The sequence below is a fragment of the Amblyraja radiata genome, chromosome 16, assembly GCF_010909765.2.
Source record: "Amblyraja radiata isolate CabotCenter1 chromosome 16, sAmbRad1.1.pri, whole genome shotgun sequence".
In the NCBI taxonomy this organism is placed as follows: Eukaryota; Metazoa; Chordata; class Chondrichthyes; order Rajiformes; family Rajidae; genus Amblyraja; species Amblyraja radiata.
The window spans coordinates 52,616,134-52,688,222 of record NC_045971.1 but is presented as its reverse complement, the minus strand read 5'-3'; the positions used below and the strand labels follow the sequence as shown (position 1 = coordinate 52,688,222).

Here is a 72,089-nt window from a genome sequence, read left to right as displayed (position 1 = left end):
ATGGAGTGAGCTGTGAAATGTAGGGAAGCACTCCTTCATACAGTTGAGCCCAGATTAAAAATATACAATGTACATAACTAACTGTAAAAAAAAAATGTGGTTCCCACAATGCTTCAACAACTCACGGAATAACATACCATCAATTTTCCTTTTTTTATAAGATAAAGTCATTTAATTCTAGGTAAATGGCAAACAGATTAATATTCAGTTAATCGTCACCAGGTACAAGGGGTTTTTATTTGGGGTACCTGTACATTGTCCAGCTCCTCTTCAATCAGATTGATTTTCAATTTGGACTGAGCTTCCATTGTAATGAACCTGGCCTCTGATTTTTCAGCCTCTTGCGACATAAGCCTCACTTGTTCTTTAAGAAAGAGAATGGAAAAAACACCCGTAATGATCTGATATTTGTTGCAAAAAAAAGCAACACCTCCACAATTTGCAATTGTTTCCACAGCAGTTAATGGCAATCAGTGAAAATCATCTGTTCAACTAATTACCAACATTTGAAATCATAAAATATCCTTGAAATGCTACAATTCATTAAGCTTGAAGATTTGTAAGACAAAATGGTAATTCCATTTACATATTTATCCAATGATAAATTCCATAACTATCACTAGTGAGAAAAACAAATAAGACATTCATGGAGTTAATGAAATGTCCTGGTTGCTCTGTGGTCTTCTCATTCAAAGCTATTTGAAATTAGAAAACTTTGATGTATCATTTCCAGCAAGGGCATTGTGAATGGTAAAATGTCTTCAAATGATTTTATTTAGAGATACAGCGTGGAAACAGGCCCTTCGACCACGTATTTGTGCCGACCAATGATCCTCGCACACTAACATTATCCTACACACACTAGGGATAATTTACCATGAACCCAAGTCAATTAACCTACAAACCTGTACGTCTTTGGAGTGTGAGGATACCGAAGCACCTGGATGAAAACCCACAGGGAGAACATACAAACTCCGTACAGACAAGCACCACAGTCAGGATCAAACCCAGGTCTCTGGCGCTGAAAGGCAGCAACTCCACCGCTACGCCACCAGGCCGCCCTTCACGATGTCATGTTTTAACTATCAGCATCCTCTCAAAATTAAAATTCAGTGACAGCGGTTTAAAGGATTCAAGAAGAGAAAGTTTTGAAAAGCATCTGTACGAATCTGTCCAAATGACTATTGTGTGTTCCTGTCAGCCATTTGGCAGACTCTCACAAATGCTTCACAAAGAATTCTTTTCTTGAATCTTTAAACATCACTATCTTCTGATCAAGGAATCTGACCAGAATACCCGAGTGAAAAAAACTTAGATTACACACTACTTTTCCTGATCACTGAACGTACCAACCCATTTACCAACCGATGAAGTATATTTTTAAGTGTGATCAGTGATAAAATATGGGAATTACAACAACCGATTTGCATACACAAAATCTCATAAGGTTACAGGGACGAGATAATTACACAGCAGGTGACGACAGATGTACAAATCTGCGGTAGGAACATTTATGGCCGACCAAAAATATTAACAGGTCATCTTTGAGTAATTACCTTCCAGTTCCCCAATCTTCTGTTTGGTGTAATCATTTAAAGAACATGTTGCCTGTTCTGCAAGAGGTGCACAGGCATGAGATTGTAAAAGTTGCACATCTTTGTTAAGTTGTACACAGCACTGATCTTTCAGTGATGTTTCTTCAGCATGTTTCTCATGGATTTTGCGGAGCTGAGTCTTGTGTTTTCTGTTGAGTTTTTTAAAATCTGCCTCGTGCTTTTCCGTCATATTTCGGACCTTGGTTCTCATTCCGTGTTTTTCAGCCAGAAGCTTGTCCTTGAGTTCTTCATTTTCCATCTCAATGACGCTCAAATCTTCAACTAACTCCTAAAAAATTAAAAATAGCCAAATTAAAGTAAAGATACTTTCGTGAGCCTTTGTGTGGGGGAGGGTGGATGTGGGGGAGGGGGTTTCAGAGGGTGGATGTGGGGGAGGGGGTGTGGGGGAGGGGGTGTGGGGGAGGGGGTTGCAGAGGAGAGGGGGTGGGGGAGAGGTGTTGGGGGGATGTGGGCAAATGGGGTCTGTGGGGTGTGGGGAGGGTGAACCTTCAAAACCTTTATAACTTTTGTACTATTTCATCGATCGGATCAAAACTTTTTTGATTTCAGCAGAGAGGAATGGTGGCGAAAAATGGTAGCGATAAGCAGGATGGTTTTTGCTCAAATTTAATTCCAACGCAGACACAAAGTGGTCAAGATGAGAATTTTAGTAATATATATGGAATAGAAATGATGGAAGATAGATATAATCAGTAGTGACATTGTTGCATTATAATCAAGAGTTCATGTGTTGTTGACATCTAAATAGGAGATAAATAGCAGATCTCTTCTGATCTTGGTCACGGCTGAAAACAATTGGTGGCACAGATCAGCAATGCCAACAACCTGTCATAACCAGAATGACAACACTGCAAGGCTCCACATAAACTGTGACTTTGCACTATAACACGTCATAAAAGGGTTGATTTACAAAAAAAGAATGGGAACATTTATACAAAAGAAAATCTTCACATATTTTCATATCTACAGATTTATTCCAAGAGGCTCCCTGCTATTTTTATTTCACTGCCAGTTACAACAGAATCCCTTAGCTGGTTGCAGAGATCTTTCCCTGTAATAGAGATTCACACAGCAGCGAACAATGATTATATAAATCTCATTATATGCAGACGATATACTTTTATATATTACAAAGTCACAAACGAGCATACCAAATTTATTAAACTTAATAGAGGAATTTGGGTCTTTTTCTGGATATAGAATAAACTGGAATAAAAGTGAAATCATGACATTAAAACCTCAAGAACCTACACACTTACTGAAGTTCCCCTTTAAAATCGCAACAGAAAAATTTAAATATTTGGGTATTCAGATTACTAGAAAATATAAAGCATTATTCAATGCTAATTTCATGCCTTTATTAAATAAACTTAATACGTTGATTAAATTTTGGAAAACACTTCCCTTATCATTATTAGGTAGAATAAATGCAATAAAAATGATCTTCCTACCACAATTATTATACCTATTTCAATCTATACCGGTATATATACCAAAATACTTTTTTTTTAAAATTAGACTCTAATATTACTAATTATATTTGGGACTATAGATCACATAGAATCACAAAAAAACATTTATGTAAACCAAAAGAGGTCGGGGGACTTTCACTTCCGAATTTTATGTATTATTACTGGGCAGTGCATATTAAGAATATGATTTATTGGTTGGATAGTGCTACCCAACAGACAGAATGGATAAAAATGGAGAAGGAGGATTGCCATCCTAGTAATATAGGAACGATCCTCTTCTCCCCAAAAAAACTGAATAACACAATATATAAGAAGAACCCAATTATATATGGTACAATAAGAATTTGGAAACAAATAAAATTATCTTTAAAATTAAGAAATCTATCACTGTTAATGCCAATAGCGAATAACCCTTTATTTAAACCATCTCTTATTGATAAGACATATAACCAATGGGAAAGTCTCGGAATTAGAAGGATCGGGGATATGTATGAAATGGGAAACTTACTATCATTCCAACAATTACAATTAAAATTTAAATTGAAAAACAACCAATATTTTAAATATCTTCAGATTTGCGATTTCGTGAAAAAATATATACAATGATATCAAAAAGTAACTCCTGACTTATTGGAAGAGGCAATGAATATTGAAGCTGACTCACAAAAATTAATATCATATTTATATAATAGTATTCTAAATATAGACCTACCATCGACAGAGGTACTTAGAGAAGAGTGGGAACGGGAACTAATGATAAAAATTACGAAGGTTAAATGGGAAAAATACCTGATATATATTCACAAATGTTCAATTAATGTAAGACATAATTTAATTCAATTTAAAATTGTACATAGATTATATTACTCAAAAACAAGATTGAACAAATTTTATCCAAATATATCCGCCACTTGTGATAAATGTCTAGCCCAAAAGGCAACTATAACACACTCCTTAGTCTCCTGCATAAAACTTTATAGATTCTGGAATGATATTTTTGAAATATTTACAAAATTATTCAAGACAAGAATGGAACCTAATACTGAAATGATTATATTTGGCGTAATGGAAGATGGGAATAAATTGAACACATCTCAAAATCTATTCCTTAACTATGGTTTAATAATAGCAAAAAAATTAATTCTTAAATTTTGGAAAGGTACATCAATACCAACGCTTAAAATGTGGATTGCAAGTATGTTGGACACCGCTCATCTTGAGGAAATGCGATTCCTCCTAATGGATAAATCAGACCAATTCATAACGAGTTGGTCTCCATTCGTCGTTTTTTTGGAATCATATGGTGCAACACAATTGTAAAAAATAACTGTTTCAGGACTGGACGAGGGTTGGTCAAGACTATAAATAATGATCTCCTCTTTTTTTTTTTTCTTCTTTTTTTCTCTCTATTCTCTCTCTCAACTTTTTTCATTTACTCGTTTTCTTTTTTCACACACTATATATTTCACATCTTTCTATCCTTTACTATCTAACTTCTTTTTCTTATTCTAATCTTTTTTCAGTGTAACAAAAAAAAAAAAAGAAGTTGTACATAAAATGTATTATGAAAATATATATTAGGCACTTTGGTGCCATATGACTGTACTTACTTCTAATAAAATAAAATATAAAAAAAAAAATAAAAGGGTTGATTTACAAAAAAAGAATGGGAACATTTATACAAAAGAAAATCTTCACATATTTTCATATCTACAGATTTATTCCAAGAGGCTCCCTGCTATTTTTATTTCACTGCCAGTTACAACAGAATCCCTTAGCTGGTTGCAGAGATCTTTCCCTGTAATAGAGATTCACACAGCAGCGAACAATGATTTCCTTACCGCTAGCTCCCGATTCTTCCCATCAAGCTTTTTCTCCAACACATCCACAAGTTGTGTCCTTTCCAATAATGCCTCTTCGCTTTCACGGAGTTTATCCTTCAGGTTTTCCAGCAACTGAGGAAGTTAACAAGTGATTAATACCTCCTACAGATAAATCTGGGCAACATAGAATGGAAATCACACACACGCTACATTTGTAATTCAACTGCACCAATAGTTAGGTCTTCAATTCCACCTTGGTATTAAGATATTAAAATTATCATTAATGAAATCAGAGGATGAAATCATTAATTCACATTCAATGGTTTAATGGTCCTTTATTGTCACGTGTACTGAGGTACAGTGAAATATGATTTACCACACACATACCAAAAAAGCAACAAGACACAAAACTACATAAAGATTAAACATAAACAGCCACCACAGCGGCGTGTGAGAATCCCTAGGGCACCCAGCATAAGCGGAGACCCACAGCCATCAGTTCAATGTCCGGGCCACACACACGCTCCTTCACCGACCGCTGTTCTCTCTCTGCAGTCCCTGTCCGCCCAAAGTCAGAAAGCCGTCCACACTCGCACCAGACTCCAGGATCACTGCACTAACCAGAATGACAATGTTGCAAGGCTCTACATAAAATGTGATTCTGCACCATAACAGATCATAAAAGGGTTGATGGGCTGATTTAGAAAAAAAGAATGGGAAGATTTATACAAAAGAAAAGCTTCACACTTTTTCATGTTGATAAATGTGAGGTTATCCACTTTGGTGGCAAAAACAGGAAAGTATTACCTGAATGGTGGCCGATTAGGAAAAGGGGAGATGCAACGAGACCTGGGTGTCATGGTACACCAGCCATTGAAAGTAGGCATGCAGGTGCAGCAGGCAGTGAAGAAAGCAAATGGTATGTAAGCATTCATAGCAAAAGGATTTGAGAAAAGGAGCAGGGAGGTTCTACTGCAGTTGTACAGGGTCTTGGTGAGACCACACCTGGAGTATTGCACACAGTTTTGGTCTATTAATCTGAGGAAGGACATTCTTGCCATAGAGGGAGTACAGAGAAAGTTCAGCAGACTGATTCCTGGGATGTCAGGACTTTCATATGAAGAAAGACTGGATAGACTCGGCTTGTACTCGCTAGAATTTAGAAGATTGAGGGGGGAATCTTATAGAAACTTACAAAATTCTTAAGGGGTTGGACAGGCTAGATGCAGGAAGATTGTTCCCGATGTTGGGGAAGTCCAGAACAAGGGGTCACAGTTTAAGGATAAAGGGGAAATCCTTTAGGACTGAGATGAGAAAAACATTTTTTACACAGAGAGCGGTGAATCTGTGGAATTCTCTGCCACAAAATGTAGTTGAGGCCAGTTCATTGGCTATATTTAAGAAGGAGTTAGATGTGGCACTTGTGGCTAAAGGGATCAGGGGGTATGGAGAGAAAGCAGGTACAGAATACTGAGTTGGAAGACCAGCCATGATCATATTGAATGGCGGTGCAGGCTCAAAGGGCCGAATGGCCTCCTCCTACACCTATTTTCTATGTTTCTATTTACAGATTTATTCCAAGAGGCTCCCTGCTATTTTGATTTCACTGCCAGTTACAACACAATCCCTTAACTGGTTGCAGAGATCTTTCCCTGTAATAGACATTCACACAGCTGCAAACAATGATGTCCTTACTGCTAGCTCCCGATAATTTCCATCAAGCTTTTTCTCCAACACATCCACAAGTTCCGTCTTTTCCAATAACGCCTCTTCATTTTCACGGAGTTTTACCTTGAGGTCTTCCAGCAACTGAGGAAATTAACGTGATTAATACCTCGTAACAGTGATTAAAACTGGGCAACATAGAATGGAAATCACACACACGCAACATTTGTAATTTAAGTGCACCAATTCTTCAATTCCACCTTGGTATTAAGACGTTAAAATTAAAATTATCATTAATGAAATCAGGGGATGAAATCATTAAATCACATTCAATGGTTTAATGGTCCTTTATTGTCACGTGTACTGAGGTACAGTGAAATTTGATTTACCACACACATCCAAAAATGCAACAAGACACAAAACTACATAAAGATTAAACATAAACAGCCACCACAGCGGCGTGTGAGAATCCCTAGGGCACCCAGCATAAGCGGAGACCCACAGCCATCAGTTCAATGTCCGGGCCACACACACGCTCCTTCACCGACCGCTGTACTCTCTCTGCAGTCCCTGTCCGCCCAAAGTCAGAAAGCCGTCCACACTCGAACCAGACTCCAGGATCACTGCACTCACGGAAATCCCTCCGAGTCCCCACCAGGGTAGGCAGCTCCTCCATCGTGGTTTTTGCGACCACATATTCCCCTCTGTGATGGAAGGTGAATAACTTTTACCATCTTCCTCCTTTTCTCCCACGGTCGGGGCAATCGAAACACCCGCAGTCGGGGCGATCGAAACTCCCGCAGTCGCCGATCAAAGGTCCTGCAGTTGGAGCTCCCGACGTTGATCCCTAACAAAGCTACCTCCGGCTCCACGATGTTTGGCCACAATGCCGGCGGAGATGCAATACGGAAAAAGTCGCACCTCCGTCGAGGGAAGAGTTAAAAAAGTTTCTCCTTTCCCCAATCCCCCACTTCCCCCCACATAATACAAAACTAAAGATACGCTGACACACACACACAAATAAAACAGATTAAAAACAAACAAAAGCAAAACTCACACAGTCAAGGGGAGAATGTACAGACAGCACCCGTAATTGGGATGGAACCCGGGTCTCTGGCGCTACAAGTGCTGCAAGGCAGCAACTCTACCGCTGTGCCAGCGTGCCACCCAACACTGTGCCTCCTCACCCAACCTCTCCAAATTTGTCAGAAACTTGTATTCTTTAATAGTTTACTCGATACATGTGACAATTAACTAAACTAAATCCCATCTGCATCTTCTCCTGTACAATTTCATCTTTACTATTATATAATAACAGGAAGCACTCCTCGACAATTTGAACAATTTTCTGGCACCATTCCTTTGGCAAGGGAAGACTGAAAACATTTAGTCAGAACCTCAGCTGTTTCCACCCTTGCTTCTTTTAACTGGCTGGGAAACATTTCTGCCGGACCTGATGATCTGTCCACCTTCAGAGATGTGTGAAGGCATGCTTTCAATTTCCTTAAAGTTCCGACACACGACATGAAACGGTTTAACGATAGTCTTTGGTTTAGAAAACAAGAAGCATTGTTAATTGTTATTGTTAAAAAGAAAACTTGCAATATTTTGGACTGAATTTTCAGGCTTTAAAGTGAAATCCAACTGCAGAAATGCAAACACAAAGTACACAGATCACTGTAATAGCTCACTCAGTGAGGGTAACAAATATTCAACTGGAATTGATGTTACCTTAAGCTGTTCATCTCTCACGTGAAGCTGGGTTTCTTTGTCCAGAATTTGGTCTTTGAGCTGCACTATTTGCTGTTCATACTGAGCCAGCTGCTCAGTTAAATCAGCCGCCGAATACTTACCTTTAGTCTTCTGGCAGCTCAGTGCCTGCAGAATAATTGGTCACCATTAATAACTGCATCATAGTGAATCAGACTTCAGAGAAAACAGTATTGAAATATTCAGTGTGAGAGAACACCTGAGATCCCGGAGAGAATCCACGCAGGTCACGGGGAGATGGTACAAACTCTGTACAGACAAGCACCTGTAGTCAGGATCGAACCCAGTTCCCTGACACTGTAAGGCAGCAACTCTACTGTTGCACCACCATTACTCCAGCAGTGTGCCCATTTTTGATATAAACCAGCATCTGCATTTCTTTGTATCTGGGATGCAAGTCTGATTTGCTAGTAATACTGGGAAAAGGGGAAGTGTCCTGGAGAGCCGCACACGTGAGGTGGGAGTGACCCTAGGAGCCGCGTGGACCCAATCCACCCACCGAACAACCGCGCCGCCGACCGGAATGTGCACCGGTTGGCTAGACTCGCCCCACAGGCCTCCCAGGGGACCGAGGTGAAGCCGGATGGCGAGGTCTGCCTGGGCCGAGGGAGCCTCAGCAGCGGCGGTGATGGAAGCCTCAGCAGCAACGGGAGCCTCAGCGGTAACGGGAGCCTCAGCAGCAACGGGAGCCTCAGTGGCAGTGGGGCCTCACGATCAACCCGCAATCAGCGTTCAATGATGGGGGGGGGGGGGGGGGGGGGGGGGGGGGCGGGTAGGGGAAGCCCTCCCCACTCTCTCTCTCTCTCTCTCTCTCTCTCTTTCGCTTTCGCTTTCGCTCTCTCTCTCTTTCTCCCCCCCCCCCCCCCAGGGCAATGTTCCAGTTGGCCGCTCGCCTGTGCCCGAGTCTCCCCCCGACCCCCGACGACTCTGATTCTCTGTTTCTCCCCCCAGTCTCCGTCACCCTGGATGTGGAAACAGCGCATGCGCTGCTCGAGGTGTCTGAGGATCGGAAGCGGGTGAAAGTGACCGGGACCGGGAGGCGCCTCCCTGACACCGGGAAGAGGTTTACATACAGGGTGTGTGTGCTGGGATCGGAGGGATTCACATCGGGGAGACATTACTGGGATGTGGAGGTGGAGGGGAGTCGGGGCTGGAGTCTGGGAGTCGCAGCAGGGTCTGTGGAGAGGAAGAGAGGGATCAGACTGTCCCCGGAGACTGGAGTCTGGATCATCGGGCGGGTGGATGACGAGTTTAATGCAGTCACCTCCCCTCAATCCCCTCTCCCCGCCCGTCCCATCCCCGGGAGGGTGGGAGTTTATCTCAGTTACGAGTCCGGGACAGTTTCATTTTACGACGCGGACACCAAGTCCCATCTCCACACCTTCACTGGGAATAAATTCACGGAGAAACTTTATCCTTTCTTCTGGATTTGGAGGGAAAACCAGTGGCTGAGAATCTGCTCCGGTTCCGCTCCGGGTGTGTAAAAGGGTCGGGTCCCGGGAGCGGCGTCAGGAGCGGGGCTCAGGGGCTGTGGGGCAGAAACCCGGTGAACAACAGGTCGGCGCTGAACGAACGGCTCCCATTTAATCCACAAATTCCGCGCCGTGAAACAAACCCCAGTGAGTGAGCGCGGAAATAAAACCAGGGGGGTGTAAATGTGGGAAGAGTGAAATAAACAGCAACTGAAATCAGAGCTGTCTGTCTGACTGTCGATCCGTTCATTTTAACGCGTTAACCGCGTCCGGCAACGGAACAGAAATTACTTTTGTGAAAATATAAAGCTTGAAACAATCTCCCTTCCCGCGGGTTCAGCAGCTGCCGCGGGCGGCGGGTCCTGAGCTCCGGGCTCCCCCGGTTTCTAAAGTCCGTCAACTTAGTGTCTACATTATGTTTGAGGCTTTTCCACTTTCAACACCAGATACATTTTCCTTGGAACGGATGTTTCAGAGAATGGGTGCGTTAGAAATTCCAGATTCCAGGTGAAAGTCCGCAGGGATCAGGCTCCGCCTTCCTGTCTGTAGGATAAGTGGAGCATTGCTAATTCCACTCGCAGCCAGTCCGCTTCATCGCCTCTCTCTCTCTCTCTCTCGGCTACATCATGTCTGTGTCTGTGATGCTTCCTGCTCTCGTTCACCACTTTAATGTCTCATCTTCCTCACTGCCAGTTTCCAACCGGCTCCCACTTTCACCACTTGAGCTCCGACTCTTCCCTTCCCTTCCTCCGCTTCTCTGAATCCATGTCAGGGAAAAGGCGAGTGTCCAGAGTCCATTCCCAGCCAGCGGACTCCACCGGCTGTGTTGACTGCGCTTCCTCCCAACCTGCTTCCCGTCAAATTCCCTTTCCATTCTCCTTGTGTGTCTGTGCCCGTTGTATCTTTCCTCAACGCCCACAGATATTGCGTGACCCATTCATTTATTTTAAAGATACAGCGTGGAACCAGGCCCTTCGGCCCACCTAGTCCATGCCGAACAGCGATCATCCATACATAGACACAAGAAGCTGCAGTGACTCAGCGGGACAGCCAGCATATGAGAAGGGTCTCGACCAGAAACGTCACCCATTCCTTCTCTCCAGACACAGCAGCCGCAGTCAGCATCGCACCCGCCTGGCTGGCGCTGTGAGGCGGGAACTCTACCGCTACGCCGCCGTGTCACCCAATTGGAATAGCACTTTTTAGGAAGGAACTGCAGATGCTGGTTTCAATCGAAGATAGACACTAAATGCTGGAGTAACTCAGAGGGACAGGCAGCAATTCTGGAGAGTGGGAAAGGGTGACATTTCGGGTCGAGGTCTCTGAAGAAGGGTCTCGACCAGAAACATCATCCATTCCCTCTCTCCGGAGATGCTGCCTGTCCCGCTGAGTTACTCCAGCATTTTGTGTCTCCCTTTGGACTAGAACTTTGTTTTTCTTGACGCATTAGGGCCTCCGCCATTCCAACTGAGGCATGTGATGAAATTCCGTTCATTGTGGTGCTGGTTCCCATCACCAGAGTGGGGTCGAGCTGTCTGAAGAATTGTGCAGTTTCACGGCGCAGGGTCGCCACCTGTAGCTGGAAGCAGGAGCTGCAGGAACGGTCGATGCATCAGCCGTGAACCCGCGGGGAAAGTAAACCTGGAGCAGAGAGAATGAACAGATTCCTATGTTGGAGGCCGTCACCGACGTGGTGGGAGGAGCGGCGGTGACAGGAACGCAATCTGGGATGTCGAGGGGAAAGAACCGGAGGGTCGGCAAGCTGCCTGGATGTCTGAAATGTTGCTCTCTTATTACTGTTAATTAGTGAATAACTGCGTCAGTTAATAAAATCCTCGCCTCATTAAACATTACTTACTTGTACCTGAAGTATTGTTGTGCTAATTGGAGTGGCGGTTCCAATGGCCAGAGGGATGCCGAGCGGATTAAAGATGTGTGAAGTTTCGTGGCGCTGGGTCGCCACCTGCTGCTGGAATCGGCGACGTATTAATAACCTTATTCATTAATTATTAAATATCCTTCATCTATTTACAGTTTTTGTCAATCGCTTTGACACTAGTTTCAGAACCTTGATGTCATTTTTCACAACTCTAGATACAAAACTCAAAACGGTCACCACTTGTATCACAGGCTGTCCAACGTTCAAAACAATGCATTGTGTATTCATATCTTTAAAGAAAGCTTGCACTCACAGAATCATTGGTTCAAACAACTCATTTATCATGAAATACCATAGGGACATTTCTTTAGATCACCCACACACAACATAAACATAGTTTCACTGTTTAGTTGTTCGTACAACCATTAAATATTGTAGTACAAAATATGTGATACATGTTCATCCTGTGCTACACGTAATGTCACTGTAAAAGGATTAGTAGAGAGAATACCACAGACACAGTGGAATCATTGAACAAAGCTGAAATTTATTGATGAATACAAACTAAATGACAACATAGGTTGAATGAAAGCAACAATTACTGTAACAAAACAAAAAAAAAGTCCTGCAAAACAAACTGCCGTGTTCCTCACCTGGCTACTGTACAGTAAGAAAAAAAAGCTAAACAAAGGATCAACAATCACTCGTCATCCCCATCAACCCTGTCTTGTGGATTGGGCCACAGGTTCTCATCCACATCCACATAGATGTTTTCGTTTGCCAAACATCTTGGAAAGTACCTTCGCGCATGGCGAATCCAGGCCTGACACTGGTCTGCTGTAATGTCATCGCAGGCATTGTCCATGGCCTGAAGAAGGGTCACTTGTTGATGCGGATGCCGATCATACACTTTCCACCTCCATGTGGAGAAAAATTCCTCAATGGGGTTAAGGAAAGGAGAGTATGGGGGCAAGTACACAGTGAAGAACTGTGGATGGGCCTGAAACCATGCCTGCACCAGATGAGCGTGGTGGAACCTGACGTTGTCCCACACAATGACATAAATTAGTAAGATTAAACGAGAACTTAGCAGTTTGAAGTTTGATCTGTATTTTATGAGGAGGAACGTTGAGGGAATACGTGAAGAACCCGCTTCCAACGCATGCGTGTCATTCTTCAAAGCAGCGGTGTGAGGTCACAGAAACTATAATGACCTAACATAGTAAGATTATCAAAGAGATACCAGTTTTTGATATGATCATAGGAGGGTGGGAGCGGAGGGCACGTATTCCCTCAACGTTCCTCCTCATAAAATACAGATCAAACTTCAAACTGGTAGTTCTCGTTTAATCTTACTATTTTACTTCGGAGTCACGTGAGTAACTACGTGAAGATTTCAAAGCTCTGTGACCTCATGCCGTGGAAACGAGTCCATGCTTCACAACTGCCTTGGGTATTGGGAGAAGGTATCATTAGTAATTTTAAACACACTCATACAAGACTTGTGTGATATAACGAAAAATAAATTTATTAAATTGAAATCATAGCCCTGTAACCTTTCGGGCAAATTATATTATAGAACGTAAAATGTTTTCAGAAAACGATGATGGCTCCAAAACTGGTTTGTTATAAAACCTTTGGAAAATCCTTTCCGATGACCATCCTGCCATTCTGAGGATTTGGTCTGTTGGCACCTCCAGAATTTTTGCTGCGGATGTTGCTGCAGCCCTGGTGGAATGAGCTTTAAAAACATTAGTGTCTATTCCTGCCATCTTTAGGACACATTTGAGCCACCTTGCGATAGTTTGGGTCGTGACCCTTTTGTGCGGTTTCTTGTAAGAAATTAACAGAGCCATTTCCTGACCTCGAATGCTCTTAGTATATTCCATGTATAATTGGATATGTCTGGCTATACACAGGCGTTCGTCATTTGGGTATGCCATAAATTCAATCACTTGACCCGATGAACCTGGTCTGTTTTGTTTTATTAAATCATGTACAACAAACACCAGTTTCTCGGGTGAGATGATCAAGCAGTCCAGGCTCAGTTTGTTTAACGACTGGACTCGTTGTGCGGTAACTAACGCCATGAGCATAACCATCTTCATGGTCAGTTTCCGAAGTGATAATGCTGTTATGGGCGACCAACTCCTCAGCATGTTCAAAACGACACCCACATCCCAGATTCTGGAGTACCTGGTTTTAGGGGGTTTTGCATTGAATATGCCCCTCATAAGTTTTGTTACCAGGGGGTGCGTTCCCACCGTGTGCCGCTCCGTTCCTTGCGATAGGTAATTGGAGAGTGCACTTCTGGCACTATTGATGGCACTGTAGCCTAATCGTTTATCACAATGGAGGCTTGTTAGAAATTCCAATACGGCCGGAATGTTCTTGGCTCTTTGGTCTAGGTTGTTGTCAAAGCAGTATTTGCCCCATTTCTTGATATGTCCGAGGTACTGCTTTTGTGTTGACAGTCTTTGTGCTGATGTGATGGGATTCATAGTCCTGTCTGACAGCCCCATGCCGTGTAGTGGGTCTTTCAGACTCTACAAATCAACAAATCCATATTCTTATGGCATGGGTGACTGCCCTCAGTCACTGGATGAATGAGTACATTTTGGCTATGTCCAATAAGGGAACATGGTTCTAACACCATCTCCTGTATAACCGAAACCACGGTTGAGTAGGCCAATCGGGTACTATGAGAATCCCAGATGCCGAATCTTGTTGAATTTCCCTTAGTATCCGATTGATGCGGCAGAACGGAGGAAATGCATAAAAACACCATTTCCCCCAATGCAGTGAGAAAGCATCTGTAGCTTCTGCCCCAGGGTCTGGTTCCCAGGACACATACCTTGGTAGTTGGTGATTCAACCTGGAATACAAAAAAAAATCAATATCTGGCGTACCATATTTTGCTGTAATTTCAGCAAATACTTTTTTATTTAACATCCATTCCGTGTTTTCGTTAAATTTGCGTGACCTGGTGTCTGCCACTGAATTTAGCTTCCCTGGTAGGTATGTTGCCGATATCCAAATGTTTCTTTGGATACACCATTGCCAAATTAATTTTGCCAATTGATCACAAGATGTCGATATATTTCCACCCATATAATTGATATATATGCCACCTCCACTGTCTTTCAATTATAGCTTCTGTAGGTAGCTCCATAGGCCTATCAAAATGACCCTTGTTAAATTTGAGTGCTCTAATATTTGCTCTTTGCAAACTTTGATAATGTAATGGCCCAAATAGTGTGGCCAGGAATGTAGCCACAATCTTCCCCATTTATCCGGGCTACCCGTCTAATGGAGGGTCTGTTGGTGTTAAGAAGCTTGCTGCAGTCCTCCTGTAGGGCTGCGGTTTTATCTCTTGGTAAAGTTACTAACATATTGACCGTGTTAATGGTGAATGTATGTTCCACCTTTTAGTACCATAGTGGCCTCTGTTGGTTGCTTCATTGGTCTGTCAGAATGATCCATAAATTATTGAGTGACGCGTGTTAGCGCTCAGTAATTTGATTATGTAAAGGTCACGATATCATGTGGCTGGCACACACAGCCCCTAATGCCAATATTCTACTCCCAGTCTGGTGGATGGTTTAGTCCCCTGCAAGCATCCCGTAAGGCTGTACCCTTCCTTACTGCAAAGTCACTGCCATGTGAACCAACCTTCTTCCTGCCTTCATTTAGTAAGAACCAGACTTCCTTAGTTACCAGTGGGTTTCTGTTTCCTTCTGGATCCCCGAGGCCGTGTGTTGTGGGTGTATACATCTTCCAGCATAAGGCGATACCTTTGAGGACGATGTTTGGACGTCTAGGTGAGCTCCAGATTGGCTTCATCGTCCAACTCCTTGACCTTCTAGCTGGGTCACCTCCAAATAAAGGGTTTTGCTTGGAGGTTTGGGGTTAACGCAGGCCCGCGTCAATCCCGGTTGGATGTTCCAGGAGCATAAATAAATGGTTAGCACATTCATGGATTTACAATCCTCGGTGGCCAGCGACAGCTATGGCTAATGTTAGCCCCACCAGTTGATAGCAAGCCACGTGGTCTATGCTAGCTTCTAATCTGGTTAATAGATCTTCCCCAGTTAGCTTTAACTTATCCCTGTTGATTTCCCCTGAAACATAAAACAGACACTCCCTTGTGACTGCCAGATGAGGATGGAATATGCCATCAATTTTGGCCTGCTAAATCCTTCATCTCAACATATAATCCCTGTATTTCTATCAGGAAATGACCAATAATGCACTCTATGACTTGGTGACTAAGAATGGCATCACCTCATAGTTACAGCACTATATTTATTACCTGTCCAGGACTTGACCCCAGCATTCTTCTGATAGAAGAGTCTGCTGGGGAGGGAGAAAGCAGGATATAGCCATATAGAAGGTGCTGCTTTCATCTCCTGGATCTGTCATTCCCTCAAGCACTTCCCTGTAGTAATAGAAGTGAGATACAGCCCTGTAAAAAGGTGCTGCCACGGGACTTACCCACTAGAGGCTTTCTTCTTGGACCTGCATCCCTCCAACGAGGTATGTTCTCCCAGGTGTAGGTCACATGTAGTGTTCACGGCCCCTGTGCCGTCAGTACTTCCCTGCGGCGCTGCAACTGCAATTCCAGCGCGGTGCATTGCTCACGGGCACTATGCCGCCCGCACACCGTTGGCCTGAGCGTCCCTCAGGGAGTTCCAACATGTTTCCTTTCACCCCAGACTCACTGGAGGTGAGTAGTTCTGCGGCACGTTCAGGGTCTGCCCAGAACTGACCCTCCGTGTTCTCCTCTGATGAGGAAAAAACACTGTGCAGCCCCCGAGGGGTACCGCTGTGGGGCTTACTAGTTGCCCACTGTGGCAGCCTCCATCTCCCGGAGTCTGCCACGGAGGGTCTGCTGGGGGTGAGTAGTTCTGCGGCCCGTTCAGGGTCTGCCCAGAACTGATCCTCCGTGTTCTCCTCTGATGAGGAAGAGTCACTGTGCAGCCCCCGAGGGGTACCGCTGTGGGGCTTATTGCTTGCCCACTGTGGCAGCCTCCATCTCCCGGAGTCTGCCACGGAGGATCTCCTTGAGCAACCGCCGACCCCGGTGCTCACGGGCACTGGCCGCTGGCGACTGCTCCAAGCCAGACTCGCTTGAGACTGGCATATGGGGCGTCTTTTGCTTCGCTCCCCGCCCGGCCGAGAAGTTAATTTTGCCGGTGCGGGAGCGAAGTCGGGCACAGCTGTTTCCTCTCCGGAAGATTCGCATGCCGCTGCTGCTGCTGCCGGCTGCCCGCACTCCGCGGTTCTCCCCCGCCAGTTTTCCGCAGCCTTCATGGATCCGGTCCATGTCTCCACCTAAAAGGTAAGTGGAAGGAACGCAGAGTCTCTTACCTGCTGCTCCCGACCTTCAAATTCTCCATTAGGGGAACGTGACACGCATGCGTTGGAAGCGGGTTCTTCACGTAGTCACTCACGTGACTCCGAAGTAAAATACACCAACAGCTCTACAGATTAGAGTTAGCTCATCAAGAAATGCAACAAGTTATATCAAGTTAGGGCTTTATTCTTTGGAGCGCAGAAGGTTAAGGGGGGACTTGATAGAGGTCTTTAAAATGATGAGAGAGATAGACAGAGTTGACGTGGATAAGCTTTTCCCACTGAGAGTAGGGAAGATTCAAACAAGAGGACATGACTTGAGAATTAAGGGACAGAAGTTTAGGGGTAACATGAGGGGGAACTTCTTTACTCAGAGAGTGGTGGCTGTGTGGAATGAGCTTCCAGTGAAGGTGGTGGAGGCAGGTTCGTTTTTATCATTTAAAAATAAATTGGATAGTTATATGGACGGGGAGGGAATGGAGGGTTATGGTCTGAGCGCAGGTATATGGGACTAGGGGAGAATACATGTTCGGCACGGACTAGAATGGTCGAGATGGCCTGTTTCCGTGCTGTAATTGTTATATGGTTATATGGTTATATTATATGGTTAACAAGGAGCTCTGCCATCTTCTGATATCGCCGCACACATACTGATGTTGGCCCCACGTCGTGCAGGTACTTGTATGGTTTCCCGCTGGCCAATTAAATTTCGCCCTCTCCTCCTTGTCTTGGCCAGGTTGAAGCCTGCCTCATCCACAAAAACAAATTTGTGATGATTGTCATCCGCATCCAGGGCCATCACCCTCTATGTACAAAAAGACATGTTGGAAAGAGAATTACTGTACAGTATTGATTACAGTACAACGATGGGGAATTTTTCACAAACAGGCATCATGAAACTGAACATACCTGAACATACTCAATCCTCAGTTGCTTCACTGTCTGCATTTCTTTCAAAAGGCACACGGTACAACTGTTTGAGGGACACCTGGTGCCTTTTCAGAACACGTGCAATGGTCGGCAAACTTATGGCTTCCACATTCATGAAGAGATCTTCATCGTCCAGGATGTTCTGCCTGATTTCTCTAAGCCGAATGTCATTTCTGGCCCGGACCATGTTGACCACAGCTCGTTCCTGTTCCTCAGTGAGGAGTCTGCCTCTGCCTCCACTATTGGGTCTAGTCTCAATTCTGTAGGGAATATGACAGGAAGAACATGTCATCATACTGTAGAACACATTTTCATAGTCACATTACCTACTCTGTGCTGCACATTGGCATGCAGTGTACAATCATTTGACAATTACAGTAAGAGTAGCCTACAGTACTGTAATGTTTACTGCAGTGCATGCTGAAGACTTACCGGTTCTCATTGCGGAAAGTTCTAATGATTGAGGCCACGGTTGATCTTCTAAGGTTTGGTTGTATCATTCTCGCTGCCTCAATCATTGTCATGACATGATTGATGACATGATCTACAACCATTGCTCTAATCTCATTGGAGACTCTTTGCCGTTGCTGTCTTGGTCCTTGTCCTCGACCCCGTTCCCCCACACCTCTCAAACGGGGCCCATGGCCACATCTCAAAAGGGGTGCTTGTCCCCTGCCATTCATTTGACCACGTCTTCCTCCTCTTCCTCCTCTTCCTTCTCCTACTTGACCTCTATGGTGCCCACCTGCCTGCTCCATGTTGTATCACTAAAGATGTTGTTGTGGATGCCACTTACACCCATACCACAAGGTCAGATCAATCATCAGTAACGAATTGGTGTCACAGGTGGTGTCAATCATTGTCATCATCCTGAAACTTTCATGATCTGAACATGCTCATCCTCAGTTTCCATAAGACGTTGCTTTAAGAGTAATGCAACAGTTACTTGTCATTTTGAGCAGTTGTATCAATTGATAGTTAGATTATTGTAATGAAATGAATAGACAGTCATCTCAAATGTAATGTGTGAATTGCATTTTGAAATGTTTATACTTTGATGTTAAGTTGTGTCATTTTGAACAGGTGATTATAGTTCAATGGACAAATGATCTTTGGTTTATGTGAATTGTATCCAAGAAATTGGAAAAAGTGTTAGAGTTTTGAAAAAAGTGCATTTTGATCATTGGTTGTGAGTTTTGTATCTAGAGTTGTGAAAAATGACATAAAGGTTCTGAAACTAGTGTCAAAGCGCTTGACAAAAACTGTAAGATGAATAGTTAATGGAACCCAGATCACTGGAGCGGGTAAATTGCTTCTGTAATTCCTTAATCTGTTTAAATTAATTCCTTATTAAGGAATTGTCCTCATTAAGGGATTAATTTCAATAGACGCGCATTACCGGTGTGACATACGCTAATCTGGAGTGACCCCATACAAGGATAAGTAATAATAATAATAAATTTTATTTAATGGGCGCCTTTCAGACATCTCAAGGACACCTTACATAATAATCGGAATAAAAACATATAATCGGAATATAACAAGTAATAAAGACATCACAGAGACACAAATTAAAAACAGAATTCAATCCAAAAACAGAAAATCAAAAACACAGTGTGAAGAGAGAGCAGCAGCAGCCAAAGCGCGCCAGCGTCCACTCTCTCTTCACGGCAGCCAACTAAGTGTGCCAACTCCAGCTGTAGGGCAGTCTATTCAGATACTGCAGAGCATCAATTGATTTTAACATGCAACGGCAGATTTCCCGAGCCATAGCCTCTTATAACATTGTCTTATTATTTTCGACAAATCGGGCATTTAAGCTGCATAGGCCAATCAGACAGTAGGAAACCGAAAGCGGGAACTTGATGACTTTATTTGAAGACCCGACTGAGGAGGCAAAATGGAGGAAGATATAAATGACCATTCTCCTCCTTGTAGCGAGAATGTATCTTTCGCCACTGTTATGCCACATATTTTTGCAACCTGTGAATAAGCATGACAGCAACATATCGATATACGGTGTTCCATTGAATCCAAATTCATAAATACTGTGTTGTCCAACACCCATTCTGTGTTGCCATGATCTGTACTTGATGATACACCTGTGGCAAATGAGATCAGGTAAAACCAATACAGGATACTTTACTTTTACTAAATTGCACCCAAGGTGACCCACATATGCCACCATCATAGTGTATCACCCTCAAATTCAGCATGCAGAACATGCATCTTCGCTCAGTCACTCTTTAACCCATAGAATGCATGTAGGGTCTATAAATAGTTGATACCAATAACTGCAGAATTGGTAAATCATGCAAATCTCCTCCACATCCAAACTGGAGATGACCTTCGCAAAATCCCACGTTAGGCCATTAGCATTATTTTTGAAATATAACTGTAATATTTACTGACCAACTGCTGGAACAATGCTGCATACTGTTTGTACATCATAGTGACTTTGGTAGCTTCAGCTAGTACAATACAATACAATATAACACAGTTTTATTCCTCATATTGTAGCAATGTCACAAAATTTTGAGATTTAAAAAATCAAGTCTTTAATTTATCCCATCAGATAAAGCATAAAAATAAGTTTAATTTGACACCTAATTTACTTTCATATCTCAAGTATTTAAAAAGTTATGGCCATTTTCATACTCGGAAATTAGCATCTTGTTCCCTATTGATTTTCTATGGACATAACAAAAAAGCTGTGATCGTGTGCAGTCAAAAGCCCATAACCTTCTTAAAAATTAAGAGAACTGAAGGAAATTTTCAGTTATCATAGATTGAACCATTCTGAAACAAATATAAAATAATCTTACTTGGATGACCTGAAATTAAAGCATATAATTAGTTAGTTACCCAAGTGCAGCTAATTTCAAACTTCAATTACTAGATCTAAACATCTATCCATTTCTTAATAAATGATTAACATTTTTAAATAGCCTAAGTGTCCAAATAATATTCATAAATAATTCACAATAAAACATGATTTTAAAATCTCATTTACATTAATTTATAGGCCAAATGGAAGGAATTTAGTGTTCAATTGCTGTAAATTAAAGTCCATTTTAAATCAGCTTTCTAGTGGGATCCTGTGAACGCGCTGGTTTAGAACGTTCACATTGCGGTAGATTTGTGCCCTCAAATGCCCAGAAAAATACTGCGGGATATAATGGGCCCAAAATGAGCTCCTCGCAACATTAAACTTTGTATAAAGGGATCTTAAGAAGCCCTTTTTAATGTAAAAATAAGCAGCATACCTTCTATTATTTTCTCTATGCGACCTTGCCAGCTGCCGGTGGTCGCGGGTTTAGAGATTAATTTTTAAACTACTATAACTAGTATACGATGCCTTTAAAACTAATAATAGCTTTTGCAACGGGGTCTTCCAGCGATTTTTCGTTAATAATTAACTAGGCTGAACATCTTCGATTTGAACAGCCCAGAGAAAATCGCGTTTTAAACCCGCCCCCCTCTAAACGGCGCCAAAATCGCGCACACCCGCAGCGACAGGTTTTCAGCGGCGCTTCAGGTAGGCTTTGCAACATACCTACATATTGCACATAAAGTGCAAGTGAAATGAATTTACTCGCAGCAGCAGCAGAAATATCATCAGTGTATTAACAATGACCTACATGGCACTTTAGAGTTTGCCATTTAGCATGATATCAATTCTCCCCCTTGCACAGCTGAATATTGCCAATTAGCCTTAATGAGTCGAGGCTGATTCTAAACACAAGGCTGTTACAGATTCCTATTAACTGCAATCTTGTGAGAAAATACGTGTCCGGCTTGGAACATGCTGAGTAGGAGGACCCAAATTTGGGTAGAATTCAATTCTAAACCCCACAAGACTGCACAGTATAAATGCATCAGATGTTATTTCTTGCCATTCTTTTAGGAAGAATTGTAATCTCCCACCAACTTGTAAGTGTGAAACACTTAATATGTCTCTATCAGGACCAGACCCACCTACCCCGATGACAATTGTTTCCCCCTGCTCCTAGTGGGAACACTGTAACCTCCACGTGCCCCAGGAGCAGTGCGCCAAGAACGTATATATGGGAAGGATAGACTTGTTCCTTCACCAGCCCCTGTCACCGCACGTCGGTAGGGAAACTGCCTTCGAACTGATCTGCCGAGCACCGGTGGTTTCATCATCCCCACGGTTTTTGCTTCTTCATTCAGGTCTTTTGCCCTTTTGGCGAGATTTTCTCCAAAAAGTACATTAGGTAATTGAATATTAGTTGGTTTACAGAGCCCCGCAAACTTAGTGTGTATGTTAGGCCTTATAGCACTTTTACGAATACAGTTTATTTCAAAGTGCGTACTGCACATGAGTGCTAAGGCATCCTGTTGTGATACAGACACGTGCTCCTCATCCAAGCCTCTGGCGAAAGCCGTAATGCCTGATCCCAGCAACTTCAACACCCGCTGTCATTCCATTTCTTGTGCGTGTACTGCAATGCCCAAATAGCCCCATATTCGAATCTTGCTGCCCCGTAAAATAATCCTCCTCATGGTGGGGGCGAGTTGCCAGAGGAGGTATTTGAGGCAGGTACAATAACAACATTTAAAAGGCACTTGGACAGGTACATGGATAGGAAAGGTTTGGATGGCTCTGGACTAAATAGGACAAGCTTAGATGGGAATCTTGGTCAGAGTTGGGCCAAGGAGCATGTTCATTGATAACTGAGCTTTACAGTTAGACCTTGGAAAATGTTGATCAAATGTTGGCAACTCGGGAGCGATCTCTCCGAAAATCGGACATCGGTGATGACATTTACCATTGTCTTCAATGTATTAGCACAGCCTTTGGTCAATTGTGAAGGTTCTTTGTGATCGAGGCCTTAGACCTGGAAAAAGCTGCCACTCCGCAGTGATCCCTTGCATATTTTGCAAACTGGGAAATAGATCATCAGATGTTTAAGATGTATCAGGTTTCAGACTCATTAACCTATACAATACATTTTATTATTAACATTATTGTTGTACTTCCGGTGGCGCTGGTGCCAGCAGCCTCCACCTACAGCCCGGTATCTTTTTGTTTTTTTGTTTATTTAGTTATGTAAAAGTGTGTTTTTTTGTGGGTTTTATTGTGTTTTTATGTGGGGGAAGAGGGTACGGTGCGGGGGATACCGTCCTTCAGCCGCTTCCTGGTGAAAACGCGACTATTATTCGAGTCGCGTCCTCGCCCCCCCCCCCCCCCCCCCCACCAGCGGCCTACCTACTGGATTGGCGCGGCCTTTCCTGCCGGGATCGACCAGAGCTCCAGCAGCGGCGGGACAGCGCTGAAACATCGCGGGGCTGGCGCTGCCTTACCAGGGGTCGCCGTCTGGAGCCCGGAGTGCTGGGCCTGCGGCACCGACATCATGGAGCTGCGGTTTGCGGGCTCCCAACGCGGGCGGCGCTGATGGACAGCGCGAGGTCCTACGACTCTGCCCGGCTCGGCGCTGCGGACTCGGGAGCTGCAGACTCCGGCTGCGGGAGGCGGCTGATCAGGAGGTCCGGGCTGCTGAGGAGGTTGTTCACCGTCGGGGTTCGGCGTCGGCGTTCCACCAGCCCGGCGTGAGGGCCTGAACATCGGGCCGCCCGGTGCGGCGACTGCGGATGCTAGGAAGGCCTCGACCACGAGTGAACATCTGGGAAGAACGGAGGGGAGGCTGGCTGGACTATGGTGCCTTCCTCACCTTGGTGCCACTGTGTTATGTTGTGTCGTGGACTTTCTGTGTTTGTGCTTTTTTTTAAATTCTATTTTATTTTTAATATGTTTTATTATTTATTATTATTTATTTATTTTTATTTTTATGATACTGCCTGTAAGGGAAATTCATTTCGTTGTCTCTAACTGAGACAATGACAATAAATTTGAATACAATACAATACAATACAATCCTCCTCTTACTTCCTCATCTTCACTGGCCTCTTGGTTCTTCAGCATGCCAAGGATGTTGGTGCCTTCTGTGAATATAGCTTGCTACACAAGCAAGAAACATTCACTAGTATTGGTACACCAATAATGGGATTTCAAACTGAAACGTCACCTGTGCATGTTCTACGATGATGCTGCCTGATTTGCTAAGTTACTCCAGCACAATACACAATACACAATACAATTTATTTGTCATTTGAACCACATTGGGGTTCAAACGAAATGTTGTTTCTGCAGTCATACACACAAAAAAGAACCAAGAAACAACACAATTTACACAAACATCCATCACAGCGCATCTCCTCCTCGCTGTGATGGAAGGCAAAGACTTATCTCTCCCCTGCACTCCCCTGCACTCCCCATTCCCCTCCCGATGTCAGAGTCAGAGTCAAATTGTCCCGCGGCCATTAACGCCGCGCCGGGCGATGCAAGGCCACGCTCCGGGTCTTGTTGTTGGAGCCCCCGGAGTGCGCTAGCAAAGTCCCGCAGCCATTCCAAGCCGCGCGGGGCGGTGATGTAAGGCCGCCAGGTACTCTTCAACCCTGCAACTTGGGCGGGTGAAGTCGCCGTTGGGGAAGCCCCGAAAAGCGGTCTTCCAGCAGGGATCCGCGGGCTCCCGGTGTTACTGTCCACCAGACCTGCGGTTGGAGCCTCCGAAACTCCGGGGTCAGGTCGCAGCAGCGCGCCACCACCGCTCCACCCGCTCCGAACTCGGCCAGCTCCGCGATGGTGAGTAGGTCCGCAGGCTCCGTGACTGGAGCCCCAGGTCGTTCCTGCTGGAGGCCGATCCACGTTGCAGCCCCAACGACAACGGAGACCCGACAGTGAAAAGGTCGGGTTCTCCATGCAGGGGACAGACTCTTTAAAGTTTCCCCCACCCCCCGCCCCCCACACACATACCCACACACATACACAAAAAAAAAAATAAAAACTACATTCAAACAAGACAAAAAATAATAAAAATACAGACGGCCTGCAGAGGCTGCTGCGACGTGAGTCGCGCCGCCCACCGGATTGTGTATTGTGTATTGTGTAAATGAACGCATATGGTATGATTGTTTTCATAGGTCAGGGCATTGAGTATCTTCTTCTTGCATAGGGCATGCACAGCCCAAAGCTGTTAGACAACTTGTTATCCTTGAACTTGTTTGTGCACGCCAGGTTGATTGCATTCGTCGAAACGGTGGATGTCGTGAAGATTGCAAGCTCCTACCCCAGGCATTGGGTATAAGAGTCCGGAAGTCATGATGCAGCTTAAATGGACTTTGGTTTTGCTGAATTTGGAGTCAATCTCAAAAAGCTGCAGTAACTCAGCGGGTCAGGCAGCATCTCTGGGGGGGGGGGGGGGGGGGGGGGGGGCGGGGAGAAGCAATACACAACATTTTGGGTTGAGACCATTCTTCAGACTCATTTCTCATTTACAGTGTTGCCTGCAGTGCTGGTTGTCCCATTCCAACAAGGATTTGGAGGCTTTGGAAAGGGTGCAGCGGTGGTTTACCAGAATAATGCCTGGATTAGAGGTTATTAGCTACAGGGAAAGGTTGGGCACTTAGATTGTTTTCTCTGGAAAGTCAGAGGATGCAGGGTGACTGGTTAGAAGTAAATAAAATTATGTGCGAAACATAGATGAGGTAGACAGTCCAAACCTACTTCCTGGGTGAAAATATTAAATAAGAGAATTCTTTGCTTTCAGGTCATAAGTGATTGTAGTAGAATTAGGCCATTCAGCCCATCAAGTCTACTCCGCCATTCAATCATGGCTGATCTATCTCTCCCATCTTTAAGGTGATAGGGGGTAAAGTTTAAAGGAAATGTGTGGGAGCCCCTGGAGCTTGCTGGGGGTGCAGGCCTGTACAATTGCGCCATTTAAGTGACTTGTAGATGAGCATTTGGTTCTACAGTGATTGGAGGGATATGAATTATGTGCAGGTAGATAAGGGTATGTCTTGGCATCATCTTCAGCATAGACGATGGGCTGAAGAGCCAGGTCCTGTGCTGTAGTGTTCTTTGTTCTATGTAATCAATACCTTGCCAGCAAAACCATATATTTAATAACTTAGTGGGACAATAATTAAAAGACTGAAATAAAGTGCAACGCCCACAACTTGCTTGAAACGTATCTGTACCAAGATTACATCCATTGGGGAGAGTCAAGTTCCAACTGAATACCAGTTAGTTAGTTTAGTTTATTGTCAACAAGCTTTTGTTGTGTGCAAACACATCAGCGGAAAGACAATACATGATTATAATCGAGCCATCAACAGTGTACAGATGCATGTTAAAGAGAATAATGTGAATAATCTTTAGTGCAAGATATAGTCCGATTAAAGATAGTCCAAGAGTCTCCAATGAGGTAGATAGTATATCAGGACTGCTCTCTAATTGTTGGTAGGATGGTTTAGTTGCCTGATAACAGCTGGAAAGACACTGACAAATCTTAGAGAATTTTTCGAGGATGCAACTACTAGAGTGGATAAGGGAGAACCAGTGGATGTGTTATATCTGGACTTTCAGAAGGCTTTCGCCAAGGTCCCACATAAGAGATTAGTATACAAATTTAAAGCACATGGTATTGGGGGTTCAGTATTGATGTGGATAGAGAACTGGCTGGCAGACAGGAAGCAAAGAGGAGGAGTAAACGGGTCCTTTTCACAATGGCAGGCAGTGACTAGTGGGGTACCGCAAGGCTCAGTGCTGGGACCGCAGCTATTTACGATATATATTAATGATTTGGATGAGGGAATTGAATGCAACATCTCCAAGTTTGCAGATAACACGAAGCTGGGGGCAGTGTTAGCTGTGTGGAGGATGCTAGGAGGCTGCAAGGTGACTTGGATAGGCTGGGTGAGTGGGCAAATGCATGGCAGATGCAGTATAATGTGGATAAATGTGAGGTTATCCACTTTGGTGGAAAAACAGGAAAGTAGACTTTTATCTGAATGATGGACGATTAGGAAAGGGGGAGATGCAACGAGACCTGGGTGTCATGGTACACCAGTCATTAAAAGTACGCATGCAGGTGCAGCAGGCAGTGAAGAAGGTGAATGGTATGTTAGCATTCATAGCAAAAGGATTTGAGTATAGGAGCAGGGAGGTTCTACTGCAGTGGTACAGGGTCTTGGTGAGACCACACCTGGAGTATTGCGTACAGTTTTGGTCTCCTAATCTGAGGAAGGACATTCTTGCCATAGAGGGAGTACAGAGAAGGTTCACCAGACTGATTCCTGGGATGTCAGGACTTTCATATGAAGAAAGACTGGATAGACTCGTCTTGTACTCGCTAGAATTTAGAAGATTGAGAGGGGATCTTATAGAAACTTACAAAATTCTTAAGGGGTTGGACAGGCTAGATGCAGGAAGATTGTTCCCGATGTTGGGGAAGTCCAGAACAAGGGGTCACAATTTAAGGATAAGGGGAAATCTTTTAGGACCGAGATGAGGAAAATTTTTTTCACGCAGAGAGTGGTGAATCTCTGGAATTCTCTGCCACAGAAGGTAGTTGAGGCCAGTTCATTGGCTATATTTATGAGGGAGTTGGATGTGGCCCTTATGGCTAAAGGGATCAGGGGGTATGGAGAGAAGGCAGGTACGGGATACTGAGTTGGATGATCAGCCATGATCATATTGAATGGCGGTGCAGGCTCGAAGGGCCGAATGGCCTACTCCTGCAACTATTTTCTATGTTTCTATGTTTCCATGTCTCAAAATGGAGGTATGTGTTTACAAACTTCTATACCTCTTGCCTGATGGGAGAGGGGCGGAGTGGCTGGGTTGTGACATCCTTAATGCTAGTGGCCAGCATACTTGTGCTACCATAGAAGTGCAGTGGGTCAAGGTGCAGCTAAATACCATTGGTAGCCACTATGCTAGAGACATTATGGCAGTGATATTATGGCAGTAAACATGTAACTTAATTTCAGGACATCTTTTGGTCGCGATTTTTACTCAAATATAAATACAGGTGATAAAACAGTCAAAACGAATGTGATCCATTTTAACTTTTAATAAAAACTTTGTCAAACAAAATAATTTCCAAGTTCTAAATTGTACCCTAATGGCAACATACCAAAAATGAAAGTAATAGATACATTATATTCTAATGTACTCAGTGTTTTCCTTAAATATGCAGCACCACTTTAAATGTACAAATGCATTTCCAAGCAGAAATATATTCTCTCAATATAATCTCTCTCTGACATCCTAACTCCCAAGGAGCAGAGTTAACTAACATTGGTTAACACCACAAAAATGTACCTAATTTTGCATTTAGAGCTTTAATATAACTGTTTTATATAACACATGGGGCTCATGTTGTCGACCTCCACATGGTGAGCCCTGTCAACTGAGCTCAGTCGCCGCAGCTCGGAGCCAACCAGGAGCATGAGCCCTTTTTAGGGCGGGGCATCTACAGATGTCGAACCGGATGGCATCACCCTGCTGCAGCTGAATGCGGAAAACCTCACCAAGGCCAAGACCACCATCATTGAACATCTGCTACAGACCCACAAAGTCATTGCAATCCTGCTTCAAGAGACTCACAAAAGTGATAGCTCCCATCTGAAGATCCCTGGTTATACCCTGGTCGCCTGCACCAAGAGCGACACCCACGGGATTGCCACTTTTGTTAGGAACACGGCAAAATGACTGCGACGTGGAATGGGCAACAACACAAGTCGAAGGTGTCACGGTCATCAATGTGTACAAGCCACCTTCTACCAAGCTCCACAAAGACTCCATCCCCACCTTTGGTTCGTCCTGCATCTACACCGGAGACTTTAACAGCAACAGCACCACCTGGGGCTACCGTTCAACTAACTCAGATGGCGCTGCACTAGAAGACTGGGCCTTAGCTACTGCCGTTCAACTCCTGTACGACCCAAAACAACCGGACAGCTTCCACTCTGGCAGGTGGAACACCAATACCAACATTGACTTGGCTTTTGCAAACCTGAATGGACCATCCTCACGCCTTATCATCCTGGATCACTTCCCGAAATCACAACATCACCCATCTCTGATTATCCCGGACAACCCCATCGAGCCGATCCCAACCAAACCTGCGAAAAGGTGGAATTTCCGCAATGCCAGGTGGGACCAGTTCACAAGTCTGGTGGACTTCTGGATCGACAGCCTTCCCACCCCCACCTCCACCAATCTGGACAAAGCCTACTCAGCCTTCTGCAAATTCCTCATCAGGGCAGCGAAGAGTTCCATTCCTCGCGGCTATCATTGCCGGTACATCCCCACATGGGACGAAGAGTGTGACGCATGCTACGACGCATTCCTGGACGCTGAACCTGGCGAAGAGTTTGCCTCCAAGGCTACGGAACTGACAATCCGCCTCGACAAGAAGCGCAGAGGGCGGTGGGAAGAGACAGTCCAAGGAATCGACTTCACACACTCCAGTAAGGTGGCTTGGAAGACTTTCAATCGCCTCACCGGTCGAAGTCCCCGGCCAAAGTCACGGTTAACGGCCAACTCCATCGCCCACCAGCTCCTGGCCAACGGCCACTTCAAAGACGTGGACAAGAATCATACTTGTTCTGTCAAACAGGAAACCACTAATCTTTGGACCGCCATTTAGTGTGGTTACTTGCTAACATCCTGGCCAACTGAAGTTTTGTACTCAAGACCAGCGACGGACAATCTAGCCGACTGCAACGGCTAAGAAACGGAGTCCCCCAAGGCTCGATACTGGCTCCCATGCTCTTCAATCTCTTCATCAGCGATCTGCCACGCACAAACTAGGGCCAGTATGGATACGGAGATGACCTGGCCCTACTGCATTCGGACACGAGTTGGTCAAACATGGAGGATGTGCTTTCAGTGGATATGGAACTTTTCGCGGGCTGCCTTAAGGCCTGGAGACTAAAACTGAGTGTGGCAAAAACCACCACAACGGCCTTTCACCTGAACAAGAAAGCACAATGCCAGCTAACCGTCACCCTCAATGTGTCACCCCTACCCTATAACCCATTTCCTACATACCTTGGGTTGAAACTAGATCGGCAGCTGACCTACAAGCAACACCTTGAAGCTCTCCGTGCTAGTCTCGGTGCGGAACAACCTCCTGCATTGCTTGGCTGGATCTTCATGGGGCACCAGGACATCTGCTCTCTGAACCAGTGCTCTTGCACTCGTGTACAGCGCCGCTGAGTACACCGCCCCAGCATGATGCAGCAGCGCTCATACTAACAAGTTAGACGCCATCCTCAACGACACCGTGCGGATCATCACCGGCTGCCTACGTCCTACTCAGACGGATCTTCTGCCGGTGCTCGCTGGTATCGCACCCGACAAGCTTCACAGAGAGTACTTCACGCACAGGCTGGTGTGCAAGGCCCCATCAGATGCAAAACATCCTTTGCACCACCTCGCCCAGGACTCGCAGCAACTGGGACCTCAACGCCCGTCATCTTGTCGCCACTTCTCCCGTCACGCAGCCACCCTCTGTGGCTCCGGTTTCAATACACTAGGAGCTTGGAGAACCAGCTGGGAACAGACTTCCCGACCTCTTCAATTCACTGTTGCACCGAACACCACAGCCCCACCTGGCTCGGACCTGCCCCGCAAAGAGTGGGTCACCCTGAACCGGCTCCGTACAGGGGTCGGCCGGTTCAACACCAACATGCATCGCTGGGAGCTGCCTTCATACATTAACAATACAGTATTCATTTATACACATATGATCAGTGTTCAACTCATTAACAGCATTGATAAATTAATTGGTGTCATTCCCATCTGTAGTACGTCTACAAACACCTCGCCAGGCACATGTAAACAAACAAATGTGGTGTCACAAAGTACGCCAAGACCAAGTCACGTGACCTGGTCCGGGAAGTCTTCATTTTCGGGCAGTAAATAAGCGCTTGAAGAAATTCACTCGACTCTTCGCCTGCAAAACAGAAACAGAGGTCAATAGCTAATCTAACCTCATACTGGTGTCAGAGGTTATGGGGAGAAGGCAGGAGAATGGGGATAGGAAGGTGGGGTAGATCAATCATGATTGAATCAAGGAGTTGACTTGATTGCCAAATGGCCTAATTCTTATCCTATCTCTTATGAACCTCAACTAATTAGTTCTTTCAGGATTAAACTAATTGGTAAAATACCACGGTACAGATGTGAAGATTTGTATTTATTGATCATGTTACAAGGATCTGCATTATAATGTACATATGGGTGGCAGCGGCTTCAGTACCATGGTCCAAATGAATGCACGATTCTATGAGAAAACAAGCAATGTAGATTCCTTGGTGAACTATTGGACAGGAGGTCTAGATTATAAACAATCCTCTATCGCAGTCAATCAGAAAATGACAGTGCTTCAATGGTTAGTCTTGGATTCCTTGGTGATGGGTGACGTATCCATTCTTACACTATACAGCATGATGAAGGTGGGGAAAGATGAACCTTCATCAGCTGTTTTTCCTGCTCTCTCTGTTCCTGGAAAGGTGTCTCTACATTTCAGATCTTCTTTTGTTTAAGATGAGATAACCAAATTTATTACATTTATTTTGAGATTTGGCTTACACCTTGGCCTGTATTCACTGCGCTCTTTCATACTGAAACAGAGAGATTAGAGATATGCATTTGAAAACCGATTCGCGTGAGTGGGACATGAGAGTAACTCAAACACCTCATGTCTCCCAGGAGAGGAGGAGTTGCTGGGTGAGGGGAGGGGCACCATGTGCAGACCTCGAGGCTGGACAAAGAAACCAGGCCAGGTTTTCTGTGTTGATGCCTGAATCACCCACTCCAAACCGATGTACTATGTATCCTATTTATTAGTTAGTAAGTACATGGAAGCAGTTTTTCCAGAGTTGCCCAGTTCACTGGGGTGGGGGTGGGGGGCAAGATACAGTGTAAAATGTCTGGAAATTACATTAAAACTAGAAAACAAAGAATTGATTGGCAATACACACCTTCCATGCCACCACCACCTGTTCACTGGGGTCTATCTCCAAAGCCTCCTCACATTCCTCGATTGATTCCACTTCAATGGTTTGCTCCCTGGGTGCTGGTCTGACAAGAAGAGGTCCATGCCTACAAAGAAAACAGCAGCGTAAACGGTAACACAGTAACCCCACCTTCTAATGAAATGTCATCGATACCAAGGGCTGGGAAGAACACACGGCTTTCAAGGAACCTTCTCCAAGGACTTTGAAGCAGATGCTTTCTGCAGTCAGTGGATTCCTCTACAAGCGGTTTGATGGAGCAGTACAGGAAAGACCATTTCTTGAATTGGAGGAAGCAAGGGTATAGAAACTAGCAAAAATGCCAGGGGAAGAGGAGGATAAATTATTTTTCACTCAGCAAATTATGACCTAGGTTATATTCCCTTAAACAGTGGTAAAAAAGACTCAATAATAATATAGATTTTTTTAAACAATTCAAAGACGCATGTCAAAGAGGAAAGGGGGGAGCATTAAGTGGATAAATCATTCAGTGCTACTACAAGCAGAATTCTCTAATTCCATCCACATTGTGTACACATGGTTCTTCAGATTCTATCAAGTAACAATGGGGGCAGAATTACTGCCTTACAGCGCCAGAGACCCAGGTTCAATCCTGACTGTAGGAAGTAAGTAAGTAAGAAAGTTTTATTTATATAGCACGTTTTAAGTCAACTCACACTGACACCAAAGTGCTTTACATAAAATAGATAATAAGTATCCATACCATAGAAAAAGGTTAAAATAAAGAAATGGACACAACACATTATAGAGTTCAACACAAACGTCCCCCCACAGCAGAATCAAAAATGTCCACTGTGGGGAAAGGCACCAGAAAGTTAGTCCTCTTCCTCTGAAACACCCGAGGTCGGGGCCCATTTGTGGCCTTGCAGCCAGTCCGATGATTTTCAGGGCCCTCTTGCCGTGAAGATGGAACTCCGGCATCAGATGAAACAATTCCTCAAGCGGCTTGGAAAGTCTGGAGCGGCTGCCTCCTCCCCGGAGACCGGAGACCGGGGCACTCGTAGCCCTCAGGCCGCGCCGGTTGGAGCTCCGACCCCGGCGAACTCGATCCCTGGCTCCGCGGCGCTCCAAATCCAGCGCCGCCCGCGGCCGGACGCCCGCAGCCACAACTCCGCGATGTTGGGAGTCGTCGGCCACAGCGCTCCGGAGCTTACCGCACGGCGACCCCGTAAGGCATCGCCCGCTCCCTGTTGGTATCCCACCGCTGCACCGCCGCCGAAGCTGTAGTCCCGGCCGGTCCCGACAGGAAACGCCGCTCCATTCTCGATGGTAGGCCGCGAGGACGGGGCGAAGAAGCAGCTTGGAAGGATGCTGCCTCTCCGACCAGGTAGGGGACTAAGAAATAAAGTTTCCCCCTCCCCCCCCCCACCCGCCACATAAAAGACCTCCAACTAGGTGCTGTTTGTGTGGAGTTTGCATCTTCTCCCTGTGGCTGCGTAGGTTTCCTCCAGGTATTCTGGTTTCCTCCCACATCCCAAAGACGTGAGGGTTTGTAGGCTATTTGGATTGGTTAAAATTGTAATTTGTCCCTAGTGTGTAGGATTGCGCTAGTATACGGGATGGTTGCTGGTCGGCGCAGACTCAGTAGGACGAAGGGCCTGTTTCTGGGAGTGGGCGCGTTCTTGATCGCATCAACTTTATCCTTGATGGGGTGTGGACTACCCTTGTCTAACTTATGACCCAAGTACTCTACCGAGTTGTGAAAGAACTCACACTTTTGTGCCTTCACTCTTACACTGTGTGTCTCAAGGCGTTTGAGTACCACTTCCAACCTTTCATCATGTGACTGCCTGCCAGGGGCTGAGATGAGGATGTCATCCAAGTAACACACCACACCTTCAATTCCCTCTAGAATTTGTGTCATAAACCCTTGAAAAATCCCTGGGGCTGATGATATGCCAAATGGGAGCCTATTGATCTGAAACAATCCCAAATGCGTGTTGATAGTCAGCTTGGATTTAGATTCTCTCTAAACTGAACTAATCTAAAACAAACTAAAGGAAGCCGTTCAGCCATTCACAACAGAATGTCCTCCTTTAACCAGATGGATTATCCTTTGTCAAGGAGTTGAATCATATGTGACTCTACGACACCACCCTACGAAAATTGACTGCCGTGTTTGCTACCATCATCGACACTTCAAACGTTGTTTGCTGGCCAAAGCATCAAGGGATATTCCCATTTGATCGTATGGTACAATAGAAATGCAACTGATATCCCAGTCCAAGTAGAACCAAACCTTAGCTCAGCCAATTCATTCTTGCAGGAGGACGGAACTTGCTCTCTGCGCTCCTGCTGTGTTGTTTGCTGAAGGGTTTCCAGTTCTTCCTTTTCCTGCAAAATGAAAACAGTGCTCAATCTTTATACACACATGAATGTAAAACATGATTACAACATATCTTTGCTGTGTCCATCTTGGAATCTTTAAAATTAAAATGTAAAAACACAAATATTTATTCATCATATGCATCCTGAGGAACAAGTCCCATCAATGAGCAATGTCATGGCTTCATCTTTAGTACCTTGAGATTTAGTATCCTGCTCAATTTATTAATTGATGCAAGGGCTTGTTTCTGTGCATGTCATTAGTAAATGAAAGTGCTCTTTTAAAAAGTCCTTTCTAAGATTTGTGCTTAAAAAACATTAATGTCTACCTTGAGATCATTTTTGCCTTATTTGAAGTTTCCGAATATCCTCCAGACATCTGTCTCTGTCCGTCTGTACTGCCAGCAACGTTTTCTCAAAAGATTCTGCCTGAGAAGCAACTTCCTTGTTCTCATTAATAACATCCAAAAGTCTTTGCTTCATCACTGACAATCCCACCAAATATTCTTCAGGTTTCTCCTGCGCTATTCCATCAGCACTTTCAGACATTTTCACTCCCGCCTTTACTTGAGCCAGATTTTCAAATTCAGTTCATATATTTTCAATTATTTTAAGTCAGCTCTTCTAATATCAGTTTTCTTTTTTGAGTTCTTCGCATTCCAGAGTTTTAGTTTTAAGTTGTTGCTGAAGCACTTTAATTAATTGCCTCTCATTTGTTTCATTTTTATCCTCTTCTTTTTGGAAACCAATAGCCTTGAGCTCTGTAAGCTGTTCCACAATTTGCAGATTTTCTTCTTGCAAGGACTTTGGGCTTTCATTACTTTGTTTAAGGGGTCCTTGTGTAACTTTCCATTGCTCTTTGAAGATGGATTTCTCATTCTCAAGATTCTTAATTTACTGTTGTTGCTTTTGCTTCAACTGATTATCCTTCAAAGACAGGACCTGGTTTAGCTCCCCCCTGTACTGAACCAACTGTGCTTTTAACAGTGCGTTGTCAGAATTAAGGTCATCCATCTGGTTGAGAACATTTCCGATCTCTTGATTCAGTTCATTGTTTTCAGCTGCACTCTCCTGAATGATGCGATGTTTCTGGCAATGCATGTCGAGATGCCATTGTTCCAGCTCCGTGTATTCTGATAACATGGGGCCTCGGTCATCTTGCAAGGAGGCCATCGATTTTGTGAAGGCACTCGTCTGGCTAACAGCTTTGTCTTTTTCTTTCCTAACCTTAACAAGTTGGATCTCCAGCTCTTTCATGGCTCTGGCTCCTTTCTGGTTATCTTGTTGGAGAATCCTCAAATTATTTTCATAGTCATCTATTTGCTTTCTATGTTGCTGCTGGATTTCCACTAGATAGTCAGAAGTGTCACTGTCTTTTGATGAGACAAGCTTTGAGAACTCTGCATCCTTACTGCTCAATATTCGCTTCGGCTGCTGGGAAATGCCTCTCAATTTCCAACGTTGTTGCATCCACTCTGTCTTTGTCCCGTTCCAGCAAATCCAGTTTATCCTGATATCTCAATATTTCTTTCAGATGAATTGTTTTTAGTTGATCTAAAATCTCAAATAGTTCCTTCTCCTTCTGAGTAATTTGAGCTTTTGTCTTCTCTTCGTTCTTCCGAAGATCTTCTGTGAACCCTAAGCACTGCATTCGAGCACCTTCAGTTTCAGTTCTGGTGTCTTGGTGCAAGACTTTATAAGATGCAAGTTCTTCTTGAACAAGTTTGACTTGCCTTTCAGACTCGGAAGCTTTTGCAGTCATAGACTCTAGTCTCTTGCTCATTTCATCACAGGTAGATTCCGATGTTTTGACACATCACTCTAAGTCCAAAATGAGCTCCTGGTACTTGATGCAGTCCTTCTGCAAAATCATTATTTCCTGCTGCTTCTCTTTTAACAGTTCTCGAAGCTCCTTGGTCTCACCTTTAGACGAGGTATTACACCTCCGAGCAGACCAAAGCCTCACTTCAAATTCTTTCACCAGTTTTATTTCCTGTACCTCTTTTTCTTTGATCAGATGAAGTTTCTCTACTCTGAAGCAGTCCAATTCATTGACAAGTGAATTATTTTGCATATGTTAACTGATCTATCTTGTCGACATTTTTAAGTCATTCTGCCTCCAAACACTCTCTCTCATTTTTGACCTTTTCTGACATTTCCTGGAAATTTTCAAGTTCTTCCTGGAGAAGAGATTTGTCATCCTCTAATTGTCTACGCTTCTGAGACAACAATGGTCCTACTTGCCCTGTCGTGTAAACCTTTCCTTCCTTCAGCACAGGCTGGTCCTCCAGGGATTGGGATTCTAATGACAGTGGTTCATTAAAATCAGCCTGATTAGAATCATCCTCACTCTGCAACTCCTCTATGATGGATATGGATGAATTAAATTCATTCAGCAGAAGCTCGCCCTCATTTTGGGTTTTGTCAAAACTCTGCTTTAAGATGGTGAGAAGTTTGCTTCAGTGATTTGCTTTCCTCCTGGTGCTGATTGTACTGGGCAGACAATTCACTTGCGTGACTCTGCTTTGTGGTAATAGTTTGTAACTCGCTGCTAATTCTTTCAATCTCTTCCTCAAGCTCCTGAACTCGCTGCTGCTTGGATTTTGTAAACTTTCTCATTTTGTCCTTTATTTTATCATTTTCGGCACCAGCTTCCTCAAGCTGCCTCTCCATGCTTTGTTGTTTGGCTTCTACATCGCGGAGCTTCAACATCACCTCCTGTTTCTCTTTTCTTGCCGTCTCAACTATTTGCCTCATCTTATCCATCTCATTGCTGATATTTTCGAGGGATTACAAAAGGGATTCATATTCGTGCTTTAATTCGTCGTGCTTTGTCTTCCACTCCGACAACTCTGCCATCTGGGAGTTTTTCAGTGAATCCAACTGTTGAGAATATTATTGCTTCTCATGAGTTAGGATGTCCAGTGTCTGCTTCAGACTTTCACAGGCAACGTTTAGGTTCTGTTTCTCTGTGGATATACCATCAGCTTCGGAGAGAAGCCTCTGCCTCCCCTCCTCTTTGCAAGCTGCTGCGGCTCCTTTATTTGAGAGAGAGATATTTCCTTTTCCTTAATAACACATTTCAACCTCTCAGCTTCAGAACTGGAAGCTGCCAATTGCGCTCAAAGTGGTGAAACGGTGTCGTCCATTTCAGAATGAACCGTCCTGAGTTTGACACAATCTTCCACTTTACAGGCCAGCAGCAAGTCTCTCTCCTCGATGGTGTGCTTCAGTTTGTGAGTTTTCATGGCCAAGTCTTGGATTTGATTTTGAAGTTTGGAAATGGTTTCCATGTTTTGCATGGATTGCTTTTCCAGGGCTTGGTGTTCTTCAGATTTCTTCTGGAAATGTCCAAGCTCATCTCCCTGCTGTTGTAGATATTTATCTTTCTCTTGCAGAGTCTGCTTGAGCTGACGTGCTTCACACACCACAACTTGCTCCTGATGTTGCAACCCTGCAATCATCTGCATATATTGGCCCAACTGCTCAAGTTTTGGCTTGGAGCTGTTGCAGTAAATGTGCTTGCTGATTCAATGACATCACCAACTTTAAATTCACCAACTTTCCTTTGAAATGCAGACTTCATCTCTTCAAGTTCTGCTTTAAGCCGACAATTTTCAGTGTTGAATGCCTGTGCCTGATCCCACACAAGATTTTCAAAAGGGAACTGCAGATGCTGGAATATCGAAGGTACACAAAATTGCTGGGGGAACTCAGCGGGTGCAGCAGCATCTATGGAGCGAAGGAAATAGGCGACGTTTCGAACCAGTCTGAAGAAGGGTTTCGGCCCGAAACGTCGCCTATTTCCTTCGCTCCATAGATGCTGCTGCACCCGCTGAGTTCCCCCAGCAATTTTGTGTACCCACACAAGATGTGTTGCGAGTTCATTCTCATTCACCTTCCCCTGCAGTTGACTGCACTCAGCAGTCCGCCTGCACAAAGATGTGTGAAGTTCTTTATTCTCATTCTGAAGACTTTCTTTATCAATATTCAATGCATTTGTTTCTGCAACAACACAACTATCAGTTTTCTGGTCAAGTTGGCCCTGCAAGTCATGACTTTCAGCAGAAGTTTTCTATGTTAACACGTTAATATTAATTTTATTATTAACGTGTTAACATAGTATAACTTACAAGAAAACTTCCACCACTGGGGTGAAACCGGGGGCTCCACAGTCGATCATTCATTTGTTTGTGCAGCTGCCCGCTGGTTCAGCCTTCTCCAAGATCTATTTAAGAAAGAACTGCAGATGCTGGAAAAATCAAAGCTAGACAAAAAATGCCGAAGAAACTCAGCGGGTGGGGCAGCATCTACGGAGGAAAGCATCTATAGGCGACGTTTCGGGTCAAGACCCTCCTTCAGACTGATGAGATGGGGGAGGTAAAAAGAAAGGAAGAGGCGTGGACAGTAGGACTAGAAGGAGAGCTGAGAAGGGGGATGGGGAGGAGGGAGAAGACAATGGCTATATAAAATTAGAGAATGTTGATACCGCTGGGGTGTAGACTACCCAAGTGACAACTAATGCTGTGGGGAGATATGTTTCCAATGTGGTCATTGATACACTGGAGGCAGATCAACCATTAAAGGAGTATTTGTTGACATCGGAAGTATTGGAGAAGTCAAACAGCTCAACTATTGCTCAGTTGATTACATCTTCACTTACTGTACTTTGGGCAAAAGGTATAAAACACGAGAATGTTCTTCTGTTTGTGACTTAAACGTTTTATTCCCTCATAAATAATAGTATCCTGAATAATAATAGAAACGTTTACTTCCTTGCACATGAATTCACAATACATTTGTACCACGGAACAACAAAGTTGCTGTATTAACAACCCTTTAAATTTCCCAAATGTAGTTACTTGGTATCAAGCTAAAATGTATTCACCAACGCTCTACTCATTTGCTTTGATGTATTTTAAATACTTCCCTTGAAAAATACAGATGGGTAAATGATCGTCAGTAACAGAGACAGAGATACTGTGCACACTGGATGGAACCCAATGACTATTAACAGCAGGCATGAAAAATGGGAGTTAAAATTGATCAGGTTGTCACAACCCCAGATGCCGCCATTTTGCCCATCATGTCCAAAGCTGATCTTTAATTTGAACTGTTCAAATGTTTATATATAAAGGGGTAAATTTGCTAAAATGACAAATGTTGCTGTACTTTCCAGATTTGTCAGTGATTTCCAAAATCTGTCTCTATTTATGTCATTTTACTTTTAATATTAGAAATGGAACATGATTGAGCCTGATATAATGCTTTCTCCTATTATGAAGCCATCCATCTCAGTCCAACTTATAATGGCACTGAAAATTGAGTTGAAGGCTTTTTCAGTTTAGCAAATCTCAGTATATATTTACCTTCTCAAAACTACTGAAGGCTTTAGACTTTTGAGATGCAGCAGGGAAACAGGCCCTTCGGCCCAATGAGTCCAGGCCGACCAGCGCTCACCCCGGACACTATCCTGCACACTAGGGACAATTTACAAGTTTTACCCAAGCCAATTAACCTGCAAACCTGTACGCCTTTGGAGTGTTGGAGGAAACAATAGCACCCGGAGAAAACCCAACGTGGTCACGGGGAGAACGAGCAAACTCGGTACAGACAGCACCAGTGGTCAGGATTGATCCCGGATGTCTGGTGTTGTAAGGCAGCAACTCTGTCACTGTGCTGTCCCCCCCCCCCTCCCCCCTCCAAACAGAAAACTATTTTATTCAACCTTGGCAAAGCTTAAAATTAATAACAGCGTAAAATGTTGAGGGAACTGAAGCATTAAATTTCCACAGATATTTAAGTGTCAGACTGAGCACATACCCTAAGCTTTTGGCCAGCTGTGGTCTGCTTTGTCCATCCTTGATCCTGTCCTCGTCTCTGAAGATCCCCCTGTTCCTCCTCCAGCTCCTGCAGTTCTGAGATCAAATCTGGATCAGAGCAGCCGGGAAAGAACCAGTTATCCTCAATCAGTTTTGTGCCACAGGAAGACACGTCATTCAGAAAGACAGCATGAACACAGACACAATATGGACTGATTGGACCCTGGTGACCATCGCCACCTTGTGGCTTCCCCAAGTTAAGGTGTTAGTTTCTGACTGGGCTAAAACACATTGCAGCTGGCTGGCTGGCTTTACATTTTAAAAGCTTGCAGTAACAAAGCTAGATTTACATCACTGGTATCCCAGAGACAACTAATACCAATACTGATTTATGTATTGATATTATTTCAGTATTTCTTCAGGAGAACCTGTAAATCCATGAATAAACTGAGTGAAGCCTATGTCGTGGCCATTTGGACAAAAAGGTAAGTGTGCTACCTTTGTAATTACCAATGTAAATAAAACTGGACAAAACTATTGTCAGCATGGATTTTGATGCTGAAAGTAAAAATGTTAGAATTCCAGCTTTAAAAAGTTGACAGTAGCCTTTGTCTTGACTGAAATATGGACAACAAACAGATCCCTAAATAGAGGTGCACTCGACTTTCAAGTCATCAAGATCACTAATCAAGTCATTCACTTCTTAAATATTTTAAATTAAAACAAAGTAAACTGTATGATTTGTTCCAAGTGAGAACCAGAGAGCACCACAATTTACCTTCTCTTTCTTCCTCAAGTTGCCTCATCCTTAATTCCATGACATTCCTCTCATCGATGTCATGGCTCGGTGTTGGCTTATAAACCGTTTCTCGCCACTTCATCAGGCGGCTGTGCAGTTCCTCTGCAGATTCAGATTCACTTGTCTACAGACACATTACACACAAAGCAACATCATCCACTCATCTAACTGGCCAATTAGATGCTTGATGCCATAAGAAACAGAAACGCTGAGACATGATACAAAGTAATGATTCTCTATGTTTGCCTCCCGGACATATTTGATTCACAAAATAGCAAGCTGATTTGTAGTTGAGAGTTATTCAGCAAGATGACCAGAGGTGTGATCAGCATTAAAAAGTGAACTTCATGGTGAAAACTATAGTTTGTAAAAGATAGTTTACCCTTTTTTATTCTCTGCTGGAAATGATGATTTCAGTGATTTTCAGATATGTAAAATTATTTTAATTGTCTTTAAGATAAATGGACCTATGGGCAATGAAGTACTGACTTGTTCCTTTTAATGTACACCTTCAAGACATATTGTTACATGTTATTAGAATTGCAAGTTGTAGAATTGGATAATTGGAAACTTTTATTACATAAAATCAGCCCTTGAGCCTTATTTATTCTATCACGTGATCATGGCTGATTAGATCTTTGATCTAAACATTTACATAATCCCCATAACCCTCAATTTTCCTGCAGTGTAAAATTCTAGCTGGCTAACCCTTGAATATACTGAATGATTCTCCACCCACAGCTCCGGAGGGTAAAGAATTCAAAAGATTCTCAATCCTCAGAGGGGAAATGTCAAGTACTTTGGATCCGTCTTCACTGAGGAGGAGACAAACAATCTTCCTGATGTACTAGTGGCCAGAGGATCTGTGGTGACGGAGGAACGGAAGAAAATTCACATTAGGCAGGAAATGATGTTGGGTAGAACCCCAGGGCCTGATGGTCTGCATCCCAGGGTACATTAGAAAGTGGCTCTAGAAATCATGGACACATTGGTGTTAATTTTCCAATGTTCTATAGATTCAGGATCAGTTCCTGTGGATTAGAGCAGTGGTTCCCAGCCTGTTTTAGCTCATGGCCCCCTTGGGGTCTTTTAATTTTTCTGTAGCCCCCCCTGACGTTATTAGCGGGAAAAAAAGTACTTAATATTATAATACCTTCCATAAAAATATCAGTGTGTAATAATTGCACATATATTCTCTTTTATTCTATTCCACAAACATCAAAAATATTTAAACTACATAGATTTAAATTTATTAGAAGTGAAATTTAGGAGGCAACAGGGTGGCAGCTCTGTGGCCCCCTTCATTGAACCTGTGGCCCCCTAAATCCCAAAATATTTCTGTGGCCCCCCTGAAATTTCCAATATGGCCCCAGGTTGGGAATCACTGTATTAGAGGGTAGCTAATGATATCCCATTTTATAAGAAAGGCGGGAGAGAGAAAACAGGGAATTATAGACCAGTTAGCCTGACATTGATGATGGGGAAGATGCTGGAGTCAAAGATGAAATAGCGGCATATTTGGATAGCAGTAACAGGATCGGTCCAAGTTAGCATGGATTTACGAAAGGGAAATCATGCTTGACTAATCTTCAGGAAGATTAGTCAAGGCGAGCTAGAAAGAGTTCTTAAAGATAGCGGAGTCAGGGGATATAGGGAGAAGGCAGGAACGGGGTACTGATCGGGGATGATCAAACATGGTCACATTGAATGGCGGTGCTGGATGGAAGGGCCGAATGGCCAACTCCTGCACCTATTGTCTATTGCAGCTCCTTATCCTGAGGCTATGCCCTTTAGGTCTTGACTCTCCCATTAGGAAAAATATCCTATCAGCCTATCAGTCAAACACACCTTTCTCCACACCCGCTCCTTCCTTTCACTTTACACTCTTCTAAAATCTGGAGAATATCGGCTCCAGCATAGGACACGCTCTAACCACAGAAATCAGTCTTGTCAATAAATGTTTAGAGTTCTGGATAATCAGAATTAAAGGATGTTCTTTTAGGAAGGAGATGAGGTGACATTTCTTTAACCAGAAGGTGGTGAATCTGTGGAATTCTTTGCCACAGATGGCTGTAGAGGCCAAGTCAGTGGATATTTTTCAGGCATAGATAGATTCTTCATTAGTACAGGTGTCAGAGGTTAGAGTAGAAGGCAGGAGAATGGGGTTAGGAGGGAGTAATTGATCAGCCATGATTGAATGGTGGGGTAGGCTTGATGGGCCGAATGACCTAATATTATTCCTTATGACCGTATAATATTACTAGGTAAAATTATCCAAACTAGATAAAAAAGTTTGGAACTGTTGCTTCCCCAACCACACGAGCTAATTCAGTAGACTTTCTCCATGTCCAAGGTGCATGGTAATGCATACAGAAACCATCTGGTGTGGAAGCAAATAGCACCCCTCAGATGAAAGAATCAAGCCAGAAAGTAAGGATGATAATAGAAAAGAGCAAAATAAAAACTTACTTAAATGATCCATTTAAAAATTAATCTGAATAAGCAACATGAAATACAATGTAATATTAATTAACAGGATACTTGAGGCTGTTGAATCTGTGCAGAATGCACACACTTGGAATTAAGATTGTACATGGAGGAATTAAATGCAGCACAAATTCTCCCAACCTGGGAAGTTTGTCCCTTGGTAGCTTGTTCTAAATCTGCTTGCATGTTCTGGTGTTGCTCTTCATATTCTTCCAATTTTGCTTGAAGATCCTCTGTAAGAAAACACATATCACCATTTAAATAATGAGAAAGAAGAAGGGTCATGACCCGAAACGTCACCCATTCTTTCTCTCCAGAGATGCTGCCTGTCCCACTGAGTTATTCCAGCTTTGTGTGTCTATCTTCGGTTTAAACCAGCAACTGCAGTTCCTTCTTACACAAGAGAATGAAGGATCTCTAACCAAATAACCCTTCCATTCCCTCTCTCTCTCTCTGTCTGTCTGTCTCTCCCCCACTCTAGTCCTCTTGCTAATTTCACCATTTGTATTCCTTCATTATCACCTCATCCCCAGCCAACAATGGACCATTGTCAGCTCCACCCTCCCCGAGTCATTGATGCTGGCTCTACTTTGTTCTGTATCTCCCCATACCTCTAATCCCCCCCCACCCCTGACTCCCTGACGGTCTTGATCCGAAACATCACCTATTCTTTTCTCCAGAGATGCTGCCTGACCTGCATTTTGTGTCTATCTTCGGTGTAAACCAGTATCCCCAGTTCCTTCTTACCCAATTAAAGACATACTATACACACACCATTTTGTGCCTCGACATGTTGTAGCCAGTTCACTTTCAGGTGTAACTGTTCGTTCTCCTCTTCCAAGTCAACGGCTATATCTTTGAGCTCCAGCAGCTCCTGCCGAGAAGGTACAATCTGGGTAGAAATAACTTTAATGTCAATTATAGCCAAGGGATTTCTATTGGTCAGTAAAATAGTCACCGTTCAAATTCTAGATTAAATATTTTGCTTTATGACTCTAGACAGGTAACACTAGTGTAGATGGGGCTCGTTGGTCAGTGTGGGCAAGTTGGGCTGAAGGGCCTGTTTATGAACAGTATGATTCTCTAAATAACTTTAGCATGCAATATACTTTTAATGTGCCACTGCTGACAGCTCCATTTTACCACAACTATTTTATGATTGAATTTTCCTGCAGGTTCACATCTATCCCATGTCACTTACTCTTCAGAAAGGTGTTCTACACGGAATGGAGTGAGCTGTGGAATGTAGGGAAGCACTCCTTCATACAGTTGAGCCCAGATTATAAATCTACAATGTACATAACTGTGTAAATAAAATTGTGGTTCCCACAATGCTTCAACGACTCACGGAATAACATACCATCAATTTTCCTTTTTTTATAAGATAAAGTCATTTAATTCTAGGTAAATGGCAAACAGATTAATATTCAGTTAATCGTCACCAGGTACAAGGGGTTTTTATTTGGGGTACCTGTACATTGTCCAGCTCCTCTTCAAACTTCTTGATTTTCAATTTGGACTGAGCTTCCATTGTAATGAACCTGGCCTCTGATTTTTCAGCCTCTTGCGTCATAAGCCTCACTTGTTCTTTAAGAAAGAGAAAGGGAAAAACACCCGTAATTATCTGATATTTGTTGCAAAATAAAGCAATTGTTTCCACAGCAGTTAATGGCAATCAGTGAAAATCATCTGTTCAACTAATTACCAACATTTGAAATCATAAAATATCCTTGAAATGCTACAATTCATTAAGCTTGAAGATTTGTAAGACAAAATGGTAATTCCATATACATATTTATCCAATGATAAATTCCTTAACTATCACTAGTGAGAAAAGATTAGAAGCTTGAATAAAACTCCACAGAAAATGTGTCTCCAGAACATTTTGGAAATTAAGGTATAAAGTTACTTAATCCCAAACAAACAAAATGATCATTCTCCACTGGCTCCATTAAAACCATTATTTTATTTTAAATTATTCCAATTAAATTTCCTCTTCTGCTGCTGAATAGTCTGTCTCCACCATCATTGTATCTTGTCCCTGGTTTCACCCTCTCTTCCGTAAACTGTCATGCAAACACAGCTCAAGTCTCACGGAGATAAGACATTCATGGAGTTAATGAAGTGTCCTGGTTGCTCTGTGGTCTTCTCATTGAAAGCTATTTTAAATTAAAATACTTTGATGGACCATTCACAAGGGCATTGTGAATGGTAAAATGTCTTCAAATGATTTTATTTAGAGATACAGCGTGGAAACAGGCCCTTCGACCACGTATTTGTGCCGACCAATGATCCTCGCACACTAACACTATCCTACACACACTAGGGATAATTTACCATGAACCCAAGTCAATTAACCTACAAACCTGTACGTCTTTGGAGTGTGAGGATACCGAAGCACCTGGATGAAAACCCACAGGGAGAACATACAAACTCCGTACAGACAAGCACCACAGTCAGGATCAAACCCAGGTCTCTGGCGCTGAAAGGCAGCAACTCCACCGCTGCGCCACCAGGCCACCCTTCACGATGTCATGTTTTAACTATCAGCACCGTCTCAAAATTAAAATTCAGTGATAGCGAAGTTTAAAGGATTCAAGAAGAGAATGTTTTGAAAAGCATCTGTACGAATCTGTCCAAATGACTACTGTGTGTTCCTGTCAGCCATTTGGCAGACTCTCACAAATGCTTCACAAAGAATTCTTTTCTTGAATCTTTAAACATCACTATCTTCTGATCAAGGAATCTGACCAGAATACCCGAGTGAAAAAAACTTAGATTACACACTACTTTTCCTGATCACTGAACGTACCAACCCATTTACCAACCGATGAAGTATATTTTTAAGTGTGATCAGTGATAAACTATGGGAATTACAACAACCAATTTGCATACACAAAATCTCATGTTACAGGGACGAGATAATTACACAGCAGGTGACGACAGATGTACAAATCTGCGGTAGGAACATTTATGGCCGACCAAAAATATTAACAGGTCATCTTTGAGTAATTACCTTCCAGTTCCCCAATCTTCTGTTTGGTGTAATCATTTAAAGAACAAGTTGCCTGTTCTGCAAGAGGTGCACAGGCATGAGATTGTAAAAGTTGCAGATCTTTGTTAAGTTGTACACAGCACTGATCTTTCAGTGATGTTTCTTCAGCATGTTTCTCACGGATTTTGCGAAGCTGAATCCTGTGTTTTCTGTTGAGTTTTTTAAAATCTGCCTCATGCTTTCCCGTCATATTTCGGACCTTGGTTCTCATTACGTGTTTTTCAGCCAGAAGCTTGTTCTTGAGTTCTTCATTTTCAATCTCAATGACGCTCAAATCTTCAACTAACTCCTAAAAAATTAAAAATAGCCAAATTAAACTAAATACTTTCGTGAGCCTTTGTGTGGGGGAGGGTGGATGTGGGGGAGGGGGCTGCTGAGGGTGGGTGTGGGGGAGGGGGTGTGGGGGAGGGCAGGGTGTGGGGGAGGGGTGTGGGGAGGGGGTGTGGGGAAGGGGGTTGCAGAGGAGAGGGGGTGGGGGAGAGGTGTTGGGGGGGGGCAAATGTGGGGTGTGGGGAGGGGGAACCTTCAAAACCTTTATAACTTTTGTACTATTTCATCGATCGGATCAAAACTTATTTGATTTCAGCAGAGAAGAATGGTGGCGAAAAATGGTAGCGATAAGCAGGATGGTTTTTGCTCAAATTTAATTCCAACGCAGACACGGAGTAGTCAAGATGATAGTTCTAGTAATATATATGGAATAGAAATGATGGAAGATAGATATAATCAGTAGTGACATTGTTGCATTATAATCAAGAGTTCATGTGTTGTTGACATCTAAATAGGAGATAAATAGCAGATCTCTTCTGATCTTGGTCACGGCTGAAAAAAATTGGTGGTACAGATCAGCAATGCCAACAACCTGTCATAACCAGAATGACAATGTTGCAAGGCTCCACATAAACTGTGACTCTGCATTATAACACTTCATAAAAGGGTTGATTTACAAAAAAATAATTGGAAGATTTATACAAAAGAAAATCTTCACATTTTTTCATATTTACAGATTTATTCCAAGAGGCTCCCTGCTATTTTTATTTCACTGCCAGTTACAACAGAACCCCTTAGCTGGTTGCAGATATCTTTCCATGTAATAGACATTCACACAGCAGCAAACAATGATGTCCTTACCGCTAGCTCCTGATTCTTCCCATCAAGCTTTTTCTCCAACACATCCACAAGTTGTGTCCTTTCTAATAATGCCTCTTCGCTTTCATGGAGTTTTTCCTTCAGATTTTCCAGCAACTGAGGAAGTTAACAAGTGATTAATACCTCCCAACAGATAAATCTGGGCAACATAGAATGGAAATCACACACACGCAACATTTGTAATTCAACTGCACCAATAGTTAGGTCCTCAATTCCACCTTGGTATTAAGACATTAAAATTAAAATTATCATTAATGAAATCAGAGGATGAAATCATTAATCCACATTCAATGGTTTAATAGTCCTTTATTGTCACGTGTACTGAGGTACAGTGAAATATGATTTACCACACACATACCAAAAAAGCAACAAGACACAAAACTACATAAAGATTAAACATAAACAGCCACCACAGCACCGTGTGAGAATCCCTAGGGCACCCAGGATAAGCGGAGACCCACAGCCATCAGTTCAATGTCCGGGCCACACACACGCTCCTTCACCGACCGCTGTACTCTCTCTGCAGTCCCTGTCCGCCCAAAGTCAGAAAGCCGTCCACACTCGCACCAGACTCCAGGATCACTGCACTAACCAGAATGACAATGTTGCAAGGCTCTACATAAAATGTGATTCTGCACCATAACAGATCATAAAAGGGTTGATGGGCTGATTTAGAAAAAAAGAATGGGAAGATTTATACAAAAGAAAATCTTCACATTTTTTCATGTTGATAAATGTGAGGTTATCCACTTTGGTGGCAAAAACAGGAAAGTACACTATTACCTGAATGGTGGCCGATTAGGAAAAGGGGAGATGCAACGAGACCTGGGTGTCATGGTACACCATTCATTGAAAGTAGGCATGCAGGTGCAGCAGGCAGTGAAAAAAGCAAATGGTATGTAAGCATTCATAGCAAAAGGATTTGAGAAAAGGAGCAGGGAGGTTCTACTGCAGTTGTACAGGGTATTGGTGAGACCACACCTGGAGTATTGCATACAGTTTTGGTCTCCTAATCTGAGGAATGACATTCTTGCCATAGAGGGAGTACAGAGAAAGTTCAGCAGACTGTTTCCTGGGATGTCAGGACTTTCATATGAAGACAGACTGGATAGACACGGCTTGTACTCGCTAGAATTTAGAAGATTGAGGGGGGATCTTATAGAAACTTACAAAATTCTTAAGGGGTTGGACAGGCTAGATGCAGGAAGTTTGTTCCTGATGTTGGGGAAGTCCAGAACAAGGGGACACAGTTTAAGGATAAAGGTGAAATCTTTTAGTACTGAGATGAGAAGAACATTTTTTACACAGAGTGTGGTGAATCTGTGGAATTCTCTGCCACAGAATGTAGTTGAGGCCAGTTCATTGGCTATATTTAAGAGGGACTTAGATGTGGCACTTGTGGCTAAAGGGATCAGGGGGTATGGAGAGAAAGCAGGTACAGAATACTGAGTTGGATGATCAGCCATGATCATAGTGAATGGCGGTGCAGGCTCGAAGGGCCGAATGGCCTCCTCCTGCACCTATTTTCTATGTTTCTATGTTTCTATTTACAGATTTATTCCAAGAGGCTCCCTGCTATTTTGATTTCACTGCCAGTTACAACAGAATCCCTTAGCTGGTTGCAGAGATCTTTCCCTGTAATAGACATTCACATAGCTGCAAACAATGATGTCCTTACCGCTAGCTCCCGATAATTTCCATCAAGCTTTTTCTCCAACACATCCACAAGTTGCGTCTTTTCCAATAATGCCTCTTCGTTTTCACGGAGTTTTACCTTGAGGTCTTCCAGCAACTGAGGAAGTTAACGTGATTAATACCTCCTAACAGTAATTAAAACTTAGCAACATAGAATGGAAATCACACACACGCAACATTTGTAATTTAAATGCACCAATTCTTCAATTCCACCTTGGTATTAAGACGTTAAAATTAAAACTATCATTAATGAAATCAGGGGATAAAATCATTAATTCACATTCAATGGTTTAATGGTCCTTTATTGTCACGTGTACTGAGGTACAGTGAAATATGATTTACCACACACATCCAAAAATGCAACAAGACACAAAACTACATAAAGATTAAACATAAATAGCCACCACAGCGGCGTGTGAGAATCCCTAGGGCACACAGCATAAGCGGAGACCCACAGCCATCAGTTCAATGTCCGGGCCACACACACGCTCCTTCACCGACCGCTGTACTCTCTCTGCAGTCCCTGTCCGCCCAAAGTCAGAAAGCCGTCCACACTCGCACCAGACTCCAGGATCACTGCACTAACCAGAATGACAATGTTGCAAGGCTCTACATAAAATGTGATTCTGCACCATAACAGATCATAAAAGGGTTGATGGGCTGATTTAGAAAAAAAGAATGGGAAGATTTATACAAAAGAAAATCTTCACATTTTTTCATGTTGATAAATGTGAGGTTATCCACTTTGGTGGCAAAAACAGGAAAGTAGACTATTACCTGAATGGTGGCCGATTAGGAAAAGGGGGAGATGCAACGAGACCTGGGTGTGATGGTACACCAGTCATTGAAAGTAGGCATGCAGGTGCAGCAGGCAGTGAAAAAAGCAAATGGTATGTAAGCATTCATAGCAAAAGGATTTGAGAAAAGGAGCAGGGAGGTTCTACTGCAGTTGTACAGGGTATTGGTGAGACCACACCTGGAGTATTGCATACAGTTTTGGTCTCCTAATCTGAGGAATGACATTCTTGCCATAGAGGGAGTACAGAGAAAGTTCAGCAGACTGTTTCCTGGGATGTCAGGACTTTCATATGAAGAAAGACTGGATAGACACGGCTTGTACTCGCTAGAATTTAGAAGATTGAGGGGGGATCTTATAGAAACTTACAAAATTCTTAAGGGGTTGGACAGGCTAGATGCAGGAAGTTTGTTCCTGATGTTGGGGAAGTCCAGAACAAGGGGACACAGTTTAAGGATAAAGGTGAAATCTTTTAGTACTGAGATGAGAAGAACATTTTTTACACAGAGTGTGGTGAATCTGTGGAATTCTCTGCCACAGAATGTAGTTGAGGTCAGTTCATTGGCTATATTTAAGAGGGAGTTAGATGTGGCACTTGTGGCTAAAGGGATCAGCGGGTATGGAGAGAAAGCAGGTACAGAATACTGAGTTGGATGATCAGCCATGATCATAGTGAATAGCAGGCTCGAAGGGCCGAATGGCCTCCTCCTGCACCTATTTTCTATGTTTCTATGTTTCTATTTACAGATTTATTCCAAGAGGCTCCCTGCTATTTTGATTTCACTGCCAGTTACAACAGAATCCCTTAGCTGGTTGCAGAGATCTTTCCCTGTAATAGACATTCACATAGCTGCAAACAATGATGTCCTTACCGCTAGCTCCCGATAATTTCCATCAAGCTTTTTCTCCAACACATCCACAAGTTGCGTCTTTTCCAATAATGCCTCTTCGTTTTCACGGAGTTTTACCTTGAGGTCTTCCAGCAACTGAGGAAGTTAACGTGATTAATACCTCCTAACAGTAATTAAAACTTAGCAACATAGAATGGAAATCACACACACGCAACATTTGTAATTTAAATGCACCAATTCTTCAATTCCACCTTGGTATTAAGACGTTAAAATTAAAATTATCATTAATGAAATCAGGGGATAAAATCATTAATTCACATTCAATGGTTTAATGGTCCTTTATTGTCACGTGTACTGAGGTACAGTGAAATATGATTTACCACACACATCCAAAAATGCAACAAGACACAAAACTACATAAAGATTAAACATAAATAGCCACCACAGCGGCGTGTGAGAATCCCTAGGGCACACAGCATAAGCAGAGACCCACAGCCATCAGTTCAATGTCCGGGCCACACACACGCTCCTTCACCGACCGCTGTACTCTCTCTGCAGTCCCTGTCCGCCCAAAGTCAGAAAGCCGTCCACACTCGCACCAGACTCCAGGATCACTGCACTCACGGAAATCCCTCCGAGTCCCCACCAGGGTAGGCAGCTCCTCCATCGTGGTTTTTGCGACCACATATTCCCCTCTGTGATGGAAGGTGAATAACTTTTACCATCTTCCTCCTTTTCTCCTACGGTCGGGGCAATCGAAACTCCCGCAGTCGGGGCGATCGAAACTCCCGCAGTCGCCGATCAAAGGTCCTGCAGTTGGAGCTCCCGACGTTGATCCCTAACAAAGCTACCTCCAGCTCCACGATGTTTGGCCACAATGCCGGCGGAGATGCAATACGGAAAAAGTCGCACCTCCGTCGAGGGAAGAGTTAAAAAAGTGTCTCCTTTCCCCAATCCCCCACTTCCCCCCACATAATACAAAACTAAAGATACGCTAACACACACACAAATAAAACAGACTAAAAACAAACAAAAGCAAAACTCACACAGTCAAGGGGAGAATGTACAGACAGCACCCGTAATTGGGATGGAACCCGGGTCTCTGGTGCTACAAGTGCTGCAAGGCAGCAACTCTACCGCTGTGCCAGCATGCCACCCAACACTGTGCCTCCTCACCCAACCTCTCAACATTTGTCAGAAACTTGTATTCTTTAATAGTTTACTCGATACATGCGACAATTAACTAATCTAAATCCCATCTGCATCTTCTCCTGTACAATTTCATCTTTACTATTATATAATAACAGGAAGCACTCCTCGACAATTTGAACAATTTTCTGGCACCATTCCTTTGGCAAGGGAAGACTGAAAACATTTAGTCAGAACCTCAGCTGTTTCCACCCTTGCTTCTTTTAACTGGCTGGGAAACATTTCTGCCGGACCTGATGACCTGTCCACCTTCAGAGATGTGTGAAGGCATGCTTTCAATTTCATTGAAAAGGTCTGCCTGGGCTGAGGGAGCCTCAACAGCGGCGGTGATGGAAGTCTCAGCAGCAACGGGAGCCTCAGCGGCAACGGGAGCCTCAGCAGCGGCGGTGATGGAAGCCTCAGCAGCAACGGGAGCCTCAGCGGCAACGGGAGCCTCAGCAGCAACGGGAGCCTCAGCAGCAACGGGAGCCTCAGCAGCAACGGGAGCCTCAGCGGCAACGGGAGCCTCAGCGGCAGTGGGGCCTCACGATCAACCCGCAATCAGCGTTCAATGATAGTGTGGGGGGTGGGTGGGGGGGGGGGGGTAGGGGAAGACAATGGGGACCAGGCGTCCCTCCACTGCCGTGAAGAACAATGGGGATCTGGCGATGGGGACTGCCATGTGGGACGGTGGTAGAACAATGTGGGTCCCGGTGTGGGGGAAATACTCTACATTTATAATTCTCTACCCAGGGGATAAGCCTGCGTTTGTTTGTTTGTTCGTTCCGTTTAAGGCGTTGTGCACACGGCAGCCAGCCAACAGTCGCATGTCTTTTTCTTTTTATTTGCACTTTTAATTTCAAGTTTTCGTGCACCTTGTGTGTTGTGACTGTTGGCGACCAATTTCCCTCCGGGATGAAGAAAGTTTTATTGTATCGTATCGTAAGTGAAAACCAAGGATCAATTCATGCTTCAGTGAGGGCCAATAGCTCTCTGATGACTGTGGGTGAGTAGTGATACGTTGGAGCAGAGGAGTTTAGAATTGGTGGTCAATGCTACCCACAAGGTAAGGTGTTATGATGAGCAGCTGACTCCTAGTACCAAGAGCTTGGGTCGTGCTCAGACCAATCCCCTTTATCTTGGAACTAACAGGATGCCCATCTTTTCCAGGGTTGCTTTTACATTAGTGGCCCACCATTGCTCATCACTGCACAGGACAGGAAGAAAATCATGAATGTCATAAACGTCCCAGGTTTACTTAGAGGAGAATGTATTTTTTCAAGTAGCGAACCAGTCACATTACACAAATCAACATTTCTCGGCCTCAATATGCACAACCCATCTAATAAAAATTAGTCATGCCAATAACAAATAATAAAACATGAGAAATTCAATTTGAAACGGCTAACATTTACCAGAGGCAAAATATAACAGACAAATTAAGTTAAGCAAAGGAAAAGCATTTTCATGAAACATTTTTGCAATTGAAATCATAAGCAAGTGATTGTAGCCCACACATTATTTTATACAAGGAAAAACTAAATTCCAAAATATATCATGAATACAAATACAAATGTTGTAAATGCAAATGCAACAACAGGAAATTACAAAAATACTTACCCCCGCCGATGCAAGAGGCTTTTCATTTGCACAAATGCACCTCCACATGCTCTTATTTTAATGTGGCTGCAAAATAACCAAAATAATAATTAAATAGAATTGGTACAGAGCAGAGATTAGTTTAACCGGGCATCATCCATGGCACGGACATTGCGGGCCAAAGGGCCTGTTCCTATGCTGTACTGTTCTATGGTTTATGCTCTTGAGTTTACGTTTAGTTTGTTGTCACGTGTACCGAGGTACAGTGTAAAGCTTTTGTTGCGTGCTGACCAGTCAGCAGAAGGACAATACATGTTTGCAATCGACCCATTTACAGCGCAAGGTAACCCCAGCAAAGTCTGATCAAGGATAGTCCAAGGGTCATCAAAGAGGTAGATAATAGTTCAGTACTAATGATGCGAATGATGAGATTAGCAAATGGCAGAGGGGTCCAATTGAAGAAAGTGACACCCAATCAAAGCGGATCAATGGCAGATAATAAAGAGACATTAAAGTGAATGGAGAGGAGGAATTTCTTTAATCAGAGGGTGGTGAATCTGTCTAATTCATTGCCACTGAAGGATGTGGAGGCCAAGTCAATGGATATTTTATGGCAGAGATTGATAGAGTTTTGATTAGTGCGGGTGTCAGAGGTTATGGGGGAAAAGGCAACAAGTATGAAGGCAGCTGGGCTCTAAAATTCAGGTAGTTCCAATGTGTGAAATGATTATACATCTAAATTCCTTACAACCAATAAGCAGAGCAGGATTAAGGGCTCAAAGATGCCTCAATAATGCTCAATAATGAGGAGTTGCAATAATGGACAATGCAATGCAATACACAAAATATTTCTATGAGAGTGGATACGTGGAACTTAGGACCTCAATTCTTTTGGAAGCAGGGTTAAATTTCAGTTAACTTTTGATAATCGAACATGTACATGGTTTCACTTTGATGAACGTAGCTTTCAATGAACCCATAATATCAACACATCAACACATAGTTTTAGGGTAATATTTCTCTACCCAATGGAAAGCCAGCCTATTACAAAACAAAATGGTTAAAATAGGAAATATCCTGAGCACGCTAGATGCAACAATGGAAATAAAACTGAGGCAACTGAAAGGTGTAACATGTATGGATCACAAGACAAAGGAGCTGCCATTTAAAACAGAGGTGTGCAAGAATTTCCTCTCTCAGTGAATGATGAATCTCTGGATTTTTATATCCTGGATGATGTCAAGGTTAGATCACATGAGGTATTCAAACGCAAGGTAGATCAATGAAATCATGTTATCAATTAGGTCCACTTAATATAAATAATGTTCACAAAATCCACATTACATCCAATTCACAGGAATAAAATAACCATTACAGCAGAACTACCTGTATCAAATCATACACAAACGTCCCAAATTACCTTAATTTCACAGATTTCATCACGTCACAAAATGGTGCAAAAAAAGCAAATTAAAAGTTAAGACACAGATTAAAGTTGCATCTCAATGTAATTAGTTTAACATCATATTCCATAACTGTGTCACAGTTGATCAGATTATTTACGACGACTGTTGCTAAAACTGGCCCTACTTGTGAAGAAAGTTTGCCATCCTGCACTGCACAAAAGTAAAACACAGCTTGATATCCAATTGCAAACTTGAGCCTTACAGCATCTCCTATCAACTGTTATTTAATTCTACAAGTGTGGCCAAAGTTCTATATAGATTTCCTTTGCCGATATTGGACTTATCTGTATTTCATCCCATTTCCATTTCCATGTGCAAGGACACAAACAAATTGCTTTTTCCATGAGCACTTTCCATTTTTCAGCATTCCAATAATTTTGAATTATTGTCACTGCTAGGATACAGGAAAACAAACCAGCTGATTTGGACTAGGCAAAGTTCCCCCAATAACCAGATAAAATATTCTGGTGAAGTTGGTTCCTGTTTAAGTATTAGGCATCAAAAATCCCCGGTATTCATCAAATAGTATCACTGAACATAAGACGACAGATTAGGCCTCTAGTTCATCCAGAATTGGCACCTCGAACAGTGTAGCACTTCCTTATCACTGGATTGGCAATTCTCGCAGGATATGTGTCTATAAACTGACTCAAAAGCAAATCCTGCTCTATTCTCAAAGTAACTAAAACTCAAAACAAAGAAAACAATGGAATTTTCACTCATAAAATGAGCAGCACAATGGCGCAGCCAGTAGAGCTACTACCTCACAGCACCAGAGACCTTGGTTCCATACGGACATTGGGTTCTGTGGAGTTTGAGTGACTGTGTGGGTTACCTCCGGGTGATCCAGTTTCCTCCCACATCCCAAACACATGCAGCTTTTTAGGTTTCCGTAAATGGCCTCCATAAAATTGCCACTAATGTGTAGGGAGTGTTTGAAAAAGGGGAATAACATAGTGTAGCGACACCTGGTGGTGGCTCTGGGTAACCGAACCCTCGTGATTGACTGGAGGGAGGAGTCACTGAGCGCGGGTGTTCTAATGGCTGTATTTTTTTGCTTATGTAAATTATCAGCACTACACAAGGTAAGTGGAAAAGAAAATTACAATACCTGTATCAATCCAAATGTCACAATATATTAAAAATATTTGATGATGTTTCCCCAAGCGGACAATTTCCAGATTGAATTTAGCCTCCTGATGACAAAGAAGGCTATTGTCTACTGCGAGGGGAATTGATTACAAAGGCACGCAGTTTCTGCGGATAGTCGCAACACTTCCCCGTGAAAGATCTTTTACAGGAAAGGTCTCAGAATATAAAGATGTAAAGAATACCAAGTTGTTCAGGTTAAGTCTGCTCAACTAATAGCTGAAATGGGATAAGCCGTGCTCTCTTCTCACTGTTACCATCGACAGTAGCCACAGAAGTGTAAACGTCCCACACTCCCAGTTCGAAAAAAGCTACTGTCCCATCAGGTTGTTGAACTGACCTAATGCTACCACAGCAACGGAACATTACAGACCATCTCTTGGCAACAATGCATTGTTTAATTTTCTGAATTCCATTTTATAGACAATAGACAATGTCATATGACAATTACCTGAATGGTGCAGGAGCAGGTCATTTGGCCCTTTGAGCCTGCACCACCATTCACTGTGATCATGGTTGATCATCCACAATCAGTATCCCCTTCCTGCCTTCTCCCCATAGGATAGAATATAGATTATTGGAGGTGTTTCAGTTTGTTCCTGCATCCAAATAATTTATCATATCAAATTCCTTTAGTCCACTGGAAGTAGATCACCAAACTTCAGTGATGTCCTGCTTCTATCGCCATAATCTCCAAGCACTATGTCATTAATCCTAACATTGATTTCTTTCAATTCCTACCTTCCACACATATAGAAACCTAATAGCCCTGTCCCACGGTGCGAGTTCATTCCAAGAGCTCTCCCGAGTTTAAAAAAAATCAAACTTGTGGTAAGCACGGTGAATGAACGTAGCGGGTACGTCGGAGCTCGGGGACATCTCTTAGCGCTTACGGCAGGTACTCGGGAAGACTCGCTAACGGTAGGAAAGCACGGGAAGACTCGTGAAGATTTTTCAACATGATGAAAAATGACCACGAGAGCCCCGAGTACCGACGAGTGGCCATTATCCTAAATTTCCGAGTTCGAATCAGGGCAAACTCGGGAGAACTCTTGGAATGAACTCGTACCATGGGACAGGGCTTTAATTGTGCCCTCCATTGTGGAGATAGAACTGAACAGCATTTAATTATTCTGCAATTTATTTGTTCCCAACCAGGGTTTATAACCATATAACCATTACAGCACGGTAACAGGCCATCTCGGCCCTACAATCTCGGCTAACATACCATTCACTTTATAACCATATAACAATTACAGCACGGAAACAGGCCATCTCGGCCCTACAAGTCCGTGCCGAACAACTTTTTTCCCTTAGTCCCACCTGCCTGCACTCATACCATAACCCTCCATTCCCTTCTCATCCATATGCCTATCCAATTTATTTTTAAATGATACCAACGAACCTGCCGCCACCACTTCCACTGGAAGCTCATTCCACACCGCTACCACTCTCTGAGTAAAGAAGCTCCCCCTCATGTTTTCCCTAAACTTCTGTCCCTTAATTCTTAAGTCATGTCCTCTTGTTTGAATCTTCCCTATTCTCAAAGGGAAAAGCTTGAACACATCAACTCTGTCTATCCCTTTCATCATTTTAAAGACCTCTATCAAGTACCCCCTTAACCTTCTGCGCTCCAGAGAATAAAGACCTAACTTATTCAACCTATCTCTGTAACTTAGTTGTTGAAACCCAGGCAACATTCTAGTAAATCTCCTCTGTACTCTCTCTATTTTGTTGACATCCTTCCTATAATTGGGCGACCAAAATTGTACACCGTACTCCAGATTTGGTCTCACCAATGCCTTGTACAATTTTAACATTACATCCCAGCTTCTATACTCAATGCTCTGATTTATAAAGGCTAGCATACCAAAAGCTTTCTTTACCACCCTATCTATATGAGATTCCACCTTCAAGGAACTATGGACGGTTATTCCCAGATCCCTCTGTTCAACTGTATTCTTCAATTCCCTACCATTTATCATGTACGTCCTATTTTGATTTGTCCTGCCAAGATGTAGCACCTCACACTTATCAGCATTAAACTCCATCTGTCATCTTTCAGTCCACTCTTCCAACTGGCATAAATCTCTCTGTAGACTTTGGAAATCCTCTTCATTATCCACAACACCCCCTATCTTGGTATCATCTGCATAGTTACTAATCCAATTTACCACCCCTTCATCCAGATCATTGATGTACATGACAAACAACAAAGGACCCAACACAGATCCCTGAGGCACCCCACTAGTCACCTGCCTCCATCCCGACAAACAGCCATCCACCATTACCCTCTGGCTTCTCCCATTCAGCCACTGCTGAATCCTTGCTATTCCTGCATTTATACCCAACAGTTTAACCTTCTTAACCAACCTTCCATGAGGAACCTTGTCAAAGGCCTTACTAAAGTCCATATAGACAACATCCACTGCTTTACCCTCGTCAATTTCCCTAGTAACCTCTTCAAAAAATTCAAGAAGATTAGTCAAACATGACCTTCCAGGCACAAATCCATGTTGACTGTTCCTAATCAGACCCTGTTTATCCAGATGTTTATATATATTATCTCTAAGTATCTTTTCCATTAATTTGCCCACCACTGAAGTCAAACTAACAGGTCTATAATTGCTAGGTTTACTCTTAGAACCCTTTTTAAACAATGGAACAACATGCGCAGTACGCCAATCCTCGGGGACTATTCCCGTTTCTAATGACATTTGAAATATTTCTGTCATAGCCCCGGCTATTTCTACACTAACTTCCCTCAATGTCCTAGGGAATATCCTGTCAGGTCCTGGAGACTTATCCACTTTTATATTTTTCAAAAGTGTCAGTACTTCTTTTACTTTGAAACTCATAGTATCCATAACTACTCTACTCGTTTCCCTTACCTCACATAATTCAATATCCTTCTCCTTGGTGAATACCGAAGAAACGAAATTGTTCAATATCTCCCCCATCTCTTTTGGCTCTGCAGATAGCTGCCCACTCTGTTTCTCCAATGGACCAATTTTATCCCTCGTTAGCCTTTTGCTATTAATATAGCTGTAGAAACCCTTTGGATTTACTTTCACCTTACTTGCCAAAGCAACCTCATATCTTCTTTTAGCTTTTCTAATTTCTTTCTTAAGATTCTTTTTACATTCCTTATACTCCACAAGCACCTCATTTACTTCATGCTGCCTATAATTATTGTAGATCTCCCTCTTTTTCCGAGCAAGATGTCCAATTTCCCTTGAAAACCAGGGCTCTTTCCAATTTTTACTGTTTCCTTTCAACCGAACAGGAACATAAAGATTCTGTACTCTTAAAATTTCCCCTTTAAATGTCCACCATTTCTCTTGTACATCTTTCCCATAAAACAAAATGTCCCAGTCCACTCCTTTTAAATCATCTCGCATCTCATCAAAGTTAGCCTTTCTCCAATCAAAAATCTCAACCCTAGGTCCAGTTCTGACCTTCTCCATAATTATATTGAAACTAATGGTATTGTGATCACTGGACCCGAAGTGCTCCCCAACGCATACCTCCGCCACCTGTCCCGTCTCATTTCCTAACAGGAGGTCCAGCACTGTCCCTCCTCTAGTAGGTACCTCTATGTATTGCTGCAAAAAACTATCCTGCACACATTTTACAAACTCCAAACCATCCAGCCCATTTACAGAATGTGTTTCCCAGTCTATGTGTGGAAAGTTGAAATCTCCCACACTCACTACCTTGTGCTTACTACTAATATCTGCTATCTCCTTACATATTTGCTCTTCCAATTCTCGTTCCCCATTTGGCGGTCTATAATACACCCCTATAAGTGTTGCTACACCTTTCCCACTTCTCAGTTCCACCCAAATAGCCTCCCTAGATGAGCCCTCCAATCTATCCTGCCAAAGCACTGCTGTAATATCTTCCCTGACTAGCAATGCAACACCTCCACCTCTTGCCCCTCCAATTCTATCACACCTGAAGCAACGAAATCCTGGAATATTTAGTTTCCAATCACAGCCCTCCTGCAACCATGTTTCACTGATCGCCACAACATCATACTTCCAGGTGTCTATCCAGACTCTAAGCTCATCCACCTTTCTTACAATGCTCCTAGCATTAAAATATGCACATTTAAGAAACCCCCCGTCTCTTCTTCTCTGTTTATTTCCTTTTTTTCTTTCTCCTCTTGTGTCCGAGTGCTTCCCTTTTCTGCTTCCTGTCTCCCATTCTGTCTACTAGCTTTCTCTATTTGAGTCCCTCGCCCCAACCATTCTAGTTTAAAGTCTCCCCAGTGGCCTTTGCAAATTTCCCCGCCAGGATATTGGTCCCCCTCGGGTTCAAGTGCAACCCATCCTTTCTGTACAGGTCCCACCTTCCCCAAAAGAAGTCCCAATGATCCAGAAACTTGAATCCCTGCCCTCTGCACCAGTCTTTCAGCCACGCATTTATCCTCCACCTCGCTCCATTCCTACTCTCACTGTCGCGTGGTACAGGCAGTAATCCTGAGATTGTTACCTTTTTGGTCCTTTTCCTTAACTCTCCTCCCAACTCCCTAAATCCTCCCTTCAGGACCTCTTCACTTTTTTTACCTATGTCATTTGTACCAATATGTACCACGACCTCAGGCTCCTCTCCCTCTGATTTCAGGATATCTTGGATGCGTTGAGACACGTCCGAGACCTTAGCACCAGGGAGGCAGACCACCATCCTGGTCTCCCGACTGCGTCCACAGAATCGCCTATCCGACCCCCTAACAATAGAGTCCCCAATTACTATTGCCCTCTTCTTTTTTTCCCTACCTTTCGGAGCAACAGGGCTGGTCTCTGTGCTGGAGGACCGTCCGCTGTCGCTACCCCCGGGTAGGCTGTCACCCCCATCCGTACTCAAACAGGAGTACTTATTTGCAAGGTGTACCGACATTGGAGTACTCACTCGTTCCTGCCTCTGCCCCTTGCCCTTCCTTAGCGTGACCCACATGTCTCTCTCCCGTGGTTTTGGAGTGACCACCTCCCTATAACTCCCCTCTATGACCTCGTCACTCTCCCTGACCAGACAGAGGTCATCGAGCTGCTGCTCCAGGAACCTAATACGGTCCCTTAGGAGCCCCATCTCTTTGCACCTGGTGCAGATGTGGACGTCTGGAGGGCCATCCGACACCATGACCTCCCACATCTGACATCCAGAACAGTACACTGCTCTGACTGTCATTCTCTCGCCTTATCCTGGATCCGATACCAGTATAATACAATAGAAACTGCTGGGAGAAATCAGCAGGTATCTGACACAAACAGCTGCTCCCTCTTGCCCTTTAAACTGCACCTTTATTATATAAACAAAAAGCACTGTACCTTTAGCCCACTGTACCTTTACTAAAGCACTGTACCTTTAACCAGAAAGCAGAAATGCTAACCTAAGGTTGCACCCAATCAGCTGCTTCCTCTAGTCTGCTTCCGCCAATCAGCGGCTTCCACCAGAACCCTCCCTATGGAGTGTGGAACGTTACGGGATTTGGTAAAAGCCCTGACCCTCCTCCACTCGCTCCAACGGTCCCGGGCCTCTGTGAAAACAAGCCCCGTGCCCGATTTAAGTACTCACCGCCCTGACCCTCCTCCACTCTCTCCAACGGTCCCGGGCCTCTGTGAAAACAAGCCCCGTGCCCGATTTAAGTACTCACCGCCCTGACCCTCCTCCACTGTCTCCAACGGTCCCGGGCCTCTGTATGTATCGTTAGCTTTTAGAAATGTTTGAATGGTGCACTGACTGGCTGACATTTTTAAATTTCGTTGTACATGGTTCATGTTACAATGACAATAAAGAAACTATTCTATTCTATTCTAAGTCACACTTGTAGAATGTTACCTCTATGCCTCTTCCTGTCCTCACAGATGTTTGTGAATTGCTAACTTTTTGATCCACGTTGAGGGAGAATCATTTTGCCCAAATGTCACATTTGTGCTGGAGCCTGCAAAAGACAATCCCTGTAAACAATAGCTGACAATTCCTGAAGAAAATGGTCAGAAGTTAAAATATTTTTTTTCTTTTGGTTTTAATTTTCTGTTGAACTAGATTTTCATTCATTAATTAACATATTATTATTGTTGAGAGGTACTCACTGTTTGATAACGACACAAGAATCATCCAGGTGACACAATCTGTTGCTTTCCAAAGGGCTGCTGGAAAGTGAGGCTGGCGTGGGTATTATTAGGGGAATGGGTAGCTAATGTGGTAACAGGTAAATAGGCCAGTTGAGAGGAAAGAGTTTGAAATGGAGCACCAGAGTTTTCATTAAGGTAAGAGAAAGTGGGCAAAGGGGGCACTTTGAGGGCGGTTGGGTAAAGTAGGAACAAAAGCGACAGGTAGTGGAACAACAGCATTGGAACGAGATAGGATGGCTATAAGTGGCAGATGTGGTGTCCACACACTTTGAACTGACGGACGGACATTCCACCAGAGAACTTGGGAGCACGGTGACTTCATTCTTTTTTTTGCAACTAAAATAAAACAAAGTGAATTAAATTAGTAATGCTGATGTTTAGACTTACAATACAGCTAGAACCATAAGAAGTCTATAAGACCATAACACATAGGAGCAGAAATAGACCATTCGGCCCATCAAGTTAACTCCACCATTCAATCATAACTGATCTGTTTTTCTTTCTCAACCCCATTCTGCCTTCTCCCCCAACCTTTGACACCCTTACTAATCAAAAACCTATAAATCTCCTCTTTTAAAATACTTAATGTCTTGGCCTCCTCAGCGATCTGTAGCAATGAATTCCACAGATTCACCACCCTCTGGCTAAAGAAAATCAATATATTTTTCAAGTGTCCCTAATAGGATCTGCATTTATTGCCTATTTTCAATTGCCCTTGAGAAAGCGATGGTGGACTACCATCTTGAACCATCGCAGTTCTTCTGGTAAAGATCCTCACACAGCAGTGTCCATTGCTGGGACACTTCAGGATGTGAATTTGCTGTGGCCTGATGCCAGACAGCAGAAATCCTCCCTCAAGGAGGTTTATTTAAATGCCACAATAAAACCAGAAAATGCTGGAAATATTCAGCCGATCAGGCTACATCTGTAGGAAGAGAAATTGAGTTAAGATTTTAGGTCAAAGACCCTTCATTGGAACTGGAAGGAAAAGTTAATTTAGCTGCAGGATGGGTGGAAGGCAAATATTTCTCACAGGGTAAAACCGGGAATTCACTCATTGATTGAATAACATTTCTGTATTTAAATAATACAGATTGGCCAATACATTACGTTGTCTCAAGTTCTTATTTTACAAGGCAATCTTACCTCGATAGCTGGTGACCGAACAACAGGACAGTAAAGTTTCTCCAACATTCCTTTATCAAATGGATTCCTTTCATGTTTATATGTCCTCATAATCTGTCAGCAAGAACATCATATTGATCAGTCAATGGACAATAGAGAATAGGTGCAGGAGTAGGCCATTTGCCCCTACAAGCCAGCGCCACCATCCACTGTGATCATGGCTGATTAACCACACAATCAGTATCCCGTTCCTGCCTTCTCCCCATACCCCTTGACTCCGCTTTCTTTAACAGCTCTATCTAACTCTCACTTGAAACCATCCCGAGAATTGGCCTCCACTGCCTTCTGAAGCAGAGGTTTCCACAGATTCACAACTCTCTGGATGAAAACCACAGATACACAACTCTCTGGGTGAAAATCAGGTAAAATCAGCAAAGTATAAAATAAATATATTCAGTGGGTGTTTCCAGTTGTTATTTCAGAGTTCCAGCACTGCAGTATTTTGATTTTACACCAAGTGACTTGACTCCAGTCCCTGTGGACTTTTCTTCCCCACCCTGCACCCACAGCCCATCCCCCACCCTGCACCCACAGCCCATCCCCCACCCTGCACCCACAGCCCACCCCCACCCTGCACCCACAGCCCATCCCCCACCCTGCACCCACAGCCCATCCCCCACCCTGCACCCACAGCCCATCCCCCACCCTGCACCCACAGCCCATCCCCCACCCTGCACCCACAGCCCATCCCCCACCCTGCACCCACAGCCCATCCCCCACCCTGCACCCACAGCCCATCCCCCAGGCTCACATGGTAATTAATCACAACTGCATTGAAACAGTCCAGAACCAAATTGAACATCGTAACATAACAGGAAACTCAGTAAGTCAGAGGCCATGAGCTTTACCATGTCACATCAGGACCAGATTTAATTTGGTTCTTTGTACTGGGAGCCTCTTGTGACCGGTTCTTCCAGAGGGCAATCTCACAACAACCACGAGAAAATATTTTGATCAATTAGTCTTACATTTTAAATTCATTGATTAAAGGTCAATGAGCATATACTAGGGTTTGAGTGAAGTGTTTAATGACTTTAACAACTCAACTGATTTAAAATGGCTAATCTATGCTTTATGGCAGGTAGCAAGACAAGGAATCACCACACCACTAAATCCAAAAGGTGATTCAGAAAACTCCTTTGCCATAACAGCAGTTAGTATTTTGAACAATAATTAAGGCAAATGACACGAATGGCTTCAAGGGAAGCCAGAGAAATACATGTCATGGGATGAATAAATAAGGGTGGGGAGAGGCTCGTGTGAACCCTAAACACAGACTAATTAGGTTAAATCCCCGTTTCTGTGTTTAAATAAAGTGAAAATTAAATTACAACTGTTATCTTTACTTGTACCTGCTCATATGTGTTCATTCCAGCTGCAATGAGGTATCTGAAAAGCGAAAGAGAAAAACAACGGCACAGAAGCAAGAAGTGAAATTGTTGCAAGAATAAAACTGCAAAACATTATTAAGGAAAATATAATTTCTTGCAATCAACATTAAAAGAGACAAGTAAATTGTTTAATGAATCTTCAGCCAAGAAATGGGTCATCACTGTTATGTGGGAGGAGGAGAAACTTGTTCCCTATTCCTGAATATGTCCAACATTATATTCAGGAATATTATTACACTTCCTTCTCTGCCTTGCACAACTGAACACAATCTGGTTACTTCACTGATCAATTTACCATCTAAAGCCCTAGAAACATATGCATTGGGGCTTAGAGCAACTGCAGCATTACAGAAATTAATCTTGTTGCACTCTAGATAATTAAGATTTATGTTTTGGAAAAATGCACCATGGAATTCCAAGAGGTCTACTTAATTGTAATTTTTTAATTGTAATTGTAATTAATTTATTAGCCAAGTGTGTAAACAGACAAGGAATTTGATTTGCCAACAGTCATACAAAAAAGCAACAGGATACATCATATCCATATATCTATAAAACTCTGATCTTGGATGTGGGTGTGTGTGGGAGGTGTGGTGTGGGAGGGGTGTGTGTGTGGAGGTGGTGTGGGAGGATGTGTGTGGGAGGTGTTGTGTGGGAGGTGTGTGGGAGGTGTGTGTGTGGGAGGGGTGTGTGTGTGGGAGGGGTGTGTGTGTGGGGGGTGTGTGTGGGAGGGGTGTGTGTGGGAGGTGTGTGTGGGAGGTGTGTGTGTGGGAGGTGTGTGTGTGGGAGGGGGTGTTGTGTGGATGTTTGTGGGTGGGGGGGTGTGTGGAGGGGTGTGTTTGGAGGGTGTGTGTGTTGTGTGTTGTGTGTGTGTGTGTGGGTGTTTTGTTGGGGAGTGTGTTTGTTTTGTGTGTTTGTGGGTTTGTGTGGTGTGTTGGTGGGCGGTGTTGTGTGGTTTGTTGTGGGTCGGTGTTTTGTGGGGGGTGTGTGGGGGGGTGTGTGGGAGGGGTGTGTGGGAGGTGTGTGTGGGAGGTGTGTGTGGGAGGTGTGTATGGGAGGGGTGTGTGCATGTGTGTGTGTGTGTGTGTAGTTATTTGTTTGTGTGTGATCACATCTACTTGAAAAAACGACGCGTGAACGGGAATATTTTGACATATTCTGGTAGAGATTTACCCCCTGGAGTAAAAAATGGGCTTACCTGCAAAGGTTGTGCTTTATTTCTTGAATTATTCATTCAAATGTTCACAAAATCGATCCAACTTTGAATTAAAAACGCTTGTCTTTTTCCGCTGACGACGTGACAATGGATCTGCCTGCCGTCTGCTCGCACTGCGACTGAATTCACCTCCCCCCCCTCCACCCCCCCCCCCCCCCCGTTGTTTAAAACACACCCGTCTACGGAAGACATTTGCCCGCCTGTGCCTCGACTCGGGCCCTCGAGCTTTGGCGACGCACGCCCGCACCTCGGCTTCGGTTTCCTGAGAATTCCCGTGAGCTTTGGTCGACGCAGGCTCGCGCCGTCGAGGAAAGAGATTTAAAAGTTTTTCCCCACCCCCACATAATACAAAAACTAAAGGTACACTAATAACACACAAGTAAACACAGTAAACACAGACCAAAATAGCAAAAGAAAAAAAAGACGAGAGGCTATTGGCGCGGTTGCCCTGTATGGTGCCAGCATTGTAACCTAACGTGAGGGCTGTCTTTAATCTGGGTGTTTATTGAATTGAATTGAATTGAATTGAATTGAATCCCTTTATTGTCATTCAGACCTTACGGTCTGAACGAAATTTCGTGCCTGCAGTCATACATACATCATACAATAATAAACAACAGTAAACACAAATTAACATCCACCACAGTGAGTCCACCAAGCACCTCCTCACTGTGGTGGAGGCAAAAAAATCTTAGGGCTACTGTCTCTTCCCTCCTCTTCTCCCTCTGCGCTGAGGCGATTCCCCACCGGGCGATGGCACAACAGTCCCGCGGCTCACGAACCCCGCAACGGGCCGGCTCAAACACCGCGGCCCGGGGGTGGTCGAAGCTGCCGCCCTCCAGTCCAGCACACGCAGCCGCTGGCCCGCGGCTTAACCCAGGACTCAGGTGACCGTCCCAGCCACCGGAGCACCGTTCCAGCCCCGAGCCGGATCGCCCTCACGTGAGTGCCGTTCCTCCCTCGAGCTGGGCCACTCCGACGGGAGTGCCGTTCCTCCCTCGAGCTGGGCCACTCCGACGGGAGTGCCGTTCCTCCCTCGGGCTGGGCCACTCCGACGAGAGTGCCGTTCTCCCTCGGGCTGGGCCACTCCAATGGGAGTGCCGTTCTCCCTCGGGCTGGGCCACTCCGACGGGAGTGCCATTCCTCCCTCGGGCTGGGCCACTCCGACGGGAGTGCCGTTCTTCCCTCGGGCTGGGCCACTCCGATGGGAGTGCCGTTCCTCCCTCGGGCTGGGCCACTCCGACGGGAGTGCCACAGCCCCTCGCGGGAGAGTCTCGGCCCCTCGCCAGGCCGTCCTCACGGGAGACAGCAGACCCCGTTTCAACCCCCCCCCCCCACATAAACACAACCTAAAAACCAAAAACGCAACTACACAAAACGAAAAAAAAACAACACAAAAAGTAAAGACAAACGGACTGCAGGCGAGCCGCAGCCGTTCCCAGCGCCGCCACTTCCGGTATTTATGGGGTGAAATGATGCAGGGTCCATCACTAATCTCATTAGGCTACTTCTGTATTGCTTAATTATCTGTAATGCTCGAGTCTAATTTATTTAGCAATTTGCAATGTGGGATATACTGTGCTCATAGGGACAGCCTTGTTACAGAAAAACAGATGCCCAAAATATTGCCCATGGACACTGTATATACTTTACCCACTGCTCTCCTAGCAGGCACTCAATGAACTGCAGTGACCTTACATAACTCAGAACAATCAATCAAGGAGAATTCCTCAAAGAACAATGGATCACATTTGTTCTCGATTTACCTCTGCACACACATCACAGCTGTAGCAGTGTCGACATCTTGGGGGACGGTAGACCTTACAGATATGGCACCACTTGCTGGTAAATATGACGCCATTGATGATCACCTCTGGGGCATCCAGAATCCCACTGACGTCGCCACGATCTGAAACAAAAGGGAATTGAATTGTGAAGATGGAGGTCCATTAACTTGTGGTGACTTTTCACAAACTATCTATACTGGGTAGGTGGTGGAAATGTCGTTTGCGGGCATTTTTAAAACATGATCACCATTCTGTATGCTTCAAAGCAGATATGGAAAAGTTTATTTTCAGGTTAAGCTAAATTGGAGAATGCTGATGTCAATAGTGCAAGTGAGCCCTCAGCAAAAGTAGATTGGGAGCAAATGTCTGCGGGTAAAACAATATCTGAGAAGTGGGAGTCTTTTAAAAGAGAGTTAGTGTTTAGGGACACTGGTTCCTGTTTCACTCAAACAACAAATGCCTTGCACTCCCACTCTCAGTGAAGGGGGCGCCGTCGAGTGTGGCATCCCTGCCAGCGGCTGTTATTCCTTACACCCTTTTCTTTATTTTTAGTGTGTTAATAGTGTTTGTTTTGGAGGTCTAATCTTTTATATGTGGGGGCGAGGAGGCAGGGAAGGGGGAAACTTTTTTTTCTCATTCCCTACCTGGTCGGAGATGCGACTCTTCTCTGAGCCGCATCTTCGCCCCTTCCTCGCGGCCTACCAACGAGCCTGGAGCGGCGTTTCCTGCCGGGACTTCAGCGGCGACACAGCGCTGAAGCGCCATCAGAGAGCAGGCGATGCCTTACCTGGGTCGGCGTGCTGCGGAGTGCTGAGCCCGCCGACTCCAACATCGCGGAGCTGCGGTCAGTGGAGCGTCCAGCTGCAGGGCGGCGCTGAATTTTAAACACCGCGGAGCCTGGGATCTCTTGCCGAGCTCCAACCAGTGCGGCCTGTGGACTTTGGGAGCCGCAGTCTCCGGGGAGGAAACGGCCGTTCCAGATGCTCCAAGCCGCTGAGAGGGTTCTGCCGACGCTGGAGTTCCATCATCCGGTGAGAGGGCCTGAAGCATAGGCTGCTGTAGTGGCACCTGCGGAGGCCTCAAATAGGCCGCACCATGGGTGAACAGGGGTTAGGACTGGACGTTGTGCCTTCCCTCATAGTGGGAACCATTGTGGGGGCATGTTTTTATGTTTATAGGGTGGTTGCACGTAAGGTCATCGGGTCAAAGTGCGTGACGCACGAGCAGCTCAATCCATGTGGAGGACATGGCAGCTTCCGGCACACACTGTTAACACACGGAACGCGTACTTTCTTACCTGTTACAAAACGCCAAAATTGTCATTTTTGTGCTATAAATATTTGTGGGTGCTGTCATTGAAAGTGGGAAGGTCTGCTCTGAACCCGAGCACCAAGGTGCAAGCGGCCGAAGGAGCACATCCCTTGGGACAGCCCCCACTCTCCCCCCCCGGGGTCAGCTCTGTCCGGCCACGGCTGCCCTCCACCCCGTCTCCGTATGTGGGCCGCACTGTCACGGGGCCGGGGCTGAGCGCCCACACACGGGGCCTCCAGTCAAGTCTTCAGGGGTTTCGCTAAACACTGGGATTTTTGCCACATTACCAGCAGCCCTGAATACACGCAGTCCAACGGCCTGGCTGAACTCGCAGTAAGAAGTGCCAAAATGTTAATGGACCGATCACACAGGGCCGGCTCTGATGTCTATCACTACTTGCTGAACCTGCGGAACATCTCCCGTGATCAGATTCTGGAATCCCCAGCCCAGCGCCTCATGTCAAGGCAGACACGCAGTACTCTACCTATGGCCAAGCAGATGCTACAGTTACTAGTTCGTGCGCCGGCAGCATTTCAATCCATGCTCCAACATGGCCGAGATACTCAGAAGAAACATTATGACAAGACCAGCGTGCCACTACCGCCACTTACCAAAGGGGAAGTGTTCCATAGGTTATGACCGCCTGGGTATCGTTCTGGGGTCCACTGAGGAGCCACTCTCCTACCTGGTCAGTGTTGACAATGGCATCTACAAATGCACCCGGCAGTGCCTCCGTCTGGTTAATGAGCCAGTGCCTCCACGTCAATACCCTGACCAACCGTCCGTGCCTCCTTCACGGTCTAACGAGATATCTCCCATGGTTCCACGGCCACTGCCTGGCTCGCGTCCGATTGCCTCACCGCTCCAGTCACTACCACTACAGTCCCCGCTTTTGCCTGCAACCTTCTCCTGTTCAACCTCCAGTCAAGGAAGAAGACGGCTACTACCATACACATGCAGGATGTGTTTGCAAGCCAAATCCGAAAATTGGAAAATTCACTATCTCTGAACTGTGTACGACTTGCTTTATTTTACGTGCTAGCACGATGTATAAGTGCACTCACCCGATATTGCAGTTTTACAATATATTCCGCCAAGTGTTTTTTAAATTATGCATGGTTCTTTAAGAGGAAGGATGCAGGTTAACCATATTAATCTATGCCTATATAATCTCCACTACACATAATATGCATGTGACACATTCCACCATATAATCCAGTCCAGGTTTTGGGCATCATGAGTACTGTACTTTTGTCCGCCTGTCGTTATGCCACGGCAGTTAGTACTTGAGCTGATGTGATGAGCACTGCTGTGTGTAATGTTCTCTCTTTATAATTTTAATAAAAGACTAATGGTTCACTCCAGACTTTGTAATGGATCACTTACTAACATTTACCTCTGGCAATAATTCCTGGATTCATACACAGACACAGAGCGTAGCTGCTCACAGTAAAGATCAAAAATAGAGATTGCAGGATAGGCACTGCTATTGTAACATTCCTTATCAGCCAAACGCACATGGAAAAGTTGAAAATTATATCTTAGATATTTATAACACCAATATGAGACCTTTAAGGGCCTGTCCCACCAGCATGCGGCGAGCGCGACCTAACGTGGTCGCTTGAGCCGTAGGCTTCACAGGGCCGGTCCCACTTCGATCGCCGGAGCCATATGGAGTTGTGCGGGGCTGGTCCGGCCATCGCGCGGGGCTCCAGAAAACTGACCGTCCAAACCAAAGATCTTTGGTCCAAACATGCCTGGCGGCCCACAGCCACATTGAGGCCGTATGCAGCATCTTGACGGCGTACGCCTATCGCGTAGCGATGCGCGATGATGTCACTGCCCGGCGAGCCGTTGGGTGATGATGTAAACGCCCGACGCCGTGCGACGTCCCGCCTCCTGTCCAGCTGATTGATGAGCGTGATGTCGGGACCAGCCCCACACAACAGGCGGCCCCGTGGTTGGAAGTGGGACCGGCCCCGCGAGGCCGGACGTCTCAAGCCACCACGTTTGGTCGCGCTCGCCGCATGCAGTCGCAGGCTGATGGGACAGGCCCTTTACTATCTATCAACCTTTGTCTTAAAAATATTCAAATCCTCTGCTTCCATTTATAAAAGAAAATTTCCAAGATAGCAATTATTGGAAAAAAAACCTTTTGCCTTAATCATAATTAAATGTGTAGGACAGAACTGCTCCAGAATTGCTCCGGCAATTCAGCGGGACAGGCAGCATCTCTGAAGAGAAAGAATGGGTGATGTTTCGGGTCGAGACCCTTCTTGAGACTGAGAGTTACGGGAGAGGGAAACTAGTGATGATTAGTGCGGGTAAGGGGAGTGAGACAGTTGATGTCATGCCGGCAGTTAGAAATAAAATGGTCTAAAGAGGGTAGAAGGCAGAGGCCACCCTGTCATAGAAAAAGGCAGAGGCAGAGGAGATGGAAGGAAGCTCTATGTCGTGGTGGACCCAAACACATTGAGGTGGGAGCAGAGGGGAACAAATGTGAGTCCTCTGTTGAGGACAGACTATTCTGTATTGGAAAGGGGGAGGTCAGGGGTGATGGTGAAGACGCAACAGGTTGTGGGTTGGTGTCAGGGGGGGGGGGGGAGGGGGGAGTGGGAGGCAGGTGAGTTTCCCTCTTCCTCGAATCTCAGTCTAAAGAAGGGTCTCGACTCGAAATGTTACTCATTCCGACTCTCCAAAGATGATGCCTGTCCCAACAAAACTACACACATGGAGGTCCTTCAGAGTTAAACTTCTGAAATATTGCTTACTTCTAAAACTA

At 44.2% G+C, this 72,089-nt stretch overlaps 1 protein-coding gene across 1 annotated transcript; it reads right to left on the bottom strand.

The window, feature by feature from the left end:
* Window positions 1-30,764: 30,764 nt before the first annotated feature.
* On the bottom strand, window positions 30,765-70,126 carry LOC116982318 (interaptin-like). The gene is made up of 15 exons (XM_033035582.1): window positions 70,087-70,126; window positions 67,976-68,118; window positions 63,564-63,656; window positions 50,900-51,013; window positions 49,215-49,328; window positions 47,519-47,632; window positions 46,349-46,676; window positions 44,804-44,919; window positions 44,107-44,224; window positions 43,474-43,565; window positions 40,825-40,969; window positions 40,048-40,154; window positions 34,139-34,233; window positions 31,846-31,966; window positions 30,765-30,815 (listed from the first exon to the last, which is right to left on the bottom strand). Exons 1-15 carry the CDS (start codon window positions 70,124-70,126, stop codon window positions 30,765-30,767), a joined length of 1,791 nt encoding a protein of 596 aa, XP_032891473.1.
* Window positions 70,127-72,089: the final 1,963 nt, after the last annotated feature.

Bases quoted from the DNA above. Each gene is read 5' to 3' on its own strand.
- LOC116982318 (XM_033035582.1), bottom strand. From the start codon at position 70,126: ATGGGAGATATCTCGTTAGACCGTGAAGGAGGCACGGACG. The intron at 34,234-40,047 runs GTATGTGCTCAG...TTCATTTTGCAG, and splicing joins CAGCTGGCCAAAAGCTTAGG to GAAAAGGAAGAACTGGAAAC. The intron at 31,967-34,138 runs GTTTGGTTCTAC...TTTTCTTTGTAG, and splicing joins AATGAATTGGCTGAGCTAAG to GCATGGACCTCTTCTTGTCA.